Below are 72,089 nucleotides of genomic sequence, written 5' to 3'. Positions count from 1 at the left end.
CTTTTGTGGTAAGTTGATGAGCATGCTCAATATACACTTCCGCGATGTAGGGTCTGGAAAGAACAAAAGGATTTTCCCTCGCGAAGCGTTTATTGAGCATAATCCACATATGTTCAACGACTATGCCAAAGTTAGCACAAACGGTCTGTTGACAAAGAGTCAGAAGTAATTTGCCAAGTTATCTGTCTATTCTTAAATTTAAATTTGCTATTCATCAAACTATAAATTGTACTTTGCTCCATGAAAAAGGCAATTGTAAATACTATATGGTGAATAAACTTTGGATTTCCATTTTCAATTATTTTAATATGTTATATATTGTGCCTGATATAGGCCTTAATACCCCTTGTGACATTTTCGACTTGTTTATACTCGTTTATGAAAAAGCCGCGTAAAAAGGCAACATCGTCAGTCCCTTGGTTGTCTCGTTAGCATTAAGATCTAGGGTTTAAAAAAAAACTCTTCAAGTTCCTGTACGTTTAGTCCGTGTGAAAACAGGAGAAGTTAAACTATTCTTAATTGTATGATTTATGACTGAAAACCAAGTCCTTATGGTACATATACCTTGCAAACTTTTCTTATTTCCTTGAGTAGTGGTAACATAGTTTTTGGACCTCTTGAGCAATTCAAACCGACCACGTCCGCACCTGCGTCTTCCAGCAGTTTCATAGCTTCTGGGAAGGTTATATCGTTCAACGTGACGTCTGGAGAGTATGACGCCATTGTTATTACTGCAGGCAACCCTAGTAGCAGGTACAATAAAGAATAAAATTATATTTGTTAGGTGTCCCTTTATATAATCAACAACATTTACTGTCTTTCATGTGCATATATGTACGTAAAAATCCACCAAGTACATGTAGGCTAACTGATATAATGTAACGAAATTGCTGTTCTGGTTCCGTCTTTTAAGGTGTTTTTACATTATAACAAATTGGTCAACAGACTGGGAACGAACTTTAATTTTGTTGTCAAAGAGATCTGGTGGATGAAGCGAGGCGAGAACATTTGGGAAGCAGGATAGAATTTGTGGAAGTTCAACATTTCATTAAAAATGTAAAACTGTTTTGAAATTACTATAATTGCTATTATACGTTTTCTATGAGATTTATTTGATAAAACAGGCTTTAAAATATGCGATTTTTCTACTTTCCATTTACTGGGATTTCCCCTGGTGAATAAGGTGATCATTAACTGACATCTTGCAACTCAACTATAAAATGCTTTTGCCCGGCCTGTTAATCGCAACCAAAATTTGATAATTTGTATTAATGTATTTGTCCTCAATATTGCTGGAAAAAGAAATGAATCGTCAGATTAACCAAGAAAATCAGATTAGAAATATGTTGTGCGGTGAAATTTGTTAATCTGTCAAAGTCGGCGAAAGATTATTTTGTTCTACTATCCCTCACGATTTTTTGCCAGATACAGATAGATTCCTTATTTTACTCCGATTCTATTGATGTAAGACACAAGAAATTCGGTTGAGTGGAACAGGTCGGGCGAGATTAAAACCCGACATAGTACATGTCTAACTTTCGTTTTCCTTTTGTTTACAAACGCTGAAATGATCTATCTTTAGATTCAAGATTAAGTGATACAGTGGGTTATACGATTACGATATCCGATATTTCTTTCACTTAATATGTGCTTTATTATAACCGTGCATATTCGTGCCTTATCCACTGTATTGCAGTGAATGCTTTAAGTTTGTAATACACGTGTACATAATGCTGCACATTTTGAATTCATTTGCATATCCAAAGGATTCTGTAAACTAATTTGCATACCAAATTGACTTTTGTGACACAAAATTGAATGATCAAGTCCCATTCGGCGCCCCGTATAAACAAGTAATCGACATGCACTAGGACTCTTGTTATCAGACAAAGACTTATAACTGAAAAATATTTAAAACTGAACGACAACAAACCACTGAGATAATTCCGTATAATACATAATCATTCGTGTTTTATCAGATTTCGAGGGACAAGCATTGAAGATCCTGCAATGTTCTTCAATTTATATTTTAATTATTTATTACCAAAAATGTAATTCAATCGGATTCGCTATGCCTTCGCTATGCGTTTGTCCCGCTCGTGTACCTACCTGTTTTCGCTGCTTTTTGATCGTTAGCGTTTGGGTTCGTTCCGTATTCCCTCATGTGTTTGTTCTTCGTTTTGTTTGTAACGCGCTTTTCTCGTTGCATAATAATTTAAGCTTGTCTCCAACTGACAGGTTGTTTTTTATTCGTTCGCTCAATTCGTTTTATTGTAATAGGGCCTTTAAATACCATAAAGACATACCTGTCAACTTTAGAAAATTTTCATCTTTGACGTTGGAATAGACAATTTGGCGACATATTTGGTGAAAAATATGTGTTTTTCTGTATTAATATATGGATGGCACTCCTCTATTTACTCCTGTCGTGCATTAAAGGGACTTTTTCAGTCTATCATTTATAATGCATATAGACAAAAGGTATAATTTATTTTAATCTGAATATATATTATCTACTGTAATACACATATTGTGTATTGTTCACTGTATATAATAATATTGTGTACCGTATCATATACGTATTTTTTTCGAGGTAAAACTATATTTATTAAAGTAAAATATTTAATTATGAGCATGGTGGCCCAACATAACCGCTCACTATTTATATAACAGTTGTTGATTAACTGGTCAACAACGTGATATTTATACTGCCCACATGACAGTGGTATTGACTAAGACAGCGATAATGACCGAGCAGCAGCAGTCAATACCACTGTCCTACGGGCAGTCTATATATCACATCACGATATAGACCATTTTATCAACAACTATTATGTTTATTTCATTGAGGAACCATATCCTTGATTTTTTTCGTACATATAATTAAACCTAAAGAAGTGTGACTTAGTCAGATGCACGTTTGAATCGCAACTGCGGTTTATTAAAAGGGCGTAACTCAAAATCCCGAGCTGGTCATTATCGTGAAATTTTCTGATAATGACCTCTTTTCTGGTTCGTTTTTCTTCGTGGTATTGACTGATAGAGATTCTACCGTGAAATTAAGAATAACACACGACCAATTAAAACATCGGATTTTTCACCGATAAATACAATAACCAACATGTTGTATACCGCTTACCATATATAATTCATATTGTGCCCTGTACATTACATCAGGGACGTTATATTACACAAAGTATATTTATACAATAGTTGCTTATAAAGAGGGTGTTACCATGATATATTAACTGCTCGAGGACAGTGATATTGCCTGAAACCACAATAACGCTCAAGACACAGCTGTTCGAGAGCATTATTATGGTTGACGGCAATATCGCTGTTCCAAGGGCTGTCAATTAATCATGGTAATGCCTTCTGTATAGGCAACTATTGTGTTTATTTCACTGAAGAAAATGCGATTCGTTTTTCTGAGTCATGAGCAGACGTGCGGCTTGCCGTAACAACACTGACAACTGCTTGTGAATAAGGGGATGTAACTCTAGTAAACTCGTAACCGGGCATAAAGCCCGAGGGCATTATCACATCATGGTATTGACTGATAAAACTTTTTACTGATTAATTAATACCACGTGAAAGGTGAAATTACTGATTTTCACTGATATGAAAAAAAACCCATTTGTAATCCATATTATATACCGTTTCCATATTGTTTAATGGTTTCCAATGCTAACAAAGCTTCTCCAGAGTCGTTGTATGTTTCCCCTATTATGTAATCTGCCTTCTCTTCAACGGCCCATTCGACTTGTTCCTATTAAAACACAAAACTAAAGATGGAATATTTTTAAGATGTATGACAAGAAAGAAAAGACGACATTATGTCAAAAAGTATTTTACTATGATAGATACCTTACGGTCTTTCATTTGACAAAACACAAATAGTTTAGCTAAATGAATTAGAACTATCTATGAAATAGCTATACTTTAAAGAATGAAACGTGAGCCATAATTTAAGTTGAACTTCGTACATTTTCGTCTAAATACTTGAAAGTCGTCAATTTCCATTTTCTTTGACTTGCAGTATAAACGCTGTTGTAACTTTAAAATCCTACAAATATCGACTTACATATAAATTCATTATGTGAAATGGATACAATGCATGTCCCTTGCATAGTTAGTTATTTTAAAGTACCTTGAACATCTGTCTTGCTTTTTCTATTGTAATTTTGTCATCAGGGTCCCATATTCCAGTGTTGCAGATCCCAGCCGCCATTATTTTGTCATTCTCGTCTGCAACTTTTCTGGCTATCTTAAGAGCAGTCCTGTTTAGTGTTTCTACATCTTCCTCTCTTCCTATTATCCTCAGCTTTTCTCTGTGTCCAAAATACTACAATTTGAAGACAACTTTGTAGTCCAGACCGTTATCCAATTATCACTGAACAAAAACCTGGACAATTACCAATTAACGCAAATTTGGAGAGTTACACTTTATCCTTAGATACGTTGTATGCTGATTACTCATTGTCATGTGATGCTTCTGTTTGGATTTTTTTCATTAAAATATATCAAATATATTGTTTCAGGTCCAAAAAAGGATGTAGAATCGGCACCGCTTGTCCACGGTGCCTCTAACGAGAGGACAAGCGGTTCCCAAAATTCAATGCATATGGGCTCGTAAATGCCTACGCCTACCAGTGACAAAAAAGGACTTGGTCAGATCTTGTTTGCCAGGTTGCAAGTTAACATTAGCTCTCTCAACGACCATCTGTTCAGGCGTAACCTGGTAGCCAGTCCGAACTGTTCCTGTGGTCAAGTAGAGACAAACAACCATTTCTTACTTGAATGCAACAAGTAGTCAGAAATCCGGCTTAACACTATCCAAGCTTTGAGTTTTCAGATTGACATTAAAGTTCTTAAAGGATCAGATGCTCTTACAACGGAACAAAATACTGAATTATTCTTAAAGGTGCAATCTTATATTTTAAAAAGTAAACGGTTTGTAGATTAAGACTAGGATTGTATATTTATTCCTTTCTAATGCATTTTCATCGTATTCTTTTTTTACCTACTTGTCTATCTTTCTTTTCACATATTATTTTTCTATTGCATAAATATATGTAAAACGCACTTATTAGAGCATGCTGAATCAATGTGATAATATTTGTCATATGATAGGAGACAGATTAAGATAAGCGTAGGCTTGTTTCCGAATCCTTATGATGTACTACTTTTTTATTGACTATAATTGATGTATTTATTTTAAAGGAAACGTGTTGAAACTAAAAATAAAGGAATCAAAAACATCGAGATATCACCGCTTCATTTCCCAAAACTCCTGAGTTGGTATTGGTTATCAGTATCATTGTCTGTAATATATTCGAAAAAGAAAAAAAAATAAAATGAAATCTTTTTTTCGTATCTTCGTTATTCTAAGAACTCATTTACCGTGAAGGCTTGAACGACATCAGAACCGGCATGAACAAACTCGTTGTGCATTACTTCTACAAGGTCTGGATGCTCTAATACAACTTCCGGTATGTAGCCGCCATATTTGAGGTAGCCACGCCTCCCAAATTCCCACATATAACCTTCAGCATTCAGTACCGTGCCGCCATTTTTAAGGATTTCCCGTATATCTATGAAACATTTAAAAAAAAAATCAATAAACAAATCAAAAACAGAAACAAAAACAAATAAAATAATGTTTATCTGCGCATCGAAAAAAAGTTTTGTTTGAAAGTAAAAAGGGCCGCTTTTCGCTTTTTTTTCAATGGCAAAGGATATCAAATGAATTAGTGTCTTACATCTATAAAGTCGAAGCATATAGATGTATATTTACAAACAAATCGATTGTTTTGTTATATTCAAATATAATCTTTACACAGTACATAAGAAAGGCATAATCTTCTGTGCCAATTAAATGAAGTAAAATTTTTGATTGCAACAAAATTTGTAAATTGACCGTTCCAAACTATCTTCCTCGGCACATGGTGTTTATAGTTGTTCAGGTATGCCAGAGCTAGCAGCCACTATTCTGACTTCCTAATGCACCATCGTTGGTCGAAAGAATGGTTATAAAGATGTTTCAGACATCCCTGTGCAAATAAGTTGCGTGTAATCATGGGAAATTCGTCTTAGATTTTACATTTCTTTTATTGTTTTTGCAAATAAAAATTTTCCTTTACATCAGAGTCTAAATACACAAGTCTGTATGTCACAAACGAAGTATTTTATTATGTATTTCTTAGAATAGTATTTTAAACATGGTAAAGAGAATGTCGTTGTAGAAACGACAATCTCATGTTATGGGCGGCACAGAGTAAATTTTATCCTACCGGTTATTTTGTTCCAATGTTCAATCGGAAATCCCCAGTCTTGCTCGTGCCTCAAAAGGAAAACCTCGGAGGCAATAGGCGGAAGAATCTATTGTTAGCGACACCTCGCACTCGTTATTTCAGTACTTCACATTCCCATATGGTTATATATTACTGCTGCTGACCGGTGTTGTAAGTAAACCCGTACATTCTAGCTTCCAGTGCTACCTTCATACAAGATCAAAATATATACCTCTTAAATATCATACGTTTTTAACGTGTGTGTGTTTTTTTTTGCTTGTATGAGAACTGGAAGTTTACATTAAAAGATGAAATGATCGGTTAGGATTGAACGTAATGTTAAATATTACGTAATGTTAAATATTAGTCAGTCTCCGATTCAGACAGAGGGCTCGTTACAATTGACTATATTGGTCATAAACATTATCAGGGGACCGCGATATATACTGAATATACATATAACATGTCAACATCTGTATCACTAGCGGTATATGCAGACTTTCAAAACTGTAATGAATTGATAGGTGCATTTGACTGGGAAACAATAATAAACTCCAACAACTCAATGGATAACAACTGCAAACATTTTTACTAAAAAATACTTAGATACCGTGCAGGATGTGTTCCTAGGAAAGAGGTAACAAATCGTCTAAATGACAAAATATGGTTCAACTCACAGATACGTAGAAAAAAAAGAAAGCGTAACAGATTCCACAAATTAGCAATCAAAACAAAGAAGGGCACCCATATAAATAAATACCAAAAAAACAGAAATTAAAAAATACCACAAGCAACAATTTTTCATAAATGCAAATACTATACTAGATGAATTAGAAAGCACTAATTCTAAATACTACTGGTCCTTGATAAAAAAAATTCACAAAAGGTACCAGTTGATGAAATTTCTAGAATTAGTCAATTGAAAAAGGAAAATGGTGAAGTCGTATCTGATGAATATGAGAGCGCGTGCCTTCTCAATAATTATTTTTGTTCTATATCTATAATTTATGATACTGGTATTCAAATACCTGGTTTTGAACAGCGAACGAACGCTTCTATTGATACATTTATCATTTCTCCTGAAGATGTTAAAGACAAAAACGAAAACTTGGTAAAGCCCAAGGACCTGATTCAATGAGTCACCACATGCTTAAAAATACCAAAGATACAATATGTTTTCCGTTATCTATGCTTTTTAATGTATCCCTATCAACAGCCCAATTCCCCGAACTGTGGAAAACCGCGACCGTGATCCCAACTTTTAAAAGGGAGATACACATATAGACTTGAAATTCAAACTATAGACCTATCTCACTTATATCATATGTCGGCAAGGTTTTGGAAAGGGTTGTATTTAAGCACATGTTTAATCATTTGTTGTTCAATAACTTACTGAATTAATATATCAATCAGGTTTCTACCGTTCACAAGGTAATAGAAATTTATTATAAAATGACGATGACTGTCGAAGAAAGAAATATATCTTTTGTTTTCTGTGATGTATCTAAAGCTTTCGACCGAGTTTGGCACACAGGTTTACTAACAAAACTTAAAGCATATGGCGTAAGCGACAGTTTGAAGAACTGGTTTAAAAGCTACCTATCGAACAGAGCGCAACGTGTTTGAGTGGACAATTCAAAATCTCCTCTCATGCAAACAAATGCTGGAGTACCACAAGGTTCTGTTCTTGGCCCTCTTCTTTTTCTTGTATATATAAATGATATAGCTGATGATCTAATAAGTTTTACCAGACTTTTTGCGGATGACACATCGCTATCATACTCCGCACAATCGTACTCTAAAATCGAAGATGTAATGAATTTAGACTAAGAGAATATAAAAACGTGGTCTGAAAGACGGTTAATAAATTTTATTTCCCAGAAGACCAAGGCTTTAATCATTGCTAAATGCACTATGACGGACGATATCGATTTAGCATTTCATAACCAACCCGTTGAAATCGGTTCGTCTCATAAACACTTAGGTATCACGTTTGATTCGAATGGGACGTTTTCAACCCATTTAGACACTATTATGCACTCTGCTAGGAAAAAAAACTTAAATATGTTCTATGTAGAAAATATTTAGCTAAAATTTATCTTATTTTCATTCGTCCAGTCATGGAATACGCTTTAGAGGTCTGTGACGGGTGTGGTCTTGATGTTAAAAATAGTTTAGAAAAATTGCGACTTGAAGCTGGGCGTATTGTAACAGGATTACCTATTTTTGCCAGCAGGCAGCAGCAGGGAATCGATTTACTATGAATCAGGTTGGGAGTTATTGAAAGATAGTAGAAGACGATTCAAACGTCGTAACATGTTTCACTCTATTCATAACCGACTGTTTCCACAATACTTAAGTGATCTTATGCCCCACTTAAAAACCAGATTTCGTCGTTAATTTACGCAGCAGTGCGGATTATACCATACCCCACTTCAGATTAACTAGTACCGAAAGGTCATTTTTCTATTCAACAGTAAGAGACTGGAATCAGATAAATTTAGAGACAAGAAAAGCAAGAAACAGAAGCATTTTCAAAGGAATCATTAAAGGACAACGGGAAAATCCCCTGAGTATTTCAATTTTGGTGAAAGGAAAGTTAATGTTATATACATGCCGGGCGAAGAAACATGTGCAGTTCCCTAAATGCTGATTTATTTCGTATAAATTAGTGTCATCCCATCCTGTAGTTATGGACATCCTTTCGAAGATTGCATCCACTATTTTATTGAATGCAATTTGTATAATAAATAGAAATTCCCTATTGGCATGGTTAGGCGGTTTTAACGTAACGATAGAATTTCGGTTGGCTGGTGACGAAAGTCTTTCATACGATGAAAACACAAATATTTTTGCCTGTGTTCATCATTTTATCAAACGAACTAAAAGGTTTGAATAATACTGCATGTATATATGAAATGACTATTTCTCACCTTACCCCATGCATCCCGCCATTTTTGCCAGACCCCCCTTTTATTCTATTTCCTTGTTTAGTTTCATATTGTTCATGGTAATTTGCATTACCTTTTCTTATTTTCTATTATTGTTATTTTTTAGTTATATCTGATTGCCGTAATTATGCATTTTTGTATTGGTCGAGAGTAAATACTACATGTGATACAGAACTTGATATGTCATGTTCATTATATATATTTTAACTATACTTCAAGTATAGTCTGTGAAAGGATGTGATATAGGTCTAGGGTGTGGTATAGGGTATGCGATACAGGTCACATGTGTGATTTGGGGTATGCGATATAGGGTAAACAATATAGGGTTTACACAAACACTTATAATGCATATGCAAATCAAAGACTGAAATCTCCAACCTCGCTAATCGACAAATATTCTCTGCCACTAATTTTGGCTTTTCAACATCCGAAATGGCACACATGCGCTATGCTTTATAATCGGGTGACTTCCGCTAGAATGTTGGTTTCCTTGATATGATTACCTCTTTAGTAACCGTGAGGCCCGACTGATTTCAATGATCGTGATATCTTTAAACAATCCTAATTTCGGGGATTTGATACATCGCATCTACCCAAAAGAACTTGAGATAAAAGATACTACAGACACTGTGAAGTCAGCCTCATATCTTGACCTACACTTAGAAATCGATGGTAAAGGAAAACTATTGACCAAACTTTACGATAAACGTGATGACTTTTCATTCAGAATTGTCAACTTTCCTTTCATCTGTGGCAACATCTCTTCGGCTCCTGCGTGTTCATATCACAACTCATACGTTATGCCAGAGCTTAAACTACGAAACTACGCAGACTTTTTGTATCGCGCTAGAACTCTAACAGATAGGCTACTGGAACAGGGTTATGTTGCTACAAGATTGAAGTCATCACTACAGAAGTTTTATGGTCGTCATCATGAACTCGTGGATCGTTATGGTGTATCCATCAGCACCATGAAAACTGATTTATTCAACGGGTCATAGTTTTCCTTTCCTCGTTTGTCTACCCCGGACTTTACTTTTTATGAGCAACTAGGCGGGTGTTTCTAGAAAAGCATAGGACGCTTTCCCTACCGGTGCACCTGGTCCATGCTCCCAGTTTTTAGTGGAGTCCGAGTTGCTCATTTACTTTTGTTACTTTATATGTATGATTTTAGTTACTTTATGTTTTTTGTTGTGTATGTCTGTTTTCCATGTCTGGTCTTTGTCCCTGGATTACATTCTTTTGATTACCGCTATAACCTTGGTTCCCTTGATTACTCTTTCAATCAAAATATCTGGTTACCACGAACAAGATTAAACAACTGGCAATGGATATACATAGATATCGGGACCCTTATAAACAACTGTAACAAGCACCTGTGTTTGAATCGAAAACTGGATAATATTACATAAATTCGATGCTAACCGATCATTTCATCTTTTAATGTAAACTTCCCGTTCTCATACAAGCAAAAAACACACATAGACCTGTGTATGATATTTTTAAAAGCGGTACATTTAAGCGATCTCTGGGTCGCTTATGATATTGACCAGGCAGGGAACCAGATTAGGAACCATATTTAACAACTGCAATGAATATTTATAGATATCGGGCCCTGCTAATCTTTATATTTTGAAACAAACCTCTGTGCCTGAATCGGAAACTGAGTAAATTTCAATGCTGACCGATTATTTCATGTAAACGTCCCTTTTTCATACAAGCAAGAAACGCACGTAGTACACGCGTGTGATATTTAAAGGGTACATTTTTATCCTGTATGAAGCAAGAACTACGACGCTATGGCGGTAAACACGGCACAGATCTGCAGCATATATATATACAACGTCTCAGAATGTGACGACTCTATTTGCTACACTGCTCCATCGGATCAAATTGATACAGGGAAGATATTATAAACGTATAGAAAGATCTGAAAAATTCCCAACGATGTTAGAACTGTCAAATTTGCTATGCAAATTTTTTGTCGTTCCCTCCGCGGGACTCGAACTCGTACTGCTGTGACATCTATGGCAACACCGCCTGCACAAAGTCCAGCGCCCTAGACCACCTTGTGCAGGCGGTGTTGCCATAGATGTCACACCAGTACGAGTTCGAGTTTAATGAACTTATTAAATATCAAGGTATGACACAAAAAATGCCAAAATGTGGAATGTATTAACCACTGACTTGGTCTTCTGTTGAACACCTTCTTATTAGTTTTTGTTTAAATCCGCTGTAAATTATTGGAGTATTATTCTTTCATTATGTATAAATCATGCTCTACATTGTACACTACTTGAGCTACATTTTGAATATGAAGATTCTCTACGAACTCCATCAAATAATTTAGTGATAAAAAGGCTATTCGCCGCTTAATGTTAAAAGTTCTTGGCTTTCTCAGTGAGTAAAACAAAAAAATATTTTTTTCATCTAATATAATTTTGCCTTACCTTTGGACATTTTCTTATCACTGATTCCTCTCTAAATGAAGATCGTGTTCATAATTTTACCTATTCACGTGTATGGAAATCCAATGGGGTCAAAATTCTTAATCCGTAAATTGTTAATTTGTAACTTCTTGATTTGTAAATTGTCAATTTGAAATACGTAAATTGTTAATTTGTAACTTCTTGATTTGTAAATTGTCAATTTGAAATCCGTAAATTGTTAATTTGTAACTTCTTGATTTGTAAATTGTCAATTTGAAATTCATAAATTGTCTAGCTGAAATTCATAAATTGTCAATTTGTAACTTGTAAGTGTGTAACTTACATTTTGTACATTGAAAATCTGTATTTGCAACTTTGAAATACAACTTTTCTAACTTTGAAATTCTTCATTTGCAACTTCGTAATGCGTTTTCCGAGACTGGTAAATCATTAAAATATTCTTACTTTGTAACTCGTCATTGTAAACTACATAGTCTTTGACAATGTAATCAACCACGTGAGGTTGACATGTCACAATTGGTAGTTCGTACTCTGAAGTTTTGTGACGTGAAACATGTCTATTCATGAAATGTCAAATTATGCTTAGTTGTATCATACGCTAACGATCATTATGACGACAGATGGCGCTCGGGATTGGAAGACAAAATAAGGCGCTGCTGTCCAGAACGGAAATTAAATAGGTTAGTCTTAAAACAGGACACACATTTTTTGGCACATTTTTGACTAAAACTTTAGTTTTATTCTGTGGAATTCAAAAATTTTAAATGATTTCTTAAGAAGAATAAAAGTACTTTAAATTGGTTATCAGTTGTTTTTTTTTTTTTTTTTTGAGAAAATATCAACAAAAGAAAAAAAGAGTCAAAACGAAAATCTTGACATGCAGGACGAAGTTTTTCTGACAAGAGAATGGCGATAAAAAGGGGTACATGCCGATGAATAAAGTTCATTATTGATAAAATGTGTCACGTCTGTCAAATAAAGTTGACTTATTCTTAAAGCTTATAGTAACAGGCAGATTTTGATACAAAAATTATTTCATTTTGAGTCAGTAAAACATGCCAAGAAATACCCCCTAAAATTCTGGTCTGTCCCCTACAGGCCCTAATTATCTTTGGTAACGCGATAGTACAGATGTGAATTCTGGTCTGTCCCCTACAGGCACTGATTATCTTTGGTAACGCGATAGTACAGATGTGAATTCTGGTCTGTCCCCTACAGGCACTAATTATCTTTGGTAACGCGATAGTACAGATGTGAATTCTGGTCTGTCCCCTACAGGCACTAATTATCTTTGGTAACGCGATAGCTGTGAATTCTGGTCTGTCCTCTACAGGCACTGGTTATCTTTGGTAACGTGATAGTACAGATGTGAATTCTGGTCTGTCCCCTACAGGCACTAATTATCTTTGGTAACGCGATAGTACAGATGTGAATTCTGGTCTGTCCCCTACAGGTACTGATTATCTTTGGTAACGCGATAGTACAGATGTGAATTCTGGTCTGTCCCCTACAGGCACTGATTATCTTTGGTAACGCGATAGTACAGATGTGAATTCTGGTCTGTCCCCTACAGGCACTGATTATCTTTGGTAACGCGATAGTACAGATGTGGATTCTGGTCTGTCCCCTACAGGCACTAATTATCTTTGGTAACGCGATAGTACAGATGTGAATTCTGGTCTGTCCCCTACAGGCCCTAATTATCTTTGGTAACGTGATAGTACAGATGTGGATTCTGGTCTGTCCCCTACAGGCACTAATTATCTTTGGTAACGCGATAGCTGTGGATTCTGGTCTGTCCCCTACAGGCCCTAATTATCTTTGGTAACGCGATAGTACAGCTGTGGATTCTGGTCTGTCCCCTACAGGCACTGATTATCTTTGGTAACGCGATAGCTGTGGATTCTGGTCTGTCCTCTACAGGCACTGATTATCTTTGGTAACGCTATAGTACAGCTGTGGATTCTGGTCTGTCCTCTACAGGCCCTAATTATCTTGGGTAACGCGACAGATGTGGATTCTGGAGGATAGTACAGCTGTGGATTCTGGAGGATAGTACAGATGTGGATTCTGGAGGATAGTACAGCTGTGGATTCTGGAGGATAGTACAGCTGTGGATTCTGGAGCGGTTTGTCTTAATTGTCAAGTTATTTAGATTTAGAAATTCTCACTTAAGAAACGTTTTCTTCATTTTGTATTTGTTTTTGTTTGTTTTGTTTTGTTTTTTTTTAGCCCGGGGGGGGGGGTCTCAGATTGTTATATATTTACAACGGTTAAGATTGAATAAAATAATGAAAAATAGTAATAATTAAGGAATGTCATCTGGCTAGATTACAGTTTTGAACCGTATCTAAGCAAACCAGGTTTGGTAGAAGATTGAGTGCCATTTAAAGAAGTTGTGCAACAGCATACATATCAAGGGATTCAACAGTACTGCCATTGAAAAAAAGAAAATAAAATATTCTATAATGGACAAAATCGTAGTCTTTTGTTTATACATTTACAACGAAACCTGTCTATACCGGATCCCTTTCGGACTTTACGGTTGTTCGGTTTAGAAAGGGGTTCAGTTTACCAAAGTCAAAATATATTAAAATTGATACAAAGGGATTTCAAGAAGTATCTGGTTTAGACAGGTTTTCGGATTATATGGTTCGGTTTGTACAGGTTTCACTGTATATAAAAGTAGGCACTTACAAAGCCTTTCAGCCGACCTTATTTAAATTTCCACAAAAACCACGGTTTAACATGGCCGTCGTCGGAAAATGAAATTTATTCATAAAAAAATAGAAAAAAGATCGTAAAGACTTTGATTTTACTTCTTAAAGAAAACCTTCAAGTAGGGAATAGAAAAAGCGCTGGCAGACCTCCTGGGCCTTATAGGTATACAAATGCAAAATCGTGTGACCACCACCCTTATTTATTGACATACTGATGATAGTACATTACGGGTATTCATACTATATATATAGTTTGTTATGTTATTATTGTGTTCCCAAAACGAAATGGGAAACATATTCTATTTTGTCGATGTCGTCTTCTTGTTATTATTACAAGTATTCAGTCTCTCAAACATTTCTCCATGCCAAGAAATACCCCCAAAAATTTCCGGTCTGCCTCCCTACAGCCACTAATTATCGTTGGTAACGCGATAGTACAGATGTGGTCATAAATGTATCTATTATCTCAGCTGGGTCTTAAGTTGGATTCTGGAGCGGTTTGTCTTGGCATGGTGGGAAAATCTTGACAGGACGGACTTACACTGTTACGTGACACGGTAACAAAACTCCAAGTACTTGAAAATTACTTCATGTCTGTCAAAAAACATAATATTTTTAAAGCTTTTGCTACATTTTGATACATGTTTTTGAAATATGTCCAGAAATAAATTCGGCGCAGGACGATACCCGCTAAATATGAATGAGTGATGTCAGGGGTTTGAGGGTGGACTCAAAACCCTGACTTGGGAGGATGATTGGATATGGGAACAATGAAAGTTATTTTTCTTAATTATAAATGTCTGTCAAAAGTTTTTACTCATTCTTAAAGACTATATTGAACAGTATATTTTGATATGAAAACATTTAATTTTGAGAGCGTTAAAGAGAGAGAATCTTGACAGGACAGTCTCTTTTTGTGACGTGATGTGTGCAGTTTTTTACGGGGTATGGTAACTGAACATAAAATATCTATCATATTCTTATAGGTAACATGTTTTGCTACATTTTAGTGTATAGATATTCGAAATAAATGTAGAGATAAATCCAAAATCTTGACAGGACGAACTTTTTTACGGGTGAAAATTCTAAAGTTATTAGACGTATAATATATATATATATATATATATATATATATATATATATATAAACCTTTTTAATTAATGCATGACAAGACAAGATTTTATTGATAGCCTCTGACACAGTAGGTGTACAAGAGGACAACAAAAAAAACAAATACAAACATGTACATACATGTAAACAAGACAAATACACAGACACAATACACAGAACAGTCAATTTCCTAAAATATGTGAATACAAACAGTTTGTTTGTTTGTTTGTTGGGGTTTAACGTCCGAGCAGCAATTTGAATACAAAAAGATTCACATTTATATTTTAATAAGTTCACTTTCATATGATATAAGCAATTTATTTTGTAAAAAGCACACACTCTTTTGTATAATTTAACATTACAGATAGTCAATAACCCACAAAATTTACTCATATTTAGTTGCTTTGAGTATACGTAGTAATCTGGGATGTAACGAGATCTTTGGAATATTACACTGGAAGAATATATGAAATTCATCTCCCACCCCTTCTTTACAAAAATTGCATATTCTTTTACTACAGGGGACTCCAGACCACCTCCCAGTTTCTATTGATAGTTTTAAGATGGAAAAATTTTAATTATGTCAAATGAACACGTTCTGTTGGGGACAATCTGAGAAGATATGGTTCAATTCTGAATTCATGTTTATAAGTGGAATAGAATTCACCACGAGATGTGTTGACCATTTGTGAAAACCAAGATTGATAGAGTCTGTTTAACTGTGACCTTAGCCAGTTAATATTTACTTTAACGTGTTCGTTCCATAAGTAACTAAAACCCGTATCATCCAAGATAGATTTAATATAGTTAACCCACTTAAATTTGGTTGGATTATTGTCATGCAATTTTACCATAAGCCGAAGTATTAGATTGGACAGTTTTTGTTCTTTTTGCATAGTTCTTGCCCAAAAGCTAACCATTCTTACTTTAACAAATATTTCAAGTGGAATTCTACCCAACTCTCCATAAACCATAAAATTTGGAGTGCTGCTTCTCAGCTTAAGGATATTTTTACAAAATTTAAGATGCACCTTTTCAGTGTTTTGCTTATTTTCAAAACCCCAGACCTCAGAGGAATATAACAGTATTGGTGATTTCATAGTATCAAATAACTTCAACAGTAAATCAATGGAATGTTTCTTAGTTTCCTATAGAGAGCAAAAAGAGCTTTTTGGGCTTGATCTATGAAACGCTTTCTTGCAATAGTGAAACTGCCGTGTAATTAAAAACCGTGCCTAGATATGTATACGACTCTACTATTTCTATATTTTTGTTATATATTTGAAATTGAAAATGTTGTTTACACCTTCTTTTACTGAAGACAACAAATTATCTGAAAAAGTGTCAGTCAAATCAGCACTAATTAACGCACCATGCAAGGAAACACCATTAAAAAACAGGTTTATATGTTTTAGATAGTTTAATTGATAAATTGACAGTTTCTCTGGAAATCCGATATCACATATTTACTCATATAACAAAAAAAGAGGCTCCCAGGAGCCCGAATCTCTCATCTAGTTGAATTTTGCCTTTCAAGGGCAATATATTTAACATGACACTGTACAACAATTATAACTTAAGAAGACTTTGGTAGGACTTGTCGCCAGGATCATTTCACTAAATGAAAGTTTCTTTCAATCTATCATAGTTTTCACGATATTGGCTAAAAAATAAAAAAAAAGAATTATATGTACTCTTACCACGTCGTCTGACAACTTTTATCCCGCATACTTTTGTAGGCCTTATAATAAGGATCATTTCCGCAACTCTACTGTCTACATTTCTACTAGTTGAAAAACTACTGTCTGCCTCCTATGTCCTATTTTTAGTAACGGCGGCCATGTTTTTCAACCGGTCAAACATCCCCACATCAGTTCTATGCAGAATATATCAAGGACCGTTCATACCAAGTTTGGTTCCAATTGGTCAAGTAGAGTCAAAGGAGAGGATTTTTGAAAGTAATAACATTAAAAATAGCAAAAAAAAAAAAAACCAAAAAGGACAATAATCCAACGAGACTTAATGGATTAAGGTAACCACTTCCGGGTCAAATGTCCCCCCCCCTCCTATGTAGTTCATAAACATACTGTACCTAGATCTATGCATTGTAAGTGCATTATATGTGTGTATTCTGATTAAAAGTATTCAAAATAAAGCTGAGAATATGTAATTTAAAATCATACACATAATTTGCTACAAAAGTGTATGAATAATATTTACATGTGTGAGTAATTTGCCTCCATGCTGTCAGTTAGCAAAAAAAAGGTAAAAATGTTGATTTTCAGTATTTTTTAATCAAGTAAATTTTGTGAAGAATTTCTACGGACATCGCACCATTAGAATAATGATTTTTAAAGTTTTATTTTTCAAGTTTTGCAATGGTATGCAACTTTAAGGTGTCATTTGTCCTGGGAATTCACAGTGAAACATTGAAAATTACTTGCTTAACATGTCAAGTAACGTAAACGTTAGAACTGGTTATTGAGACCTAAGCCCAAAATTTGGCCACAGATTGAACACTTTTACCCAGTCAGAATTAGGGTAAACCTAATGGTTTTGGAAATATATGCGATAAACTTCTGTCTGACCCCTATGTTCTATTTTTAGTAACGGCTGTCATGTTTTTCGACGGATCAAGAATTCCCTCATTACTTTTATGCACGATACTCCAAGAAACATTCACACCAGGTTTGGTTCCCATTGGACAAGTAGTGTAACAGAAGAAGTACTTTGAAAAATTGTTAACGACGGACGACAAGTGGCAATAGCTCCCCTGGTCGCAGGCCAGTTAAGCTTAAAAAACGACTTCTTGTCAAAATCCCAGAAACTCATTAACATTTTTATTCAATTGATTGTAGTTTTTATATGCAATTGCAAACACGGTTGAATTCTGTACACACGTGTAAGTGGTTTTATTGGTGGTCTTCATACTCAGTACTAAAACGAAATATAAGACGCCATTTGATTTCATGTTTGGAAAAGGGAGAGTTCAGGATATTTCCTAATTCACCAGTGGGTCAAGTATAGATAAAATGAAATAAAAAAAACTGCAACTGTAGAAATGAATTTAGATTGTGATGAAGCCGATGGTATTGAGGACATAGTAGGTTGTAACTATAAAAAAAGGTTAAGAGATGTAGTGTTTGGAAACATAAATCTTGTGCAGATGCTGAACCTGAGAAAGCACGGTATTGTACTACATGCAGCCCTATACTTAAATATACATGTACATCAAACAATTACGCCACACAATTAATACAACATACACTGTTTATTCGGTTAATCTTTCAAAACAATAAGTCACTTTAATTAAGTTGTAACACAAATTAACTCAAAGATAACCGGTGCATTACATTTACGAACTTTTTTATTACGTTTGCGAACTTTTTTTTACTACATTTGCGAACTTTTCAAAAATATCCACCTTTACAATGCTTTAGCCAGAGGGATGAAAGTCGGATTACACATGTAATAAAAAAAAAGATCGCAATCGTGGGAGAAAAAAGTTTGCAAATGTAACAGTCCTTAATTACAAAAAGTTCGCAAATGAAATGCTCCACAACCAACAACAGTTAAAACACAACTGATAATGTCGTAATAGAAAAAAAAAAAACAAACAAACAAAAACCAAACAAACTAAATTTAAATAAATGAAAAATGGAAAAAAACGACATAAATCACGTAAAAGAAAAAGTGCGTCTTGTCAAGATTTTCCCACTTTTCTGACTCAAAATGAAATCATTTTTTATTTTAAAATGTGCCTATTACTACATATAAACTTTAAAAATAAGTAAACATTATTTGACAGACCAGGCGCGGAGCCAAGGACTGGCATACCGGGCGAACGCCCCCTAAATCGGTAAGAAAAAAAAATTAACCACAAGTTTCACCCCATAATATTTTTTGCCCTAGCTTTGCACGACATTTAATTCAATTAACGCCCCCCAACCTCAAATCCTGGATCCGCCCCTGCAGACGTGACAAATTTTATTAATAATGCACTTTATTCATCGGCATGTCCCCCTTTATATCGCCATTTTCTTGTCGGAAAAAGTTCGTACCTGTCAAGATGTAGGCTTTAATTTTTGTTGTTGATATATTCTAAAAAGAAAACCAAAATTTTAAACCAATTTAAAGCACTTTTATTCTTCTTTAGAAATCATTTTAAAAATTTTGAATTTCACAGAATGAAACTAAAGTTAAAGTCAAAAATGTATCAAAAAAAATGTCTGTCTTGTTTTAAGACCAACCCATTTAATTTCCGTTCTGTATAGCAGCGCCTTCTTTTGTCTGCCAATCCCGAGCGCCATCTGTCGTCATAGTGATCGTTAGCATATAATGCAACTAAGCATAATTTGACATTTCACGAATAGACAAGTTTCACGTCACAAAACTTCAGAGTACGAACTACCAATTGTGACATGTCAATCTTACGTGGTTGATTGCATTGTCCAAGTTTATTGCCAGAGCTTGCCGAAACTACGCAGACTTTCTGTCTCGCACTAGAACTCTAACAAATAGGCTTCTGGAACAGGGTATGTTGCTACAAGATTGAAGTCATCACTACAGAAGTTTTATGGTCGTCATCATGAACTCGTGGATCGTTATGGTGTATCCATCTGCACCATGCAAACTGATTTATTCAACGGGTCATAGTTTTCCTTTCCTCGTTTGTCTACCCCGGACTTGACTTTTTATGAGCAACTAGGCGGGTGTTTCTAGAAAAGCAGAGGACGCTTACCCTACCGGTGCACCTGGTCCATGCTCCCAGTTTTTAGTGGAGTCCGAGTTGCTCATTTGCTTTTGTTACTTTGTTTGTATGATTTTAGTTACTTTATGTTCTTGGTTGTGTATGTCTGTTTTCCATGTCGGGTCTTTGTCTCTGGATTACATTTTTTTTGATTACCCTATAACCTAGGTTCCCTTGATTACTCTTTAAAATGACGAGTTACAAAGTAAGAATATTTTAATGATTTACCAGTCTCGGAAAACGCATTACGATGTGAGAAGTTGCAAATGAAGAATCTCAATGTACAAAACGGAAAGTTACGAATTTCAAATAGACAATTTATAAATCAAGAAGTTACAAATTAACAACTTACGGATTTCAAATTGATAATTTACAAATCAAAAAGTTACAAATTAACAATTTACAGATTAAGAATTTTGACTCCGTCCGCTTTCTCAGTAAGAAATTGTTAACGTGTAACCAAATGATAATTGAGGTCTTTCACGTAGCATTAAAAATGCACAATGTATGCATAGACACATATTTCAACTAAGTATACTAAGTTATCTGCATCAGCATTATATATTTTGTTTTTATTGGCACGAAAAAAAAATATCACAGGGCTTCAAGACCTTCGCTATGTGCTTTCTACTTGCATCTTTATGCATACTACAGCTCAAACCGTTACATTACATCCTGATATGGTAAATAGTTTAGCATCAACCATTTAAAAATGATTTGGAGGAAATTTTATCCAATGAGAAAAATGTTAGGAATTATGAAAACAATTTTCGTGATGTACTAAAAAAAGTAAAGCACCCTCACTGAAACAGAACGCGTATAAAGTGAATTTATTTCTTTCCTATTTGGTTTTATATCTCTAATGTAGATGTATGTTGATATTTCTGAATACATGTACTCGTTTCGGAATTCTAAGGTCTGTTAGTAAACATAAAACATTGTTAAACATTTAGAGAAAACAAAACCTTACCAAAGCTCCGTCTTTGAGGAAATTTTAGAGCAAAATCTCCCGTTTTTATTATACGACGAAAAAAAAACTTGCGGTCGTATAATGTTATGACGCAGTCGTCGTGGTCTGGGGACAATTCGTTTCCGTGCGATAACTTTAGTAGTTGTGGTTGACAAATTGTTCTTAAATGTTGATATGATTTTACCAACTTCTAAGAAGATTCCTAATTAATTTGGACTTTGTTGCCCCTGCCGCTTCAGAAAAAAAGGGGCCCAAAATGATAAATGTTTTATTAGAACCCATGTAGATTGTTTTTTTTTAATTTTAATTATTCTATTTTTAATGTGTTCTTTATTTGATTCGGGTAAACAAATGTACAGCAGATTTTATGTGTATCGTTTTCAAATTATAGGGGGTCAAAGTTGGGCAACGCCTAAAATCATTTTCATAACTTTTTTTCGAAATTATTATTTCATTGTATTCTTCATTATATTCCTCATTAATAATCCTGCCTGCAGTTTTCAATCAGATTTCGGATATCTCTTACGGTTTTCGAGTTATAAGGGGTCAAAAAGGCCACACCATAATGAATCTTTATTTTGTTCATGATTAAGAGGATCATAAAATACGTTGATTTTACAATATTTCACCAGTGAATGTGCAAGCGCGTGTCTACACATTTCAAAATACTTTAATGCAGACACGCTGATTCCAATTTCACCAGGATATCATTGCATATGAACAGACAGGAGTGCGCGCAAGGAGGAGGGGCTTTTTTTCTGTTTTCTTTTCAACATTTCTTTCATTATTTTATCATATTCGCTGAAATTGTATGTTTTTTATTCATTTACATCCACAGTCGTATTAATTAAATATAGTATCAATACCCTTTATTGTTTGTTTTGTCGCAAAACAGAATATTACTTTGGAAACGTCAAAAATGCACTTTGTGACATTTTTGTTAGACACGGTTTTATATATATATATAACCCATTTGTTAAGCCAAAGAAAAAATGAAATGATAAAACCATAGTAGAGCATGAATACACGTTTAAGTATACGAAGAAATCGATTTGCCTTTTTGAACAATTCGTTCGAATTTCGCATGGTGTACGCGTGAATAAGTAAAATATTTAAATTTTAGATATTGTGACATTTTGGTTAGACACAGAAAAAATGCTGCGCTAAGATACATGTTCAACCAAGTACCATTATTTTTAGAATATACTATCTGCAGCATGTATACATGAAAAACTCAGTTCACTCAGAGCTAACGAATAAAGCTTTTGATAAAGACCAGGTAGCACGCAACGTGTACAAAACGTCGGGAAAAGGACAACATAGGTGCGTATTTATCTACTATTAGACAATAAAACTCATTATTTTTTAGAATAAACATGATATTCTGAATATTTATACAGTCCTTTAAGCGTGAATATACTTTGGTAAAAATACTATTCGTTGTTATATTTTACAACCGTAAGCAGGAAAGTAGCCAATGGCCAACGTCGAAAAAATTAAGATCTGTGACATAATTGAAATACGGACAAAAAGGCTTTTAACAAAAAGACTGATTGAACATTTTAAATATATTTTCATTGGGGTTATGTAATAAATTGTCAATATAGTTAATGAAAGTCCCGATTAAAAAAAGCTGTTCACATAACTTAAAAAAAATGTCTAACATTTTGTCTTCAAATCGATTTCTTTCCTTTTTTACAATGTCCACATCAAAGCAGCACTAACTGCTCTTTCCAAAAAAGTTTGTTTTATCAAAATACGCCAAGAAACAACTTTGATATATTGGTGAAATGGGAAGCAAGCATTTCATAATGTTACCCGTCCACATATGAAAAAAGCCGTTCTTGTGATCGAATAGTGCTTTCCCTCCACATTTAATGGCATCTTTCAAAGATTTATGGTTATAATCCTAAAACAACAACCATTTTCGAACATTTTAATATCTATATTGCCTTTGATAACTCCACATTCTAATATCAACATTTAAGTTTTCGTAACCAGCCCCGGTTCAGTTGAATGTGACACCAACAACGTACGCAACGTCATACAACTTTGGTGAACATGTTCCAGACCTCCAGACCAGGTCTGAGATGAGTGGTATGCTTTTGCTTTTTAATGAGTTCAGTCCACAAACACAATATATGTCATGCCCCTGCCTTTTTAGTCATGCATCAGCCTTATGTTCAGCTTTATGGGCACCAAATAAATATGTGATAGTATGCAATAGTATCTTATAAATATACCACAGTTCCAGTCCTATCCATGATTTCTCCCTAAAGATGCAGTCCTATTCATGGTTTCTCCCCATAGATCCAGTCCTATCCATGGTTTCTCCCCCACAGACCCAGTCCTATCCATGGTTTCTCCCCATAGATCCAGTCCTATCCATGGTTTCTCCCCCATAGACCCAGTCCTATCCATGGTTTATCCCCATAGACCCAGTTCTATCCATGGTTTCTCCCTAAAGATCCAGTCCTATCCATGATTTCTCCCTAAAGATGCAGTCCTATTCATGCTTTCTCCCCATAGATCCAGTCCTATGCATGGTTTCTCCCCCACAGACCCAGTCCTATCCATGGTTTATCCCCATAGATCCAGTCCTATCCATGGTTTCTCCCCCACAGACCCAGTCCTATCCATGGTTTATCCCCATAGATCCAGTCCTATCCATGGTTTATCCCCCACAGACCCAGTCCTACCCATGGTTTCTCCCCATATATCCAGTCCTATCCATGGTTTCTCCCCCATAGACCCAGTTCTATCCATGGTTTCTCCCCTCATAGAAGAATGTAAGGAAATTTGAAAGTAAAGCTAACAGTGAAACACAAACGAAAATTACGATAATATATTTCCATCAAGTATTTTTTTAAAGCAAACTGACGGTGAGCTTTTTTTGAAATGTGGATATTGTGGTAAAAACAGAATGCGAAACAAACAAAAGCAGGAAAATTATGCAATTTACAATGCCACCTAAACATTGTTTGCATTAATAAATATGAATGAAGGCATGAACTTATTTTGTAAATTTTTGCATGTGCATCGACTATTTTGAAAGATTTTGTATAGTAGTACTTTTTTCTTATATGAATGAATAAAATTTGAAATTTTAATTATCTTTTCATTTGTTATAAGTATCATTCTGTCCTTGTCAAGAAGTTTATTATTCTGTACTTGTCAAGAACAGCTTATCATTCGGTCCTTATCAAGAACGGCTTATCATTCTATCTTTGTCAAAAACCGGTCATCGAAAAACAACCATATCCATTGTGGTTTTCATGACAAACCAAATTCAACTATTTTAACATATATAGCTCTTTGTGTCATAATCTTTTCATGTATGAATTTTTTCTTAACTGTCATAAATGTTCATGTTAGGTGATTAGAAAAGCCTGCTCTATTTTTCACACAGTAGATGTTCGACGGAAATCATTCCAATGTGCAATAATACTGTTTTTTTGGAGTATTAATGATAAAGAAAGCATGTGTTACCGCGTCCACTTTTGATCAGAACGTAAACAAACGCGCTCAGAGCGCCACCATCTGTCCAATTCTTTAACTACTAAATTAGGTTTGTCAGGATCGTGTAACATTGCACAAAGTCTACACCAAAATTTCGTGTCTATAAAAGACCCCGTACCTTTCCATTTAAAATATGAATTATAAAGAGAGTCATTTGTGTCTAATCTATGTAAATATTCTGCTAATTTTTTAGGAGATTCGAAATCTTCCACATGTATATAAGAGTGATGCGGTGCCGATCTTTTATAATCATCCGGATGTGCTCCCATAACAACTGGCAAAACATTGTTCCTGAAATAAAAAGAACAGTTGTAAGTTTTAACATTATGATATACACGTATAAACATTCAAAAATGTTATAGGACTACAGTGTTCATTCCAGAAAATTGCAAAAAGGGGGTCAGTGGTCCCTTGATAGCAAAACAGGGGGTCATTTTCAAAATAAAAGGGGCCAAGATGGCAGGGGTCATTTTTACAAAACAAGAAAGATTCAACCAACAAATAAGTTATCCTCAGGTTTGTATACACTTAATAGTTTCATTTTAAGTGAGAGGTAACAGAATTACATCAACTCCAAAATGAATAAAAAATACTAATATATGTTTTTTTTATTATTATTATTATGGCATTCATAATATTGTACGGCGTATTGATGTATGGCATGTAGTGCTGTACCAGCCTTAGACCAATACCTAAAAATGATTTTTTTTTCTCGTGTATTCCACCTGGAGAAGTTGTTTGTAATTTTTTCATCCAAAAAGTTTCCCGAGACATTCTTTTAGATTTTGAACAGTTTTTATTATGTTCTACGATCGTAACAACAATGTTGTGGAGATCCTCCTGGGTGTGTCCGGCAGATCTAAGATGGCGACTTCGAGGGAGGTCTGGTTTACATTTGTAGTCACTGCGATGACTATTCATGCGCCTGTTGAAAGGTTGTTCTGTTTCGCCAACGTACTGCATACCACGTCGGCACTGGAGAAGGTATACGGTTTTGCAAGCCACGTCGCAAAAAATGGCAAATTCCTTTACAGTGTAGCAGCTTTTAAACGTTTTGGTGTGCAGTATCTGGGTACAGGTCTTACATCTTTTATCTCCACATGGTCGACACTGGCCCGTTGTATTTTGTTGCGGCTGAGATGAAATCTCTGCTCTTACTATCGAATCTCTTAGACTCCTGGGTCTACGGAATGCCAGGGCCGGGCCCCAGGAAAGAGCTTGGAGAGCTTAGGGTGTTTTGAATGGCTTCCCAATTCGAATGAAGTGGCTGCGAGAGTTTCCCAAAGGCTGGATGGTAATAAGCACAAAAGGAATCCTTTTATCCTTTTTCTTAGATTTGTACTCGAGGAGATCATTACGGTTGATATTGTTAGCACGTTCAAATCCCCGATCTACATCTGTTGATTTGTAGCCATGCGATAACAAATGACCACGGAGTTCATCCAGACGTTTGTTGTTGGTATCGTCAGATGAGCAAATGCACCGAATTCGAAGTGCCTGCTGTGTGGTATGCTTTTAGTACAATGTTTGGGATGACAACTACTGAGAGACAAGTATTGGTGACTATCAGTTGGTTGGCTGTGAAGATCCATTGACATTTTACCGTCTCTTACAGACGTTGTAGTATTCAGGAATGTGATTTTAGTGTCAGAAATTTCATGGGTGAATTTGATTGATATACGAGCGTTGTTGGCAGGTGTAATAAAATTGTCTAAATTTGTTTAGACTCAGTCCATTTCATGTCAACATCATCGATGAATCGAAACCAAGAAAGGGGTTTCGATAAAGATGTTGATATTATTTGATTTTCTAATTTACCCATGAAGATGTTAGCATACGAAGGAGCCATTTTCCCCCATAGCTGTACCATTGATTTGGAGGTAGTGTTCGTCGTTGAAAGTGAAGTTGTTCACTTCAAAACTAAAAGTGAGTAAATTTAGTAGGCAGTCAGTAAGGGGGGGGGGGTCCAAAATATCTCGTGATTCCCAAGATTTTAGTTACTTTATGTTCTTTGTTGTGTATGTCTGTTTTCCATGTCTGGTCTTTGTCCCTGGATTACATTCTTTTGATTACGGCTATAACCTTCGTTCCCTTGATTATTCTCCGACATCTATGGCAACACCGCCTGCACTAAGTCCAACGCTCTAGACCACTCGGCCAACTTGGCTTTATAAAATATAGCTTTCGTTAACCGAGTGATACTTCCTCTTAAGTAAATCTAGAGCGAACATTAGCACATGATCTGTAACAGTATACAAATACAGCCACACCAAGTATATAATACATAAAAGAAGTGTATATATATACATCCCCCTCCCCCACAAAAAAAAAATAATTAAAAATTGATGATTAACGTAGATAAAAATGTCAACATATTATTACTAGTAATATAGTTATCATAATCTAATTTAATAAATTTTAAAGTAAATAAAAATAATTAATTTTAAATGCCTTATGTTTTAACCCACACCGTGAAAAAGCATAACAGCTTTTAGAAAATCTGCAAGTCATCACAAACAATTCATAACTTTCCATTGTTCGATCATTCGTCCCGGATTATGCTGTAGTAGCTTAAAGTTCTTCCCAAGTCAAAATCTGGTACGCATATACATACATACATACATACATACAATTTGTCAATATGTTCATTATATTAAATTAATGACGGAAATCTTCTGAAACGCTTGTATACAATATATACTTCTCAATATAACATCACACTTTTACACATTTTTGAAAAAATAAAGAAGCAAGCAAAGTATGAACATTTTTCAAAGCGTAAAAAGTTATAATATTAACACTCTGATGAATGTGTGCGTCCTATAAATTGACGTGGTAAGAACCTTTATTAATATTGGTCTGATAAGAAATGCTTATCTACTTTTCAAATGATGTATACATAAATCACCAACTATTTAATTACAGAGCGGTAAAGTGGGATTTTCTGTCTTGGTAGATTTTCATATTTTATGGAATATGTATTTTCTAGTCTTGTAAAAACAAATACACATCCATTAATGCAAAGTACTTATCAACACTACCCACATATTATTTGGCACTATTTAAACTAAAAAATACTTATTACATTGGTAAAAAATCCAACCCCTACCCCCTTGGTAAAAATAGTTGGGGTCTTAGACTAACGGTTAAAAATGTATAAAAGTAATCAAGGGAACCAAGGTACTAGTGGAAATCATAAGAATGCAATCCAGGGGTAAAGACTACACAGGGAAAACAAATAAGACACACACAACAACAAAAAATGAAACAACAAAGAAACAAAAGTTAATAAGAAACTAAAACCTGGAAGCATGGACCAAGTGCACCATTAGGGTAAGCGTCCTCGGCTTTTCTAGAAACACCCACGGAGTTGCTCATCAAAATTCAAATCCTGAGTAGAGAAAAAAAGGAAAGGAAAACTATGACAATGTGTACAAATCGGTTTTCATTGTGCAGATCGATTCACGAGCATAATCTTAGAGCAAAATAACCAATGTTTCAGAGGCCTAATTGTAAGAAATCTAGCGAGGTAGTTACTCCGGCATAACGTATAATAGTTGTGATATGAAAACTCCATACGTAGGTGCTGAAGGGAAGCTGCCACCAATGAAATAAAAGTTGACAACACGGAACGAAAATTCATTGCGTTTGCCGTATAGTTTGGTCAATAGCATTTCTTTTCCATAGATCTCTCACGTGTATAAGTCAAGATATGAGGCTGACTTCACAGTATCTGCGGTTTCCTTTATCTCAATTTCTTTGGGGTGGATACGATAATTATGCGAAGTATCTTTGTGGTCATTGGTATATCAAGTAAGGTGGAGGTACATGTAAATAGATCCTTTCCTTTCACAATTTTATACAATTTAATTTTTTTGGGTTAAATAATTTGGGCCAAAAGATGAGCAAATAATAGCCTGGATCCCTTATTTCTAGAGCCCCCTTTTCAAAATCTGCATGGATCCACGTCTGATACTGTTCAACTTAACATGTGCCTGTCATCAAAATTTATCGAAGCAATGTACGTCAGAGCTTGTCAGTTGCTATTACTGTCAGAGTCACGCTCGAATCCTCATTTAAATTATTCCGTGAAATAATTACTTTTCTTACAATGTGAAAGCATGGAGAATTTAATATACCATTTTTGTGAATGCGAAATGACACCACACTTAATCTACCTTTAAGTTCTAAATTAAGATAACTGCAACTGTAGATCTTTGTATCAAATATGCGTTCACATAGATTTGATAACCGTCTTTATGTTCATATTTGGTCTATAGCTCAGGGGTATCGAGCTGCACGTCATTTGGAAATTGCATAAAAAGCATATAAGGACCTTATAACCTCCGAAAAAAAAAAAAACAAAAAAAAACGAAGATAAATTGTGACAAAAGCTCATCTAACGTTAGCCAATATGTAGGGATTTATAGAAGATGTTTTATTTTCAACTTAATGATCTTTCACGTGTTTTGCGGGCTACGATATCTATCAATGACAGTATATTTAGTACGTGTTACAGGTAAACTGAGCAAGGTGGAAATGATTATTTAAGCTGATAACAAAAAGACTTTAGATATCTTATGTTACGAGGACAGCAGAAATATTTTATAACCACCGCGGAGTATACTTACTTAGCACGAAAAACGTGCTTTCTCATGCTTCCACCACTATGCAAAATCACCTACATAATTTTTTTATCAATGATCTGATATTATTTGTTTATTTTAGTACATAATGTATCAGTGGTACTCCCGAGATGACCGCATTTCCAAAACTTACATTAAAGCATTCCGGAAGAATTTTTCTGTAATATAATCTCGGCAATTAGCATTTTCAAACGCTAAATAAAACTTATATTCTTTTTTCAGCATACTAAAACACTCTTGCTCTCTTTCTCTGCCACATGTGTAATTCCCACACCCACCATATATATGCACGTCAATATATTTAGATAACTCTTCAACGTACTTAAGTCTTTGGTTAGTCGTGTCACAGTTTGAAACAAAAATTGCAACCTTTTTAGTTTTCCCATATGCATAATTTCGAGACAGAACTATTGAATTATCAGTGGCGTGCCATCGCTCATAGGGAGCTACTATTGTCGAATCGGAGCGGTAGGTAGCTGTCCAATTGAATACGTTCCCGATCATAAAATAGTCCGGGGAAACAACAGGACTTTCTAAATTATAGTAGATCCAGATTTGGTCTGGGTGTCTGTTTAATTCGTTTTCCATTGTTTTAATATCACCCTGATAAATTTGTTGGTACCCTATTCTAGCATCGTAGCGAACACCTTCTCGAATAGTTGAAGTAACTGCACAACTTTTGACCTTGCATAAACTTGATTCGAACACATTTCGTCCCTCATCAATCCCAAAACTTCCAATGTCGGGCAAATAGATATACTTAGTTTCCTTACTTTCGCCTCGAGGGACGAAAGTAATCTGTTCGATAATCCTATCCCCCTTTTCAGTATTGTAAATATCTGGCAAGTTATTTAACTTTGTCACTTCTTTCTTATGCACTTCTTTGTTTTCGTGTGTATCGGGTATTTGTTCCGCTGTACGTTTGACATTACACTGCATACCAACATCCTGTGGCGCACGAGACATCACAGTATATGGCGCGAAATTTATCACTATAGTAACAGCAAAGAAAGTCAAAATTATTAGCATAAAATCCCTATAAAGCCTTTCCATGTTCGGTCTGTTTACACTACATACTATACTAACTCAGGTGTGCTGATAAAAACCTCGTACTGATAAAATTTAAAGATATTATAATATCGAGGTTGAAGACTTTTAAATAGATAAAACGTTCTAAATATGTCCTTTTATTATCGACACATGCAGCACATTTTTAGTAATTTGTTCCATTGCGCTATCCACATCGATCTGGCTGATATTCCATATAATTTGGTCATAAAAAGAAATTAGATTTTCATTAGTCCGAATAAAGACATCTCGTCAACAAATACCAAAAATCGAATAAATTGCATTTATTGTAACAACCTGTCGCCTACTGTGGTTTTATCATTATTTTCGAACAATTTCCTCTAGCAAATATTTATGGTGCAATAGGTTCCCGCCGTGTTGACAACAAAATTCATTTACCTACTGCATTTTTTGCTTAGAGACAATGTAAATTTTAATAAATTTCAAGTATTCTGCATACTTGCGTGGTCCAGGATATGACCTACTAGCATTCGATGTTTTGTTCTTTTATGAATTTCACAGAAAATTATTCAAAATTGCGTACGTAATTAATAACTCTACATTAAACATATTAAATATCACACTTTACAAATACAAAGCATTTATAAGTTAAGATATCGGTGGATCCAATTAAGGGGCGGGGTATGGCGGTTGAACCCTTCTTTATGTTGGAAAATTGTTTTGATTTTGTGCATTTTTGGGCAAAAATTTATGAATAATAGCCTGGTATCTCTCCTTTTTTCTGAGTCCCTTTCTAAAACTTCTTGATCCGCGCCTGGACGATTTGCGAGTCGATCCTACGTTTATAGGATTTAACCATGCAGATGCACTGCCTTTTCAATTACATGTGCTTACTTGCTTAAGCCTTTGGTACGTATGTGGTACATAGGCCAACAACAACATTCCTCCATCTAGTTTTGTTCTGTGCCAATCTGACCATATCTTGCCGCTTGTATCCCTCTGCTTCCATTTCTTCTGTGTTTCTTGGCCTTCCTACTTTGCTCTTTCTTTGAGGGTTCCATTGCAACGCTTGTCTAGTGATGAAGTTTGTTGGAATTGGTAAGTTGTAACCTATCCAGCGCCATTTCCGCTTCTTCAATTCTGACTCTTTAGGAGGTTGTTTGGCCTTCTCCCATAGATCTAAATATGCAATTTTCTCGGGCAATCTAATCTTTAGTATTTGTATTTTGTGCCTTTTCAAGGCTCGCAGCCATATAATAGAATGGTCTTAATATTGGAGTTGAACAATCGCATTTTTTTAATTAATGCGATATTGCATGATCTCCAAATAGTTGTCACGTTTCTAAAGGCTGTTATTGCTTTTCCTGTTCTACTTTTGATGTCTTTTTCAGAGCCTCCTAGACCGTCCATGACACTGTCAAAATGTGTGAAGGATTCGACTTCTTCAAGAGGGGTTGCTTTTTCTTTAAAACTGGTATGACTGTTTGTATTTACCTTAAGAACTTTGGGCTTTCTTGTGATTCTGCCTGTTTGTCTTTGTTTTTCAGTTTCTAAACGTCATATCGTTTGAACGTTTGTCCCGTGTTTTCATGTTTCTTCAACTTCGGTTTTATGTTGGCAACAAGTTAATTGTGAACTGATGCTGCGTTTGCACCTCTCTTAAATCTAACATATTGAAGGCAGCTTCTGAACTTCTTGGAGATACGTACATGATCTATTTGGTTCTCTGTTCTCATATCTGGAGAAACCAATGAAGCTAGATGACAGTACTTTTTGGAAAGATGGTCTTCCAATTACCAGGTTGTATGTGGCACAAATCTCCATTCTCGTTTATATTACATACACCTTTTGTTCTCATTATTTCTTCAAAGCCGGTGTTATCTGTTCCTTCCTTTGCATTCATACCTCTCATGACGACGGTGATGTCTCTTGCACTACATTTTCGGTGATCGAACTCTTCTTTTGTATCATCATCTGCGTCGTTGGTGGGAGCATAACATTGAATGATGTTAAGTGATATGCACTTGTGTGTGGTTTCGAATTTTGATGTTATTTTTCTTGGGCTCACTGGTTCCTAGCCAATTAGTGTATTCTGTGTTTCCTTTGATATCATTAATTGCTACTCTATCTGAATGAATTGCATAGATTCTCCTTCACATGTCCTGAGATAAGGATAGTCTCTACAGATGATAAATGTACCTGCCGTGTGTCTATCCATCTTGCTTCAGCAATGCCTAATATTCAACTAGCTATTTCATTTCCCTAGCAATAGTTCGTAATTTGCCAGTACATGGATCGTACGTTCCATGTTGCAGCCTCAGTCCGATGGTTTCCTTTCGGCTTAATGCTTCTTCCATGTGAAGGGCTTCTTCTTCCTAACTCCAATGTAGTTGTTATGATTTTTTTCTGTAATCACTTATTAACCTTTGAACGGGTGTTAAGCCTATTGAAAGGTTTCAGTACTTTATTTGTGAAGACTTCTGGATGCAGTCACCCACATACGGGCCATTGGAATCATATATTCTCATACAGTAGTAATTGCGCCATATATTTTAATTAAATTGTGCCACATTCACGTGAATACTATCTTATATGATATAACTTGACCTCTATTATTGAAACTGACTGTTTTGGCGAAGCATTGACGATGATATGTACAGTCTACAGGCTGAGACACGTCACAAGAGGAGAACAAAATGATAGATGTGGGCAACACCACATATTAAATCCGACATAAATCAAGGAAGGAAATTGTGCTACTGTGCGGTATCAGAAACTGGCAGCAAAAGTATGCTACGCATATCCTGAGCTATAAGTATCAGCATAAATTGTTTAGACAACAAACACAAAAGACACTTCGTTTAAATTGTATAAATGGTTTTAATTAAAATTTTTAACTATTTATAAATAAATTGAAATTTAACAACACCAATATAAACTTCAAGCCCATAGCCCTGCTAAGGTAGGTGGGAAGGAACTTGTTTGTTTCGTTTTTATTTTGTCACCTTTAAGTATAAAATTTGGCTCATTCATCTCTCTCTATCTCTCTGGAACAAATAGTCCCTCTCCTTTTGTTGTTGTAACCTTCACTAGATACAACACGATTTTGAAAACACCATGTTTAACCAAAAGAAAAACTCAAAAGAAAAAAAATCAGTATTCAGACATCGCATAAGGTCGGATATTTCTGTATAATAGAGCATCAAATACAGATTATTTACTAATATATTGGTTTTCTAATTAAATTATTGTCTATTCAAATCTTCAAAAATCAGTCATGTGCATGTAACTGTTACAACTATACATACAAATAAATGCATATCAATTAAAAGAAACGCATAATACCGGTAATCAACATTACCCCCTTTTTCTTGCATTCGTTCTTGTTTCTGCTACCACAGTTGTGATGAAATACATTAATTGAAAAGAAATATTCTTGAGCATGATTCTAAAGTATAACAATAAAAAGAAATGCTTAGCCTATCCTTCAGACGTAGCTTATAAACCACTTAAAGACAAAGTAAAGGAAAATCTGAATGACAATAGTGACTGTTAACTTTTATTTGACAGCAATAAAAGCCATAGAATCGATGTGAGTTGATCAGGGAAACCTTTGAATTAGCATGAAGCAGAATAGAAGAGAATATTTATAAAGCAATCAATCTGTCATCGACAAGATTCTTGCATTATCAGAGTGCCGTTTGTTTCTATTTCCAAATATGCTGAATATAACGGACATGGTTTAGCATTACATGGCACAATTTATTTGCGTAATTGTTGAAAGTCATATATAAAAACCGTATTGTCCTGCAAATCCATCATCAAAGTTGTCATATGCTTAAGCTAGATACTAGAAACAGGAATTGTGTTTATTTTATTATTATTCTTTTACATATGTTGAATTTGACATGAAAATATTCGTTGTCTTACGATGGGTGATAAATGCATGGATGGAGATGTTTATGAACGGTGCATGACAGATGCATTATCATTGTACGTCTTATTTCCTGGAGACACAATTTATATTTTTACTCCTTAAATTTCTATCATTTCATTGAACCTCGAACGTTCTGCTGATGTTGTCAATCACTGTTGAAGATTGTATTCCGATCTTTGTTTACAGTGTGATTGTGAGCATATCACTGTGCGACAGTTGACCGCATCAAACATAAATACTAAAAATAAAACTAAAATTTATAGTTAAATTGACGATCCAGGAATGCGACATTTAGTCCCCCGGCAACAACCAATGTTTGTAACATGTACATAAGACTGTAATAATCAGACAGAACGACGAAATGGAGGAACACATGTATTAGCTTTGCAAAAGTTTTTGGGACCAGACAGAAACAACAAAACAGGGGACACATGTATTAGTTTTGCAAAAGATTTTATTGGAACAAGTCGAACCCATGCACTTCATAAGAAGTGATAGTTTTTTTTTTCCTCTGTATGAAACTGTTCGAGAAATTCTTCAGGTCATTTTTAGTAAAAAATGTCTATTAAAAATTAAAGCCTACGCATAAATAGTGTGGATGAAGAAACAAAAAATCCTGCGTGATTCTTATAACGTAGTACATGCAATTAAAGTATTACAAGCTAAGGCAGTGCAAACTTAACTCTGACCATATCTGCTTTCTTTTGGACAATCTCAATCAAAATATGAAATATTCTACGCTACTCTCTACAAAAGACTTGGCACATATTGCGTATTTCAATCAGTTTGCCCATTTAGGTACATTCGAGTCCCCTTTTTATTATGAAATCAACAAAATAAAAACAAAAAAATATCTTCCCTCATCACTTGGTTTTGTGTAAAAAGTTATCTCGTCACTTTTTGGGACAACACAAAAATAAAATAAATTCCTCGTCGTTTTCTTTGAAAAAAAAAACACGTCTGTCATGATAAATATGAATTAACATTGCGCGGCCTTAGTACGTAATCTGTTGATCCTCTACTTCAAATACCATGTTACATAAGTGCATGTACCACTTACCCTAAAGCGTTAACGTAAAATTTCTCAGTGATATAATCTCGACAGTTGCTATTCTCAAAAGCCAAATAGAACTTGTAGTCCCGCTTCAACACATTAAAACACTTGTCATTTTCAGATTTGAGACATTTCAAATTACCACATTCGCCATAAATATCTACTCGAATATATTTTGATAATTCCTCGACATATTCGTGTCTATTGTTTGATGTATCACAGTTCGACACAAATATTGCTACAAGTTTTGTTTTGTTCACAGCATAGTTTATGTCTGGGGTAGAAATATGTCCTTCTTTGTCATGTGGAACCCATTTTGCATATGGTACAGAAAGAGTCGAGTCACTTCGATAAGTAGCCGTCCAGTTGAAGATGTTCTCAAGACCATGAAAAGTGAACGGTGCTGTTGGACTCTCCAAGGCGTGGATAATCCAAATTTCTGTTGACGTTTTGTTCAAGGATTCTAAATATGGCAATTGTAAAAATGTTACACTCTGTGTAAATAAACGCGCGTCGATTAGAACATCGTCTTCGTCGCTTCGTTGTACAATGTTACAGTTTGATACAGAACACTCTTGGAAGGTCTCTACCCCAGCCTTTAAGTTCCAAACTGATGGTGCCCATTCAAGCCAAATGTTTTGCATCCTTACTTGCGCTGTTGCTAAAAGTTCCCCGCGGGAAATTTGTTCAAGAATTCTATCACCGTTGTTAGTGTTCCAAATTGTATCCTGTCCCGAGTTTGGTGATTGTTTTTGACTGCATTCCTTCTCTTTGCGTTTATAAAAGCAATGTTTATCCCCCAAAATAGATTCTCTGTCAAAAATACACAAAAAAATAACAGTGTACAAATGCAGCAATTGCATGATGAGTAGGAAATGATTACATGCACTTATCAATTCGCATCGTTTTGTTGATATCAATACAGACAGGAAGTTGACATAAATAGTTTACTGTCATTAAAGTTGGTGTTTACCTTTTATGATAATCCATAAACTTGAAGGTGAAGAGTGATTGTTTGACTCATTCATTTCATTCGATGTTTGTCAAATCAAACTACTTTCTATTGAATAAAAGGTTTCGTGATTACCAATAAACGGGGGTTGAAATATTAGACATCCGGTTCAATAAAATTGTTTAGACTAATTTCATTTTCATTTCCCAATATCATTATCAAATGGAGTCTCACTAGACTAGCCTGTTTAGAGAGAGTAAATGTTTCCAAATTAATGACACAGGAGTATCATTTTTTTTATATAGAAATGCAGAAAATGTATTATACAAAGAATTTGGGACATAAACACAAATTAACTGCAGTTGCTATATTGTTTAGATATTTATTGAAAGATGAAATGGAAATGGTCTATATACAGTAATCAGAATATAAATAATTGAAATGTTGTTTCAATGATTTTTTTATACGACAGCTTATCCGTACCGTTTTTGTCCCCCCCTCCCTTTCTCTCTCTGCATTTTTCTTTGGGTCGATCTCTTGGGATAAAATAATGCAGCATAAATGGATAGCAAGTGCATTTATTACTTAATTCTGTCGGAAGATTTTGTATGTATAATTTTAACAGATGGTTTGTTTTGTTTTGTCATACTCGCGGTTTATAGCATACTGAAGTGAACATGCCCTCCTTCCAGTCGCAAGAAGAAGCCTATAGATGATTTCAGACCACCGTAAATTGGGATATTTTGGTGGTAGTTTTATTTTGGTTAATTTATTACCTCTCTGAAAAGTGCAAAAACTAAACACATCAAAATGTAACATAGGCAAAAATTTTGATAGACAATATATATGGGTGTAGTAGACGGTGAGGACTAAAGCATGTCCTTTAAATACCTGACAGTTGAAAGGATTTATTTTACTGACATACATTTACTGAAATAAACCCCTAAAGAAAATTAAAGTAATGTGGTAAATTATTTCATTCTAAAAGATATGAAAAAATTAAATCATCATTTTGTGTTATCTGAAAACTTTTGTTTGTAATTTCTGTAGATTAACCTCAAATCTTTAAGCGCTTAGATTTGAGACTTTGAGCCTTGCATTGTGACCATAAATTATTTCTTGAGCCCTATTTCTATCTGTCTACATGTGTTAACTACTATATATAAAGTCCAATTTTTTGGTTGCTCGTGGAACTATCGGAGTAATAATACTTATATTGATGTATATAGATATTACTTTTCTATGCCTGTAATCGAATTATTTCGTCTTATTCGTTTACATGGATCTCTCATAAAAAGTGACATGCCCAAAGGCATGCACGTATCCCACAGGCACTTCGTTTCATATCAAAAATACTCTCTTCTCTGTGTGTACAGGGAAGGGAGGTGGGAATTTTTTTTATATGAAGCAATTATTTGCTCATTGTTGTCCCAACTTTGAACGGAATTGACAAGATTTTCTTACAAAAGGGAGATCAAATCCCCAAAATCTCCTTTTGGATACGCCACTTTTGGTGTACATTTGTACAAATGCAACGCAATCAAAGGGCACAGATTAGATAGTGCAGTCAAATAACGGCAATTTTCACACGCTTTGTGTGTGTAATGCTACCGTAGGCGCTGACCTTTCATATGCTGATGTGGCCGACCTGGGATTTGGTGTCGGATATGTTATTTTTAAAAGTGCAAAAACTTTGTTTCATAAGCAAACGAAATCAATATTTTCATTTGGAACTCTTGTTAAGTATTTTAATTTTTTTAAATGGTAAATAAAATTCTCCAAACTTAAATTAGGAACACCTACTTACTTTTTTGTCAACCGAATCATCACTTAAAAGGCTAGAAACCAGAACATTCTACGGTATCACTTAAACTAAAAAATGAAGAAATTTGCGTTTTCTTAGATGTTAAGAATCTAGTGTAAAACAATCGAGAAGGGGTCGATATGGTCCATACTGCGCGCCGTAATGAAGTTTACGTAATTCACTCATATACTTTCCGATGTTGTTTTGTGGTGTATCACTACCACAACAAAAATGGCGACCCCGGCGAAGAGTCTACCGAGGGATGCTCAAATTATGGCAACGATTTTAAAGGATTTAGGGGTTACCGAGCACGAACCACGAGTTATTAATCAAATGCTCGAATTTGTCTACAGTAATAACTTTTGTTTTGAATTAAGTCAATTATTTTGCTTTCTAAATAAGGATGTACTAAAATATAAATTTCGAATTTTCCTGAATCCACTCAATTTTCAGAATTTTCAGTGTGTTCAGAATTCAGTTTGAATGTATTTTTTGTATGCTTCATCGACTGGTAATCGCTTTACATCAAAAATGAAACATTCGATATATCTTATTCAAGATAAGAAATACCTAATACATGTATATGACAGTTCGCCAACTCATTAGTGATGGCAAATTCACACAATATCATTGTCAACTTGGTTTGCAAATAAACAACTAAAAAATCAAAGACTTAAGTCTTCAAAGTTGCTATTTGTCAAGTATTCATTGTCACAGATTTTGGCATACTATAAATATCCGAAATGGTACAAATGCAATATGCTCTAAAATCGGGGGACTTCTGCTGAAATTTTGGTTCACTTGATATTGTTGCGTAATCTTTCGTAACCGTTACGACCCGAATGGCTATATATAGATATTGGTGTACTGATAATATATATGAACTTTATATAATCAATGGTAACGAATGCCTGTGTTTGAATCAGAAACTGGGTAATATTTCATAAATTCAATGCTTACTGACCTGTTCTAATACAAGCAAAAAAACATGCATAGACATGTGTATGATATATTTTTAAAAAGGTACATTGTAGCAATCTTTCGGTCGCTTATGGTATAAACTGGGAACCAGTTCATGAACCAGATGTAGCAGCTGGCAATGGATGCTAGTTGAAATGGCACTGATATTAAAAATATTTTTAATTGGAAATACATTTTACCAATAAAATATTTTCAAAAGCTAATTTCATTAAGAAAAGGAAATATTATTCAAATTTTTATTGTAAATTCATTAAGTAAATTAGTGTGGGAATTAGATTATGGTTTATGGCTTGGCAAATTACCTATAATTTATGGCTTTGTTTACTTAATAGGTTATACAGGAATTATTATAATTATTTAATTAGATTATTTCACTACTTTAATTACCATCTTGATATCCACATTGCTTTTATAGAATTTATAAGTTTTATAAAATTATTTACAAAGTAATATACATGTATATATGTGATATTTACTCCTGTCTTTTAATCTAGTTTTTATTTGTGATTTATTTCACACATTATTTTTTTTTGTGTATTTCATTTAATTTCACAAAGTATTTTTATTTTGTTATATATTTTCCCATTTTTATAAATAATTCCAAGAAAATAATAAAATATGTGAACAAAATATTGTAAATAAAAGGACAAAATGAAATTTATACAGGTGAAATTATAAAACATATTTTTTATCACAATTAATGCATAATATGTCTTGCAAAAAGACTTTACTTTTATATCTATCCAACCTCCAAAAAATACCAGGAAGAATACTAAATATATCAGAGGATTTATTTTCATATTATTAAATGATTAAACATACATTGATGATGGATGCCATTTTAACTAAATACAGGTGCCCTTTTGACCAAGTGCCATTTTATACAAGTACCATTATGACTAGAATTCCTGGCAATGAATATTCATAAATATCGGGGAGTGCTAATGTATATGACCTATATAGTCTTGTAACTAGCCTCAGTGCCTGAATCGAAAAACAGGTAATGTCCAAAGCTTACTTATCATTTCATGAAAACTTCCTGTTCCCATACAAGCAAGAAACACAAGTAGAACACACGTGTATGATGTTCAAGAGGTACATTTTTATCTCGTATGAATCTGGAGCTATGATGCTTTGGTGGTGAACATGGTGAAGATATGCTGGATTATGTGGCATATGACTACACATTAATGCAAATTAGATGTGAATATTAAATACAGAAATTACGAGTGCAAGAAGTCTCTAATAGTGACTTAAAAATGGATCTCCTGAATTTGGCGATCTCAATACTGGTATACCAGTATTGTGCACAATACTACATGGTATGAAAAAATATTTCAGTATTGTATACCAGTTTTGTGATTTTTAAGTAATATATATATATATATATATATATATTACATGTAATTATGTATAGTAATGTAAATACTCTAGTATTTTATACCAGTATTGTGATTTTATTGAAACTTTGCACAATAATTTAAGATTAAGAGCATTATTTCACACCTGAAGTACAACAGTCAATGAAAGCAATACACATGATACTGATGTAGATGAAATAAATAATTGCAATATACCAGAACAGAAAATGAAATAATATGAATAAATATTAACACTTATTATCTTCCATTACAAATTTTAAGATACTAAAAGATTCTGGAGAAGAACATCTGTGTCAAAATATGCAACAAAATTGATTGTTTGTTTGTTTGTTGGGGTTTAACGTCTGAGCAGAAATATTTCAGCTATATTCAGACGATAACAAAATTGATAAAGAAAAACTTTTTAAATTGTAATGAAAGCATTTTTTATGGGTATGGCTGCAAAATAAAGTTATTATTTTCTTATTGTTGAAATTTCTGTTGCAATGATTAAATGATCATATCAATAAACAGTCATTTATTTTACTTTCTGTTTTAATTTTTGATTTAATCTTATTAGAATCAATCATTATAATGAACTACTTTAATTCTTATAATTTCAAAGTACTTCGATGCTCTAAATAATCCAGTCATCTAGATAATTTAGTTATATCATCTAATTTAAAAACCTTTTTGATGTCCTTGATCTTCATGACTTTTTCTTTGAAGTTCTTCATAGTGTCTTTGATGTTATGTTTAAAGAAAAGTGTTTCAGAAAAAGATACAAGCCATGATGATGATGAGTAATTTGAGCATAAATGGCCATTGAATCGGCCATGTCTATCATTCAGTAAACGTGACGAGTTTCTGTACATTGCAGAACAAGATCATGTTTTATTGACTTTTTGTGAGAATAACTGTGATTTCTATAATGGAACTGTTGGCTTGTTGAAATATTACAATTTGTTACTCAGCACTGTTAAAGTACAATGTACTTTTTTTTATATTAAAATTTTTGTCCATGATTTATTACAAATTTTTGAAACATCTAGTAAAGAGCGTATGATGCATCGACTTTGACAACAGATATCGTAACTTATGGGACTTGTTCTGTGTCTGACCGACATAAATCTGTCCATTTTCAGTTCAAGCAAGGGGGCTTGCTTCCATTACCAAATATGCAGCCTGACTAAAATATTACACAAATAGAAGACTGTCCAGTTTACTAATTGTGATCACAGATCACACACCCATTAATAGTAGTATATTTTGTACATTTGCGGTTCAGTTGAACAATATTTCTGCAACAAATCAGGCATTTTCATCATGATTCCATATGTTATTGACGCAGACTATGTGGGGATGATCAGCTTGAAGAGGCTCCCTGTCCACGAATGCATGGACGAGGAGCCACTGCCTTTGTTATTTTATAATTAATTTTGGATCTGTAAAATGTTTCATTGCGATAAAATAATTCGTATTTTGGCAGTGTTTTCCCCACATCTTTAAAGCACTGTATTTAACAGCGCTATTGAGTTTGAGGGCTTCTCTGTTGTGATCGGTACTGTGCTATCTTGCTACAAGCGCTGTGCTATAAAGTTAAATATGAGGATTAAGCCAGCACTCCACAGTTTAGTTTAGTTTCCCACTTTTGGCTAGGGATGAAAAATGACATAAATGGAAACCGGTGGTTGCTATAGTGATTAAAAATGAAAAATCTATTGTTGATAAAACATTTTCTGAAAAAAGGGGACTTTTAAAAGTATTTTGCAATGTTTTATATATTTTCAATGTTGAAGGGGCTTTTTTTCAATGACAATTTGACTTCATTGTGAAAGTGAAAGTAAGTCAATTTTTCACCATGCTAAATTTAATAAGTGGATTACAAAGTGAAATAGCTCAAAATCTAACCGGCGATGCCCATATGAGGAAGGGGTTTTCGAAGGAAAAAGTTTGAACAGTTTCAGGGGATGAAATAAAAATTGCAGATATTTTGCGGGAAATTTGATATTTTTAAACCTGATTTTATGAACTTTTTTGTAAATTTTCGCATATTTTTGCATGGTTTCTATGGTAACCCTATATGCTGTGGATAATTTTTTTCCAGAAAATTTTTACTGCATCCTGAAGGCCTTGGCTAGAGCTATTTCTAAATATATAGATTTACAGATGCTTGACATTTTTTTAAAGTGATAAATGTTACAAAGCATCAGATTACAAGACCAAAATTAGGCAGTTCTACAGTACTGTGGAGTGCTGGCTAAAAATCAATTACAATAGGAAACGTGCGTGCCCCGAGGTCATTTACGGCATCTTACAAGGTAATTCGCTCTTGAAACCGATAGCAGTAAATAAGCTATGGTCAGTTGATCACCGCATGACCACACAGGTGTCTGAAGCCAATAAAAGTACTAATATCGTATACTGAACCAATCAAAACTGACTATGGTCAAAATTAACTCAACCCTGGCCGAAAGCATGTGGCTATTTATAAATACAAAGTTGAATAATTGCACAATCACATGATTTTTTCAACATTAAGAAGCTGATTTACCTTATAAAAGAACATACTAAATTTCCAAATAATATTTATTCCATCAGATATTTTCAAAACACTTTGAAAAAGAAAAAGGAAATGGCCATCTCTTGTTTAGACAGCCATGTTGTTGTGTATCAAGAGCACATTTTTTAGCGGGGAAATCAGTTAAGAAATAGATTGTAAAATCCTCCAAGTCTTAAAATAGTACCACAGGTGTGGGACAAAATATTTGTAATCATGATATGGGGTTTTTGTCCTGACTAAACTAACATAAAATAATTAAAAACAAAAACAAAACAAAACAACTAGTGTGTCAGCTTTAAATAACAAGAATAAGATTTATGCTTTTTCCTGGTATAACTAGGTCAACTCCACACTACTGACTTCCTGAAAATTTTATGAAACAAGATATATTAGATAATTCTATATCAATAAATATATTGAAAGTTACAAAGACTAGAAAAAAGAGTTTTATAGAGATTGATCTTAATCAAATGTATATCACAATCAAGTGGGCCATTTAGGCCCCAAAACAAATGAAAAAGTAATTTCCAATGTTGCTGCTGTCTGCAAAAATTTGCAGTTGACACATCAATTAAGAACACTGGGTGTGTATGAATTACAGGAAATATTTATGAAGAATTACTTATCATAATTTGATAGAATATCTTTTTAATTTTTGTGTTAAATATAAAAAAGGAAAAATAAAAAATGGTATTAAAGTTATAATTACTTCAATAGAAGGAAAAAGGTAAAATATTACCATAATTAATTTGTGTAAACATAAACAGCAATGTATAAATGTACAGTTTTAATACACTGATCAATTTTTATATAATACATCAATTACAAACTGGCATGTTTCAACACGAGACATATTAAAGTTGTGTCACATGCGCTGAATACAGCGCTATCTGAAAATCCTAGGGAGAACACTGTTTTGAAAGTGAATTTATAGCTCTTTTAATTGAAAAATAAATTTGTAAGTAAATCTCTACTTTTATATGATTTTTTTATTTAAATTTGATGCTCATATAGTCTAATTACATGGGTATAAAGAGTTTTATTTGCAGTTCAGGGAACCACAAGAATTTTTCAATTATCTAAAAAAATGGAAAAAAATATGATTAATTTAAAGTTGATGTCCCAAGCCACTCAATGGATTTTTTGCTAACCAAAACCAAATCAAGGTAAGTGATGACATCAGGAAGAACTCTTCTACACAGTAGTCAGAGACATACAATGTATTATACAAGAGATTTGCAACCAACTGAAATCTCATTAACACATGGTTGAGAATGAGGTCTTGTACTTGCTTAATCAACATGAACAACTTTAAATGATCATAACTAAAAAGTATTGTGAATATTGAAATAAAACCTTCAGTTTCCCCATTCTACAATATCTTGGCTCTTTGTCCATAGCACATTTTTCTCTACCAAAACAGACAAAAAAAGAAGTACATGTATTGAAAACAAGTTACCTACCCAGCAATTTCTTATGAAAATGAAGGTAATGCAAAAATTAAATTCTTAATTTTCACTTTAACATATCACAACTATTTTGTTATAAAATATTTAGTTTCCCATTTTTATGTCTTTTTGGCATCTTCTACAATAAAAAGTAGCTTATTAAATAATTGGAAAGGTCAGGGAATCCCGTTCTCCACTGCCTGATTATTTTATGAATAAACTGGCTAATTAGCTAGTTTATTATCTCTGTGTATTACATGTATTTGTCTCTGATGTAGTCAACTTAATTGTGGGTGTGACCTACAATATATAAAAATAGCTTGAATATATGTTTCATGGATTCATAAAACGTCATATGTAAAGCCATAGACAAGATTTGTAATAAAAAGTAACAGGGACTTTGATATAGACACTGTATTCATAGACACTAGTGACATTGATGTAAAACTGTTAGTTTCCTATTTCCAAACTTTGAATGTGTCATTTCAAACATAAATGTTGAAGTTTCAATCATAGTAGAAAAAGTTTCATTGTAAAGAAGTTCTATACATGGCAGTGCAAATGTAATGACACCATTTCTTTGATTATTTCAAGGCACTTGTGATGTCTAAACATTTATTGTGGCCTTCAAACCCTTTATTTCCTATTTTTAAGCTTGTCTGTAACATTTTGAAACACACGAACATCTTTTTGAAAGGTTTAAAAGTTTTATGATAAAAAAATTGATACACATGTATGCACATGCAACACATTTATTGTTTATTATCATGCTTCTGGAGCAAGATGAGAGTAGGCGGAGCTTGTGACTTTTGGAACGGAATGGTTGCAGACAGGTAACTTATTACTGGAATTATGAAAATTCTGTTAGAATCAGGTTTTCAACATGGTGTCTGCTCCATTACGAATGGAAAATAACAAGCTCCGCCTAATCTGATCTGGCACCACTTCACATGTATTACGATTTACAAAGCAGGGTCTCTTGTGTGTCTTCACTCTACATGTTGACATGCTCCCAAATACTTAGAGTGGGGAAAAGCTCTTGGACCCATGTGAGGTCTGGGAGTAGGCCAGAGCATCAACACAGCAGCTCAGCCGCTTTTAGGACATACTCTGAGTCCTTTGGTCAGGTATCCCAAAGGCTGGGCTCCACTACCAACACCAGTTGGTTCTACTCACCACTAACATTGACCATTAGAAGCCCAACGCTAAGTGCACATCTCTTTAATTACAGGTCTACAGTAAAACCGATTATCCAGTGAGATTAGTGTATTTTAATGATATGCATAGTAAATATAATAATAAATCATGAACTGGATTCAAGGAAATTTGAAATAAGTTGATGCCTGGACAAGCTATATCTCTATCTTTCTTCTAGGAGATTTCTCTTGAAATAATCTATTTTGAACTGCACTGTGCGTTTACCGTTTGACAGTCAATTACAATGTAGCAAATTTCTGAAAATGGCAATGTAAATGTATATATCTATATTTTAATCCTTGATTATAAACTGAAATATAATTCTGTTTGAATCAGGTCTTTTTAGAAATTTGTTTTTACAGCAATATTTTCTCTTCATTTTTGACTAGACACTAAAGCAGGACTATTATTAGACATGAGGAAAGAATGTACCCTCACTTAAACATTGAAATTATCAGGTATTTTCCCTTGAAATGACAATTTCTGTTAATAGGTAACTCACTGTACTAAATCAGTACCCAAATTATAGATTATTATTGTTAACTAACATGCTTTAAGGTTGTTAAATCTGTGAATCTTTAAAATTTACTTTGGAGTAAAAGATGAACAAAATAAGTATTACTATACGCTTCTGTACTTAGATAATTAGAAGCTGCAGTTCCATCAATTGATTAATCTGTTTTTTTGCAGGATATGTATCAGATGTACTTGAAGATGCCAGGGTTTATTCAAGTCATGCCAATAAGAAGACAGTGGATGTGGATGATGTCAAATTAGCCATACAATGTAGAATGGATCATTCATTTACCTCCCCACCCCCAAGAGATGTACATATTATTTTGTATATTTGTTAAAGATAGTGAATTACTGCTTATTGTAGAGGGTGAATTGAAGATTTCAGATTTAGGGATGTACATGTACATGTGCATACATGTATGTAATCATAATTGCTGAGCAAAGCAAGAATAATCATTTTTGGGGGTGTCTTTTTTTTTTAGGAAAAAGTTAATGCAAAAAGTTTACATTTCTTGGTGGTATATTATACTGTCAAGGTAAATAATTTCATTTTTTTCATTTTTGGAGGAAGAGTATACTTCCATACCCTCTGAATATGTGTTAGAATTACATAGCCTACTTGTATTTGTTAGAGAAAAATATTAAATGTTTAACATTAATTTAGCAATGAGGTCATTTCTTTTCTTAGATTGTAATTATACATGTATACCAGACCAAACAAGTGAACCATCTCATTGCTGTCAAAGATAAGAGAAAATGTTGGTGTAAAGACTTTTTTTCATACATTTTTATAAGCTCACAAATTTTCGGTAATCATATGATATAGTTATAATCATTTAGGCACATTTTTATACCACAGCAAACATTTTTTTTGTTGTACAAATGTATAATGTTATCACCCTGATGACATCACTGTCTTTGGCATCTGGTAGCAATAGTTTATTTACAAAAACTTGAGTAAAGCTGATCCAATTTTTTTGAAATTTTATCATATATTGTTCTTAGGAACATGGCAAAGAGCCTTATAGTTTTTGGAGGTTTTTGCCCCAGCCCTTTTAGAAATATGGGGCTTAAAGGGGGAAAATAAGTGATTATCATTAGAATTAATAGAAAAATCTCATTGTTGATCAGATTTGTAGCTCACCTGGCCTTAAGAGCCATGTGAGCTAATGCTATCACTTGGTGTATCGTCGTCTGTCCTCATCATTAACAATTTTTCAAGAAACTACTGGACCAATTAATACCAAATTTGGTATAAATGTTCCAAAGGGTATACTGCATAGAACTGGTGTGGGGATTTTTGATCTGTCAAAAACATGGCTGCCATTACTAAAAATAGAGCATAGGGGTTTTTTGCATACCTCCAAAACTGTTTGGTTTTACCAAATTCTGACTTGGTTAAAGTGTTCAGCATGATGAGAAATATATGAGGATAAATTTTCGTGTTAATCTGTTGTCATGTTGGAGTTATTGCCCTTCTTTGACAGCTTATTGCTATTTTTAATGTAGTTACTTTAAAAAAAATTCTCCTATAAAACTACTGGACAGAATTCAATGAAAACTGATATGACTGTTCTCTAAGTTTTGAGAGTTAGGAATTTTTATCCAAGAATAAACATGTTTACTATCACAAAAATAGAATTGTGCTTATCAAGCCTGGCGATCCAGGCGCTTTAAATCCTCTAGTTTATTTTTGGTCTGATTTCCAAATTTTTTGTTTTTGGAATCCTTACAAAAATTCCTATCTGTGTTTTATCCAGATTTCTGATATCTCTTATGGGTTTCATGTTATAGGGGTTAAAGGAACCACACTCCAAAAAATCAGCTTTTTTAATTTTTGGTCTGATTTTGAAAATTGTATGCAGTATATTGTCCAAACCTGTTGTTGGTGTCCATAATGAAATAATTTTAAGTCCTTATGCTTGAATGTGTCAATCAATAACTAATATTGTGTTCATACTTGCCCAAACTGTTCGGGGTTTGACCAGTGCTGTCATATCATGCTGTACTCTACAAAGCTTTTTATTAATTTTTAGCCCTTGTCGTGCTACACCTGGAAATGTTTGGGATTGGACCATGTTCCACTTTATCGGTTCTGGTAGTGTAAGTCTGAGTTTAGGAAAGTGCAAATTGTGTCCATCTACAAGCTGTTTGACTGTGCTTTAGATAGAGGCTATCTGATATAGAGTTTGTTAATAAATAATGACTTGAAAGCTAAAAGAAGAGGTCACAAGTTTCCGCTTTAAAATAAATGAGATTTTTTTTTTGGGGGGAGGGGTAGGGTTCATTTCTCCAACCCTCGCCAGAGCAGAATAAATCTGTAGTACTCTATTTTGCCTGGAAACTAAATAAAAATGATTTCTGTCACCACTATTTCGATGTCAACCCCTTGTATTGACTGCTTCCAGTTTATGGACAAACAGAGGCAAAAAATTGGAAAAAAATCCTCATTTTTTCACACGAATGACCCTTCAAGGGGCTCCTGACCCACACTCCTGAATGTAACACACTTTATTTGACTTCAGTAGCCTTCAGGGTCTTCAGGCTGTAGGATGAATGTGCTTTGGTTTCTGATTTGTCCTGTTGAACCCCACAGGTACCAAATAATGCCCAGAAATGGACAAAAATGACCATTTTCGAGTGACAGACCCATTTTCACGTGTTTGCCCAACCACCCACATTTTGAAAAAAAAATTTCAAATTTTGTGCTATATAGTGTCCAAAACAGTTGTCGTGTCCATGATGAACTATAAGACCCTTTGCTGAAGTGTGTCAATCAATAACTAATTTTGTGTCCACATTTGCCTCAACTGTTCAGGTTTTGGGGCTCTGTATTGAGTAAATGTGATTTTTACACATTATACTAAGATTTTTTCCTAATTTTGGGGATTTTATTATGTTAAGAAGAATTGTTTTGTAGATAGGAAAGTAAATCTGAATGGCATTTTGTTATCAGGACAGAAATATGTGATTAAGTAGAGTCTACTGTAGTTTTTACTTTCATAATACAATTATTGCAAGAGGTAGAAATTTTCCTGGAATCTGTTTTGATTTCTTCTTCCACAAGACAATGGAGGGACTGAGAAATTATCTGTGTCCTTGTTTCAGTGTGTTCAACACGACTACATGTATTTGTGGACACTATTCTTCTTATACCACTGATCAAAGTTCATAGGTAATGTCACCAAATGCACTTTATCCTCTTATTGTACAATTTTGATTTGGCACATTTTTGGAGTTGAAGGACTTCAAAATTGTCCCAAAATAGTGTCAAGTTAATTGTTGTTTTTTTTTTGTTACTCTTTTAATCAATCCCACATTTTGAAGAAATGTTGCTACATTCATATATACTGTACAGCCATTTCAATGGTACACATTTTGTTGACTTATCTTGAAGACAGTGGACAAATGCCCATATAAAAGTCAATCAGTTAGCATTTAATATCAATTTCAGTTTATATTATAAGTGATTGTAATAGACAAATTGTTTGCTATGTGCTACATGTTAATGCTTCTAAATTTGAAGAGGATAATAGAGATGAAAATCTAGCAGTTAATTTTAATTGCCGTTATAATGATTTTGTATGAAAAATCATTTGGTAAATATTCTGATTACTAATCATATACATAGAATTGAATTTTCTCTTCTAGCTATAAGTATCAAACATCTTATAATGTACATGTATCAAGCCATGTGAGAAGCATCTTGCTATTACCATCATTCATTTCAGTTACTGATGGATATAAGCAAGCACAAGTGTGGTCAACCTCTACCTTTGATAAAACCATACTGTGGATTAAGGCTTCCTCCTGATAGATACTGTTTATCAGCACCTAACTACAAGATGGCAAGTCATAAGACAATAAAAAAGGTAGGGTTAATCACAAGATAATTACATTAATTTTATTTCTTTACTATATGGTTAAAGGAAAATTATGTATGTTTCACATGTAGCATACATGTTTTTTTTGTAGTTGTATCTTTTTTAGCAAGTTTCTGGAATAACTGATTTAAAACTTATATTAATATTTATGTACATCTAATTTTAGAAACAGATAAACATATAAGTTGTTAAATACTAGGTACAGAAAAAAGAAATTTCATATAATTGAAAAATAAGGGCCAAAAACTCACTGGTTGGCATTTTGGGTCCACTAATTCTCATCCCTCCATTTTAATTGATTAACTCAAATAAATAAAAAAAAACAATTAGGAGTTCCACCATTATGAGATAAATGATACTTGAAAATCAGAAATCAATTTGCTGGACTAAATATATGACTCAGACTGTGATCCCTGGAAAAGATACATATATATCACAGTTTGTTTGACAGTTGTCTTGTGTCTATTCTTTGTAATTATGTATTTATAAATGAAACTTCCCCGTTTGGGTCCGGGGTCAAAAGAATTGGCCAGCAACAGCACTAAGCTTGTCATAAAAGGGGTTAGGGTGCTCTGCCAACAGAGCAACTGGGTTGTGTGCCCCAGGTGGTGGAATGGGGTACACGTGGCATGTTACGTGCTGGGGTTGTCAGGCTATAATACAGAAAACCTAACCGCAAACTGTAGTGGTGCACCGTGTTGGGAAAGATGCCACGTTCCTCGCACATTAAAAAATACTGCTGTGGTATTCGATGGGAATAGGAACCTTTGTGCTCCGCCACAGGAGGCTTAATTGCCTGGCCCTACACATTTCTCCCTTTTTCTAGTAGCACTCAAAATTTGTCAACCCTATTATCTTTGTGTCCCATCCCATTTTTCATTTCATGTTCATTTTATCATCAATTTCATGTTCATTGCCTGAATATAGGTGAAATATTGCTTTATTAAGTTAACTTTCTTGAAATACTTATTTACATTTGGATATTTGAATTTCAAATTGAAAAAAAAAATTTTAACTGTAATGCTCTAAATGAAAATTAAATTTCCTACAATCAATGGTCTTTTTTTTCTGAAGAAATCTTTTGAGAAATTGCTAAAAGGTGTAGTGGAACTTACCCTCATCAGATTTCTCTTGGTGACTCGAAGAATCATAGAACATAGCATACAACATTCAGGCACTTTCATGTTATAAAAATTCCTAGGCAAGTTAGAGTAACAATATTACACGAAGTTGTTCCCAATATTTGCATACTTAAAGTTACATATTTATGTTTAATGTAAATTAATCTTGCCATCAATTGGGACACATAAAATCAGACGGGCCTAATAATGTCCCCTAATTCTGTGCACCTGTTTTTGAAACTGCATTCAACCAAATTTAGTATAAAAATTCTATTCAAATTTATAGGAAAATAAGTAGCTTAAACTTCATTAGCAAAAGCTGTTTGATCGACAATAAATTAAAATGAAAACCAAAATAAAAAGCCTAAACAAAGTTGAGATTGTTATGGAATATTTAAACAGGAAGACTGAAAATAATAACATTGAAATGTTGAGTAAATACAGGAGTATTTTAGAAGGACAGGATACGTGTACATTGCGTGCATTGACTGAATGGAACAAGTGATAGGTCTAATTTTTGATTAATGTTAATGGAGCATATGTATAATTAGAAAACTTCACTTTTGACACGTACATGCCATGATAAAGCTGAAAAGATTGAAGATGAAGCCCATTTTATATTACAGTGTGAAGTAAATCAGAATTTCAGAGAATCTTTGTTTAAAAATATAGAATTAGATGATGTAACTTTCCCAAGGAGTTTTGATGAACAAAAATTAGTATCTATATTAAATCTGTATTCTTTTTAACATGTTAGAATTATTGCCTGCTATTTGAGGACAGAAGTAGTTATCATGACAAGTTTATTTTTCTCTTTGTAGTTTTGATTATACATACAGTTCTTGGTGTTTTGTGTTTTTATATACATGAATATTTATTGACAAAAAAAGATATTTTATTGGAAATATTAAGCGAAACTTTGCTTTTGCACCAATTTAGTATTTCATTTGGGCAAAAATAATCTTTCATTTACGCCAAAAATAAAATATTTAATTTGTGTCAAATACAAGTGAATTTATAATAACATAGTCATTGTTTCCGATGGCCAGCATTATCTGTTACAAAATAATATATCCCTGCAGGGAAGTGAAGGTTGAATTTTGAGCAGGATAAGTCATTGAATGAAACAGTATTAAGTCATATAACAATTGTTCTTAGAACACTATACATGTTTGTTCATTATAAACCAGCAGTTACTTTACAGATCTGTTCTATCCCAAGAGACTTTATACATGCATTACTAGTATTATATAGTTCCTTTTTCTACATCTGAGGCTTACAGTTTTTATGTGTACAAAATGTTAGAACTATTTACTTGAAACTTTATATATCTACCTTTGCCTAACAGTTACTTGGAAAAAGGTGCAAATAGAGTAATTAGTCTTTGTACACAATGGAATGTGAATATTTAAATATATTGCAAAAGCATGATGCTGTATTTAGTGATTCTGACTTCAGAACAAGCAGGGGGGTGATTCATCATGTCTCGATCAATCAAACTGTTCAAACAATATTTCCTTAGATCTGCTATATATCGGGAAATATTTTTTGACTGGTTATAGTGTAAAAATTCTGGCTAGATATTTTTCTGTACTTTTCTATAGTTGAAGATAACCAAACTTCAAGTGTTGATGTCCCCATTTGGCAACTTTCATATGCACTTTTATTTTTTAATTCAGTTTTTTTTCTTTGAGTTTCCTATAAATATATTTGGGATTAAGAAATGAATCACTATTTCACTAATCATAAGCTTCTGCTTGGTATTTAGGTAGAGCTGCACTTTTACCAGTAGACAATAGAAGTCAAATTGAAGAAGAACATTAACAAATCACACTGCTTAACTTGTGTATGGTATTTTACAGCAACAAGCTAGAATACAGTATGGTTTACCCATGGGACAACAGTTTCCTCAGAGAATTAGTATTACACCACATGGACTAGGTATAGTTTTTTGCTTTCGTTCACAAGGTTAAAGAAGTTGATATGCTGTGTATGTTTATTTAGGTGTGCAAAGCAGTCTTTGCTTTGGCAGTGTTGTTCTGTAATTTGATTTCTACAATGAAAGCTTCAATGTGTTCTGTATCTCAAATTTATCTGGAAAACAATAAATAAACTAAAATTACATCAATCTCTTGAAATGGTTGTATTAATTTTCACTTTTTTTAGTGTACTTTAAACATATTTAATTTCTGATTTCTTTATTTTTCCAAAAAAAACAAATGTAGCAATCCTAACCCAAATAATCTAGGCCTTCTCAGTATCTGGTTCACTTCTACTCTAGTTAATGGATTGATCGTAGGGAACGTAATATAACGACTGGATTATTCGGGATGTAGCAATTGGTATAAAGCTAAAACAAAATGTTTTAATTTGGATAACATCTGCCACTTCAACTTTCCTATGTGGATAGAAAATTGTCTGAAGTAATTGTTTGATTATATGATGATATGGCACAAATATGTTCCAAGTTTTATAATGATGCAACAGGTTAAAGTGTTAATACCACTGTAACCTTAAGTCAACAGATAAAGATACCATAAATATGTATATGGTAACTTAGCTGAAAGCTCAACAAGAACTGTAAAACTTCTTATATACAACCAAAGATGATACTCAATTATGTTTTGCCTTTCACTCGGTTCAGTATGACAGGAGACAGTTAAACAGAATAGAGAAATTTAATTTCAATGACATTATAACTCCTTCTGCAAAACTTTGATGAGCAAAATGTAGCCTTGCAACATGATTGTGACTCACATATTGTGACAAGCTTTTTTTTCAATCTAATTAAAGACCAATTTTGTATCACTTCCTGGTTTTTTCCTGTGTTGTGAAATATAAGAAAATGGGAGCATTGAATGATAGATTTTTATTTAAAACAGACTTTTGAAATTTTTTTACCATCAATCATTTGAAAACCTGTTAACTACAACAAAATGTAAATGAACAATTGGACAAGAAATCCACCTAACAGATTGCTTAATTTGGATATGTTAGATGACATTTATATTCAGAGACATGTGTTTCTTTCTGTAGGTAAATCTGGTGGAAACCCAGGTCTGGCAGTTGTTACAAAGAACATGGCAGTCCCAACTGTTACCATAGTAACCAAACCACAAACAACACCTGTTGTTCAGAGACAAGCATTCAGAATCTCTACAGGTACAAATGATTAATATAAACATAATATTTTTATACAACCAAAAAAATTTGGTGGTATGTCCGAGACACTTGGTTTTTCGTGCAATAACTTGAGTATTAGTCGCTTGATCTTTATAAAATTTAAAAATAAGTTTCCAACCACAAAGAGGAAGGTTGGTTATGATTTTGGGGGTTATGGCCCCAACCATTTTAGAATTAAGGGGCAAAAGGGGGCCTAAAACAAGCATTTCATAGAGTGAAAGCTTAGGAATGTCTGTGAGATTGTTCCACAATATTTTATACCACAATCAATGGTCAGATTTGGATTGATTTTGGGGGTAAAGACTTTGAACTTTTCAGAAATTATTTTTAAAAAGGGGGATAGAAACATGCATTTCAATAACTTAAATTTTAGATTATGAATCTATTTGAAATTGCATTACAAGGTACTGTACCGCCAAAGGAAGACTGGGATCGATTTTAGGGGTTAAGACTTAAATCTTGTAGGAATTAGTGGCCAACAATGGGCATGAAACAAGCATTTCCTTAGGCTACATCAAGTTAAATTGTAGATTCTCATCCACCTGCAACTAAAATAATGGGGTGGGTGGAAGGATTTTATTTTTTTATTTTTCCAAGATTTGTAAAATCTTAATAAATCAAAGCGGGGTAAGCTAGCATATGCATTCTAACATCCACACTTTTATTATACAGGTATTAAGATTCTTAATTGAATAAATAATCATATTGAAAGTTCAATTCTTTATTCTATATGGCCACTGAGGCTCACTGTCAATTTGATATTTGATGTAAGTGCGGAGGCAGGAGATGACATAGTGTATTTGCAGAGAGGGGTCAACTTATGTCACTTCATTCTTCATTTTTACAAAAACAGTTATTTTGAGTTGTCGTAGTCCTAGGGGGCCTTTCTTATCAACATTCCTGCTGACGAATTTGTTAAAGAAATCCTTGAAATGTGTACTTTCGGTTATGTTTGTGCCGTACCAAGGCTTTATTTCTTTAATTCCCCTTTTAATGCGACTAACAACAAAACCATCCAGAGATCTGCTGAAGTCAAGGTATCAAGATATTCTGTAAACATACACCAAGTTACTCGTTTAATGACTGGAAGTCTGTAGTATTGAGTCGTGATGAATATGGACGTAAAAGAAATCTGGAAATTTGAACCACCCCAAAAAAATCAAAAATAAAAAATTTTTGGGCGGGCCTTTTGAGTAGAGGCATGTGCGATGAAAATCTACAAATTAACTTGATGTGGTCTTATGTATGTATTGGTGAATGGATCTCATATAAATTATACTCTTAGGTGCCATACTGCAAAAGGAAGACTTGGATTGATTTTAGGGTTTGTGACTTTAGCCAAGAAGGAATAAAAGGCCATAAAGGGGCCAGAAACAAGTATTTTTTCTCTGATTCCTGGATGATAACTTGGGTGAAAGGGGATAGATCGCTTTGGAATTGTATCACAAGATGCCACATCCCAACAGTAAGTTTGGGATTGATTTTGTAAGTTTTGACTGGAACCATTTAGGAATAAGAACCAAAAAGTGAACACTTCTGGTCAAATTTTTACTTTGTGTCAAATGTCTTATTGTAAGCAAGTTCAAAGCTAAGTTTGAATGGTGTGTTCAGGATTTAGCATTGGCAGTCATAAAAAGCTGCACTCAGTGAAGCACATTAATGGTATTCTCATTGTACTAAGTTTTGCTTCTTATTTTTCAGGGAAGAAATTAAGTGAAATAAAGAATTCAATACTATCATTAATATATCTAACACAGAAATTTGTTACATGTATATGCAATTATTTGACATGATTTGAGAAAATTACAATCCACAAAAAAAATTGTAAAGTTTATTTGTTTTCCAGATGCTTTTGCAGTAAAATGTGTTTTAAAGTTTTAAATCCTAAATAGCCCTCAAACAAGATGAAAATTGTTATCTCAGTTACAGAAATTTGTGTGACAGATTCGCTTTGCTTTGAAAATCATTCCTAACATACCATAACAGAAAGCAAGTGAATTACATGATCTAGATAATACATGTATAAAGGATTTTATGACTAAATTTGAAATAAAAAGGTTGCGATTTCCCAGAAATAAAAATGTAAGATTTCTTTTTTCCTTACATTTTACTGTTGATATTTCAAAAGTGGCAGGGATTATATTTCATTTAAAAAAAAAACTGAATAGAAAATTTCATTTTAGATCCCATAAATGTCAGATAGTTGCTTCCTTAGAAATTTTGAATCTCTCCGAACTGGCTAACAGCATGTGTACAAACTGTATTTCTTTTGTTTAAGGAGCACATTTACAACAGATGAGTGTCAGTCCATCTGTAGGAGGATCAGTGCCCCATTCAACTGCATTGCCACAGACCATACAGATAACTCCTTCATCTGCATCAATTATTACCAATCCTTTAAAGAGAAAACTTGAAGATGATGACTATGATACATGATAAAATGCAATAATTACTAAAAGAATAGTTGCAATTACTAGGATTTATATAGTAGAGCTGATGAAGTGTGCCTTTTGATAAGCATAATGTTTTAATGTTAAAGGTCAAGGTTTATCACTCTATAAAGATCTGTTTTATATAAAAAATAGGTTTCTTCAACACAATTGTTATCAAGTAAATACTGGAGGGAAAAAAGTAACCAGGAAAAGATGTTTTAGTCCTGAGATTGACAGGATTACTGTTACCAGATAAATATTTACACACCATAATGTGATTGTGATGGTTTTTATTGAAATATGCAAACTAAAGCTTGATGGACAAGAAGAAAACCTATTGATTTTGAGGTCAGAAGGTCAATGATACTTTAAGTTTGTTATTGGGACATTGGCGAACCTAAGCATTTAAACTTCATGCAATATGTGGTGATAGGTAAAATGTTTTTGGTCATTTCATCTGTCCCCTTGTATGTCAGTCGGATGTATATTGATGCAACTAATCTCGAACAGAATTTCATGAAACTTGGCTTGTAGTTAGGACACTTTTATAACCAGGAAGTTTTTGTTACCTACATTATTGAGGAGTTGTGTTTCTTTGAAGTTAAAAATGTCCCAAGCAGCTTGTTGGTGCAACTCCTCTGATGAAACTACTGAATGGAATTTCATGAAACGTAAGATGGTAGATATTAGGGGTGTGTAGTTGTGCACTACCAGGAAATTTTGATCTCTTAAATTTCATTACAGCTATGCCCTTTGAACTTAGAAATTTCTCAAATTAATCTCTAGATCTGTTACGGATAAATTACCTTACACAGTCAATATGTCATTTACATTTCTGCATTGACCATTTTATCCTGGGATGGGGCTGAGATAAAATGTCTGATAAGAGTTTTTTTACAGGAGAGCAAAATTTTTATTTATATTTCAGCAGCAACCGAAATCGATATTTTTATTTGAAATCTTCCTTTTTTAAGTAATGGGGAAAATACAGAAACAGTATTTCAATGTTTTTCAATGGATAATTGAAAATTAAATAAATAAAATGGTCGGTGCGTTAAAGTAATGATTAAATAAGGAGTGTTTCAATGGCAGTTTTATTTATGATGATTTTCCTTATTATACCTGCTAATCAATCAGTGCGAGTGTGGGGTATCTGTGTGGGCTTAATTTGTTCATTCAAGCACTTTACAGCGAAGGGAAGTTCAGATGGTAAAAAAGATATACACCCAGGATAGCAGTGATACAGTGGTGGCCTCAGCCTTTAGGATCTAGAAAAAAACTTTTAAAACATGGTAAAAATTGCTTAATTCTTGAGGGTCTTACCTAGTCATGGTTATAAGATTAATTTCTATTTGTCAAGATCCCTGTAATCTGGGTACAGTATTCAAAATTAATATTTGCTTTGGTTATTAATGTGCTTTAGCTTATAGTACATTTAGGTCTGGGAATTTGGCATCGTTTTCAGGTTTGTCCAAGTCGTGGTTCAAGTTATTCTTAAAATAAAATAAAGGAAGGACCCCGTTTAAGGACAAAAGAATCTTTGATGATGTTTAATTCTTTTATGTCTCATGAGAAACAGTGCAACTAAAAAGGGATTGTTTTTTTTCTTTAAAAAGCTTTGCGTTGGTGTCGTGTGTTGTGGTGTTTGTTTATGGATCTCTACGCATTTCTCCGATTCCGTTAATTTGTGTTTGTTTGAATCATACTGTCAAAATGTTCGCAAATCCTGTCAAGGATTATAAGGAGCAGTATACACGTGCTACTTAAGTGTCAGCAGTGTGTGAAACGTGCTATGACAATCCCAACAAAGTGTCAGTCTCTGTAAGAATCAGGCATTGCGGAAACATGGTATGAAAATCCCACCATTTTGAAAGTGTAATTTAATTATTTGCACCAGCAGAATCAAAGTAAAAAGGCAAAATTATCCATATAATTTTGGTTAATTGAGATATAATTTCATTGTTAAGCACTGGAAATATGCATTTCAAGGGCGGGAAGACAACCAGTTCTCTAACATTCTATTGAAAAAAATCCGAGCAAATCCGATATTGCAGAGATCAAATAACAGCCTTTTCAAATAGAGAAGTTATCCTTGAGTGAAATTATATTGTCAGATCGGTGGGTTTTTGACATGTATGTTTCTGATTTTTCCCATTCTGCCTGATTCTGACAAAAACTTGGAATTAATAATTATAAACGACGTTATTGACTTATTTGAATAATGAAAGTTCCGAATACAGCGGAATGTTTTTACTGAAATTGTGTTGTGTCAGACTTAACTGTTTATGTCAGAGTATTTCCATTTTGGAAAAATTGGCGAGATCCCACACCACAGCATACGATAGTTCACTTGAAACCCTTCACTTGCTTGACTACATATATCAGTCTCTCAATCAGGGCATACGATTATATTGTTGCACAATAAAAATGTGTAGTACTAGTATTGTATCACATACACAGATACATTAACATAGTCCAAAATCTTTATAAATGTAATTGTATACAGGCTTCTCCTGTTGGCATCAAAGTTCACAAAGACTTAAGTTTGAACAAATACGGAGACGGTCTGCTAGATATGTCTCGAAAGTAGAACATACCTAATGCTTTTGTAGATTTTTCTCGTTTTTCTCTAAGATGACCTTGAATGAATAAACGTACTATTTGAAACACTAACTTAAAAAAACACAGCTCACAGAATTTCATTTCGAGATGAATGAATTTTTATTTATGCAAATTTTAACAATTAGAAGGAATAACACCAAAAACAATGAATTGTCTCGAACCATGTACATAGTAGTACATGAAAATATTTGATTTTAAATTTTAGCCATAAGTCAAAGTACTTAGCGCACATGTTCCTCTCACATGAGAAGTAAATCGGATCGATCAGAGGTCAGAGATTGTCAATGTCCAAAGCAACTAGGTTTATACGTGTACACCCAATTTCAATATCAATGACTCATTTCAATGTCAATGATAACCAATGACTTCTACCTTAAAAGACAATACAAAATTCATAGTCGAACCTATGTATCATAATAATATTAAGTAAATAATAAAATGGGATGTTAAGCAGCATAATATTTCTGAAAGGACGTAACTAAAATCCAGAAAAAATAGCAAAACTAAAATGGGAAGCAAGAAAGTTTCGTGAAAAAAAAAAGAAAAGTAAATAAACGGCGGATGATACCGGCACACCCATTCTGTGATGTAGTTGCGTGGTGACGTAAAAAAAAATCTCTTACAAGAATGAATAAAGAGCATGGCGGAGCTCAGCATGATACATATGCACGCAGTATGCAAAAATCTCCGGGAAGTTTGACCCTATTATTAGCTTTTGACACTCTTCAGCAAAGAAACTTACGGTACATTATGGATACAACAGCTCGTTCGGACACACTATCTCACAAATCGTAAGAAAAAAAAACTTCAGAGATGTAGATCTGACAGAAAACGCAGGCAGTGATTTTCATCTGAAAATCCAATACAATTAAATCAAAAACCGAAGCAGAGATAAAAAAAAAAAGGTTTTTGAGGGATACAGCCCCCTTTGGCCCCCAATAACTCGAGAACCGTAAGAGTTATCTGAAATCTGAGTGTAAAACGCTGGCAAGGATCGTGAGAAATCGAATCAAAGAAAACTTTAAACTACAAAAAATAAAAGTGTCAATTTTTTGGGTGTTTTACCCCTTAAAACTAAAACAAGCACGTAAGATATATGTGAAGTCTGATTAAAAAAATAGCAGCCAGGGATTTTCATAGAAATCATTTTTTTTATAATTCAAAATCGAACCAAAAATTTAAAGAATAGATCTTTCGGAATTTCAAAATGTACACACACCGTCAAAAACTGTAACAAACAAATGTTAATATTTTTAAGTAAATCAAACATTCCACTTCTAAAGTATGGTATAACATGTAAAATCTTTTCTCCCATTCTCAGCCGGTGATTAAATTTCATCGACAGTTTTCCCGCCATTTTACATTTCCGAGTTTTCTACAGATTTCATGGGAGAAACAGATTTTCCTCCGATGCTCTTGGGGATTTGAAGATTTCTCCATTCTCGATAGTTAAATTTTAGATTTCAACCCACAACCTTTCGCGAGTGGAGAAATCTTCTTATCCCCTCGAGACTGAATGATAATGTATATGGCCCTTCCCCATTGATAGACAAAGTAGAAAACTATCTAAAAGTATGGTATTTTGCGCTTCGTTTGGAAATAGGGTATTATATTTGATACGGTTGGTATTGAGTTTCATCACACGAAGTTTCACGCCTTTAAAATGCTATGCAAGAACCACGAAGGTTATACTTGACTGAAGTAGTTTTATTTACCGAGGAAATTGCATAATCTTCACCCGAAGTATGTAGAAGTGTAAAATTCAGTATCTGTACAATAATAAAAAATTAAGTTTTAAATGTGTTGCAATACCTAATACTTAGAATACTTGTAATTAATCAAATATAGCGAGAATGGATATGGTGAGTATGTCTAAGACACAACAACCCCACCGGGATAAAAAAAAAATGGCAACTCAAGGCCACCCATGGGTCTTCAATGAACGACGAAGAAACCCTCGCACCACAGGGCAGGCGGCAGCCGGCCCCAAAACAACAATACAACAAATACAGCGAAAAAGTTGCCCTCAAAGACTCCAGCACATTAATTTTGACTAAAAGCGAAAACGAAACAAGACATGTCTGTTTGAATGTTGGAACAGTTATTTGAATATTTGATCCAAATATAAACAAACAAGCAAAAACCATACGTGGTAAGGCTACATAAGAAAACTATGTCACTTCAAATCAATTTGATTATATATGGATGTCAATGCAGGATTTTGTGATAAGTTTAAGTCATAATACTTGCGACCATTTACATCCACAAAGTTTTCGTATGCGTGTAAAAGCAAAATATGAGTTTTTGTAGGGTGTATGTTTAAAAAAAAAATGATCAAGCAGTCCGTCAATATTCGGCCTTCTGTTGGCGTGTAAAAGCAAAATATGAGTTTTTGTAGGGTGTATGTTTAAAAAAAAAATGATCAAGCAGTCCGTCAATATTCGGTCTTCTGTTGGCGTGTAAAAGCAAAATATGAGTTTTTGTAGGGTGTAGGTTTAAAAAAAAAATGATCAAGCAGTCCGTCAATATTCGGTCTTCTCTTGGCGTGTAAAAGCAAAATATGAGTTTTTGTAGGGTGTATGTTTAAAAAAAAATGATCAAGCAGTCCGTCAATATTCGGTCTTCTGTTGGCGTGTAAAAGCAAAATATGAGTTTTTGTAGGGTGTATGTTTAAAAAAAAATGATCAAGCAGTCCGTCAATATTCGGTCTTCTGTTGACACATCCTCATAATGGATCAAAATCTGACCTTTAAAGACGACAAAGAAGATCCCTTTCCTACTGTCTTGGTGTGGCAATCACCCTAAGTTAAAGTTGGAACAGACTGGCATGGGCTTTTCGCGGTTTATCTGCTTGATGTTAAAAACATTCACAGAACAACATTTGCCTTAGTTCGAATTTCATATGGCCCTGCAACCCTCCTCTTTTTTATTTGGATAAAAAAAAAGATGAAGACAATTTATGAAATACAATGTCACAAAGAAAATCCTGCAAAAAGTTTATTTAGCTTATTTTTTATATAATTTTATTTTTGCATTTAATAATCAAAATTAAACATGGCAAATTGTATGAGTGCTAAAATGGTTGTATAATAGTTGACCAATTTTGACAACAGTTAACAGAATATTTTAGTGAGTGAAATTATAACTTCTTACAAACATAACATGAATGTGAAAGCAACAAATTTTGTGACTTTTTATCCTATCAGATCAGATTCCTGTCACTAATTGTTAAGACTAATTTATTTTGTGACTTTTTATCATATCAGATTTCTGTAACTAATTGTTAAGACTTATTTATTCTGTGACTTTTTGTCCCATGGGTGGTAAAATATGATTTGTGGCTTTTTGTCATGTGATTTTCTCTCCATGTACCTAATTATTACACATCAATTTGCTTTTTTTCGAAACATAACCATAATTTTCATTCATTATGAAAACTTATTATTTTATAGCTTATCAACCCTTTAAATTGGTAAAACCTCAAAAATGTTTATATACTATCCATAACATAATAAACCCAAAGGACAAGAAATTCCTTTCTCCATTCGAGCTTGTAAATTTTAAGTTTCGTTGTATTATTCATGAATGTATAATAAAAAGATAATACTGTCTTCCAAAAAATGTGAATACACCTGAGTTGATATTTTGATATATTCTTCTTCGGATGATGAATATCAATCTAATTAAAACTAGCTCTGTGCTTGAATGAGGAGACAAAGGGAACAAATTATAACAGGTAGTTTTAATTGAATGAATATGGATGTTGTACATATGTATACAATTTGATAAGTATAAGCATATTTGCATATGGGAAAATCGGTCTGTGTATAGAACGACGAATTTCTATCAGAACTATCCTTACATATAAACCATGATGATAACAAAACAGGAAATGAGAAAAGCGCTGCTTATTCGAAACCATATTGTGACAAGTGTTATAAAGATGAACATGTAGTTAAGATATTTTCTCCATATTAAACAATATGACTAATTACCCCGCTTATTGTTTGTAAACTGAGGGTATTGTTTCTCAACAAATCAAAATGCATGTTAAATGTCAAAACTTATTACATAGGAAGTCTGACGGATCATTACACCTCACGGCAGAGCCCGTAAATTCAATTAACAACCTGTCACACACTTGATGCTGATATGTTATTGAGCTGTAACAATTAAAATATATTTTTTTTTACCAAAATAAGATAATCTGTGTTTTTATTCAAATTATAATAAAGGCGGCCCCATTTTCGCTATTTAACACCACTACATACAAGCCGAATGCAAAACACATTCTTCTAATATCACTTTGATATACCAACGAATAGAATTTTGATTTTTTTTGGTTTTGCGTAGTTTCCCTATAAATTATTATTTGTAAATTTTTAGAAATGATATACGATACCTTTTTATAAAAAATGTTAGCAGGTATTCATAAGTATGTTCACCTGAGCTACCTATTAGGATATTGTGAACATTGCATATATTTGATATAAATTGTATAACTCAATATGGTAGAACATTAGCATTCTTTTCAGTTTGTATTCCGTCGGGTTTAAAGTATGATACCTAGGTAAGAACTTTTGACGAATGGGTTTCACTTCTTCCTTTTGACATATAAACAGATAATAGACTTCTTCTCCTATCCCTTCCCCACAGAGATTACTATTCTCTCCTCTTTGGGACCGCGTTCCATCTCCTCGTTTCTATAGGAAACTTTATATTGGAACATCTTAACTTGGCTATGTTTACCCTACCATAGGAGTTAAGCCTCAATAAATATTTTCCAATCCAAATTCTACCTTAAACTTAGAATAAAATAGTCCCCTGGAAGAATCATTCCTCTGTGAAAACCATCGTCGGATGAATTGATTATTTAATTGTCTAGATATTAACATTTTTAACATTTTTTTATTCATTGGTACCTGGTCGTTCAGTCTGCCATCATGAAATATTGACTTGATGCAAGATATCCATTTATAGTGTGAAGGATTTTGTTCATGTAATTTGAGCATAAGCTTATACATCATGAAAGATAACTTATTGTTATCAAGTAACAAATTGTTCCAAAATAACACCATTTACATTTTACCATTGCTTCCACAGAAAACCTTCCTAATTCACCCTAAACCATATAATTAGGCGTAGAGGTCCTGACTTTCAGAATGTTCTTACAAAATTTGAGGTGGATTTTTTAAATATCATCCTTTTTTTTTTTCAAAACCCCATATTTCTGAAGCATATAGTAAAATGGGACTAACCAGTGAGTCAAACAATTTCAGCTGTAAATCAATAGGTATACTTACATTTCTAATCTCTAATTCTGTAAAGAGCAAATGAAGCTTTTTGTGTTTGTTTTATCAGCTTTTTTTCTCGATGAACAAAATTTTCCATTATAATTGAATAGTATTCCAAGGTAACAGTATAAATCTAATGTTTCAATATTTTGGCCATACATCTTACAATTAATATATATTAATATTAATACAATTAAATAATATATTAATATTTTAATATCAGTATTTTCTATATATAACTTTTCTCTTACTGAAAACCACAACCTTTGTCTTATTGGTGTTTACTCTAAGTTTCCAGATATCGCAATATGTCTCAAAATAATTCAATGCATTTTGTAGTCCATCTGCAGAATCGGCCAATAAAGCTGCATCGTCAGCATATAAAATGAGAAAGAGTTTATAATATTCATATCTAAAGACTCTTGACACATATGTGAAATACTGTATAATGAGTCTACGCCATTGTCTACAAAATATGACTCCAAATCGTTCAAGAACAATGAAAACAGAAAGGGAGACAAATTTTCACCCTGTTTCACTCCAACGTGTGACACAAAATATTCTGATACTTTATTTCCCTTTTTAACACAAGTTTTTATATTTTGATACATACTATATATTACATTGAATATTTTACCCTTAATATTACATTTTTGCATTTTTTGCCATAAACCTGCTCTCCACATAGTATCAAAAGCACACTTAAAATCAACGAAGGTACAATATAACTTTTTTCCTAGCGAAAAATAAATAGTAATTAAAGAATACAATACACAAATATTATCAACATTTGAAAACCATTTGCGGAAGCCAGCTTTCGATTTGGTTATTAACTCAACATACTTCATAATCACTAAGCCTATTATTCCAAATAGCAGAAAAAAGTCTTACTAAAACATGAGTTCAATGTGATACCTCTATACATTTCAGGATCAGATTTCGAACTTTTATTTTCATAGATAGTTATCATAACTCCGGTAGACCAACTGTCAGGTACTACACCCGTGTCAAGTATAATCTTGAAACGTTTGATATATATTGGCACCAGATCGGTGGCAGTGTTTTTAATATATTCGTTCAATATACCATTAGCTCCGAACGATTTACCGTTTTTAAGCTTAGATATGGCTTTTTTTATTTCTTCTTCAGTTATCTGACTGTTAATTGAAATCGCAGTCCGGTTCAACTTCATTATCGTCATCTTTTTCGTTAAGATTTTTAACATGTTCAGAGTTTGTAATGTGATGTTATCATCGTTTTCACCTTTATTACTACAGCTGAATTTATTCAAAATTTTCCATAATTCTTTAGTATTTTTTTAGAAATATTTCGCAACTCATTAGCTGCTTTTTGTTGGGACTCATTGTAAGCGTTATTTAAAGATGATTTATATTCCTTACTAGCTGATCTCAAATTCCGTCTATTTTCAGCATTTTTCACAAAGTTTGAATCGTCGTGTTTATATTTTTCTCGCTTCACTTATTTTCCAAATGTTTCAATTGCGGCCTTTGTAAAGTTATTGTTTATATCTGAGACAGCAGAATTCAGTTGGTCTTGAGTTATTTTTACTGATAAATTGTCTTTGTTATTTACCGCTTTCAAAATACCGTCGGCGACTCCATGAACACGCCTTATATAATCAGATTTCTTTTCACATTACCATCTAACATAATTTTGATTTGGTGTTTCGTCTGTGGCCACCACTTGAACAATCCTAGACAAAATCAGACAGTCTACAACGCTCGAGTCCTTACATGTTCTTTCGCCCATATTTTTATCTGATCCAACTTTTGAGTTAGCAATATATAAATTGTTACGTCAAATTTTCAAAATCGTACATATACTCTAGAATTTCTGAATATGAATCAACATCGAACAATTGTAATATAGCATCATCTGGAATTGTATAATCAGATAGTATACCTGTTTTGGAATTAAAGTCACCAACCAGGTCAACATAACATTTTTCTGCATTAATTAAACAATTTAGTTCATTTTCTATCTCGTCAAAAGCGTCTGCATGAGCGTATTTTGAATTTTCAGAGGGAATGTAGATGCAACCAAAAAGTGCATCCGAAACAATAGCTAACACACTTTTCGAGATCTTGAACCAAAGTACAGATTGACTATCATTTTTGATATCAAGTTTTAAGTTTTGAGATAATTCAGTTTAAAAAAACCAAAGCAATCCCACCTGATGCTCTCTTACAGTTGATTCTATTTTTGACAATATAAGTATACCCAACTGGGAGTTTTCACTCATCAAAATATTTAAGTTTTGTTTCTACAAAGACACATATATCATGATTATATATAATTTCGTTATATTCATTGGTCAATAACCTTTTTTTTTCAAACCACTAACATTTAAAAAGTAGATATTCAAATGATCAACAACATAATGAGTGGCATTTTCATTGTTAATGTTCAGTACTCAACTTCGAGGCTGTCCACTTGCACCAGCCCGTTATCTGTATGGAATACTTCGATTGGATGTAACTCATACTGAACGATTGGAGGACCACCCATAAAAGATAGAACATGTTCCATGTATGGCGGAGCATAACTCGTAGGAGGACTTCGAGCTATTAACACCTTCAAACCAACGCAATATACAGTATATATATATAAGCTTACATGTCACAAACATCACTGTGATAACCTGATATTTGCCGCTTCATCCAGAAATGGGGAGAAATATTTAAAATCAAAGTAAAAGCGGTTTCATTTATCTATTTAACTTCCTCAGAAGAAGACATGAAGAATTTGACATTCATATACCACCACATGGAAACCACAGTGGCTATCGATTCAGTTGTAGTCTGCCTACAAGTCTTAGGAATTCTGCTTAATTTAGCTTTTATAAGAATTACTAAGAAAGACACAAAAAAGCCAGCTGATTTTACATTAATCTACATTAGCTCTGTACAGATCGGTCTTTCTGTCGTTACTTTTGGTCAAGTTGCCTTTGTTGTCCTGTACAAAGACCGACACATTGATTTACATTGGCATGTTTTCTTTGGTAAGTATTTATAAACTATATCAGAACAAATCAAAACATTGAATTTTTTTTTACACTACACTTTTGCGGTCAATTTTTATATGGAATGCCTTATGTCATTTGTTCAATTCTACAGAACACCTGCATTCCCGCTTCATCTTTTGTTTCGTCGTAAGTTCCGTGTTTTACATGTCTTAATCAGATCACCTACTAGTAATTAAATCTGTATAATTTACCTCTTTTGTTTTTCAGATGCACTCTATTTCTGGTGTAAAGGTCTATATATATGGTTGTCCGTGTACTTGATTACTGCTCGATTCAAGGTCATCAAAAACATTGAAACGGTACCTAGTGGTTTACAAAGAGTGCGCAAGCCGAATTATTATCAAATTACAATTGTTGTTGTATTATCTGTGGCAGTAGTGGTGCGATCAGTTGTAGCAATACTAGATATTCCGGGTGTGCCAAGACAACTCGCATTTCGATACTCAAGCATAGCTTTCTTGACAATACCATGGGCGATATTCTGTTCATTAAACACTATTTTGATAGTGAAAACGATAATATTTGCGTACAAATGGAATGTAAGCAAAAGAGTAAGGTCATATTCATTGACAGAAAGCAACCAACAAGACTCTGTTACTGCAAAACTGGTGAAACAAGTTGTATATTCTTTGTTTTTTCATACCGGTTTTATGATGATACCATATGCCTTTTTGATCGTCATAGATACCTTATCATGGACAGAGATAGCTAATGAGAAGATGCTCGGATATTTGGAACAACCGAGACTTATTTTGCAAGCAATGCTATCGCTTTTGAATCCATTGTCACTTGGAATACTTTTAAAACAACACAGACAAGTGTTAGCTTCCTTCCTTGGAATTAAAAAGTTGTCCCAGATCATTTCATCGACAAGAGTTTACCCAGCCGTTGTTATGAATAATACTTTACACACAATACCAGAATTAAGTTCTACAGACCAAGTAATTTCATTAGAACCAAAATCTTTGACACGGCTCTCAACCTTTCACCGGAACGACATTAGTATTTCTCGCAACAATTTATACAAATTAAGTCCTGCGCATGCCGATCCAATGTTTTTTTGCCCTTCTGAGAATAATCCCGAAACAGTCGTAATGGTCGATATAAAATCCGTCAATGAAGAAAGAGAAATGCTCTCAAGAAGGGGGACAGGATTTTCAACTTTATCTGTGTTATCACGTAAGAGCAGGGATAGGCTGAGCGTTCGTTCATTTACCTCGTCGGCATTTGATGGTACCAGTTTAAATAGTTCAAGGAGCCGCCACTTTAACTCCGTTAGCTCAGGACCATTTCACAAACCGTCTTCACTTGAACATTCCATTTCAATTGTATCAAATGCATCGTCGGATTCTGCGATACAGGACACTATATTATATTTTTAGAATTATTGCATATATAAGTATAGTTTTTTAACAAAATAATTTCCTTTGTTTTATATATATTTATATATCACGCCATATATAATGTACCTGGTATGAATATAAATCGTGTTTCATTAAACAAATGATAAACAATGAACACTTGGTACAATAGTTCCTTGTTGCCATGTTTTAGCTTGACAAGATTGATTATATTTTAACAATAAAAAAGTGACAATGGACAACAACAAGAGCAACTGAAACGAAGACAAATAAAAAGGGTAACCAGGTCGTGGCTTATTTTAACAGAGGTTTTAATAGCGATGTAATATAATGCTTAAGACCCCAACACACACACATACACCCAGATTCGAAGGAAAAATGAACACTTTAATCTCAAATCATCCGTTACCCTCTTTTTTAACATCTTTGTTAATTTTGTTCTACTAAAAGCACTAATGTTTTTTCTTCAAATATGAAGTGACGAAAACATAAGTTAAAGGCAATTATTACGTGTAACATAAACACCTTCAGGCCCAAGCATTTTCCTCATATAGATATAAGTACATTAAAAAATACATCACATCATTTACACCACACAAGACTGCAAAAAATCCTACGAATAAAGAGTGAAACGTTTTTTACAAACAAAATTATGATTATACTGACTGCAGTTAAACTTAATGCCATAACAGTTAAAAAACGGAGTCCTTTAATGACGCACTTATTTAACATTTGCATCAAGACATCACAGAATAAAAATACTTACTTATATGTAAAGAGGAACTTTGTCGTTATGCTCTCTAAAAAATCAAATGAAAACTGCTAAAATTATAGCTCAAATGAAACAATAGAAATGATATGGAATTTTAAGAAAAAAAGAACAGTTATAATTATGAAGAAATACGTCTCCGAACATAAAAATATATGAAATAATTCTATCATATAATTGGATGTTTCTGTCACAAGCAAAGTGTATATGGCCATCCGTCGAGGAATCGTGTTGACTTCATGGCAAAGGAGCAACCATTTGATTTTTATCGGGGATGATGGGAGCTGGGAAAAATATTTATCCTGCCTTTTTATTTTGACACTATACAATTCCTGCGTACACGCACTGAGTTTTTTTAGAAGTATATAAAACGTCTCCCGACAATGCCGTAGTAAGAGGTGTTGACTGCTTTTACCCAAGGTTCTGATACGAAATTGTACAACAAAATCTTAAGGTCCCTAAAACACACACAGGGAAAACAAATCACATTTGTATTTTTTTTTTTAGAATTTTACATTGACCGACCTCACAAATGGGTCGCTTTCGATGTGGATTAACGTTACTTAGCTGATTGCTGCCTTTATCAGTTATTGGAAAGATACATTTTTTTCATTAAATTCTGTGTTACTGTTGCATTGTTGTGTAAAGTGAGGTGCACAGACTGGAAACAGACATCGTCACTCACGAAAATTGAACCAACGAAATGAAGGGTAATAACAAAAAGAAACACCGAACTAATAAACTCTAGGCAATAGTCCAAAGTTATTTCTAGTCAATTAGGTATTTCATTTCAGGCAACAACACAACGGTCTTGAAAATTCAATAAGTAAAGAAAGTATACAAAAGTCATGGCTACGCCCTTACAAGACGTAGGAATCAAGAATAACAGTAGTCAATCTTAATTTATATATCCTTCGCAGTTTATAATTCAGCGTAAACCGAACCATATCGTTTATGTCTCATATTGAAACTATCCTTAAATACATAGATGGAAATTAATTATTCATATATTACCAACAATGGAAAATCGGCATAGATGACGAATAAAAGAATAATCAAGGAAACCGAGGTTATAGCGGTAATCAAAGAATGTAAAACAGGGACAAAGACCAGACACGGAAAACAGACATACACAACAAAGAACAAAAAGTAACAAAAGCAAATGAGCAACTCGGAGTCAACTAAAAACTGGAAGCATGGACCAGGTTCACCTGTAGGGTAAGCGTCCTCTGCTTTTCTAGAAACACCCGCCGAGTTGCTCATAAAAAGTCAAGTCCGGGGTAGACGAAAGAGGAAACGAAAACTATGACTTGTTGAGCAAATCATTTTTTCATGGCACAGATGGATACACCGTAATAATCCACAAGTTAATGATGACGATCATAAAACTTCTGTAGTGATGACTTCAATCTTGTAGCAACATAACCCTGTTCTAGAAGCCTATTTGTCAGACAAAAAGTCTGCGTAGTTTCGGTAAGCTCTGGCATAACGTATGAGTTGTGATATGAACACTCTACACGCAGGTGCTGAAGGGATGTTGCCACAGATGAAAGGAACGATGACAATTCTCAACGAAAAGTCAAGTTTGTCGTAAACTTTGGTCAATAGTTTTTCTTCAGAGGCATTTATGGGAATAATTGCCCGGATACTATATTTTACATTCAACTTTGTTTCGGTTATACATCAACTGTCTCTCGAATGTTATATGGGGTATCCTTATTTTATGGACATATTTCATAAATGGCTACATACCAAGGGACTTTACGAAACTCCTCCGATCAGGTGAGTTCAGACAATTAAACCAAGTTAGTTTCTTTCATGACATATGCTTCATATAGAAAAGGAAGGCGTTTGAGATTTGTTTTTATCTCTTCGCTTAAATAGATAGCTCTTTTTTTATTTTGTAGGTAGTTTGATACATCAATGTGTGGAGAAAACAAATCTTCGGGTGTGGAGGTGTTCAAGTAAGAGGTAATTTTGTTTCGTACTCATGTTTTCGTAGGTTCACATTTGAAGAGAAAAGTAAGAGCTATTGAAAAAGAAAAATGATAAAAATATCTTACAAAAGGAATGGGGAGATTTCGAGTTTAAAGTGTTTGTTCTATCTTTTACTGTGCGTGTGTGTG

At 33.8% G+C, this 72,089-nt stretch overlaps 4 protein-coding genes across 5 annotated transcripts in view; 1 reads left to right on the top strand and 3 right to left on the bottom strand.

Annotated features, from left to right (window-relative positions):
- Window positions 1–11,754, bottom strand: part of LOC148624619 (S-methylmethionine--homocysteine S-methyltransferase BHMT2-like) — a 13,228-nt gene extending 1,474 nt beyond the window's left edge. Inside the window, exons 1-5 of the mRNA XM_088567366.1 lie at window positions 11,695–11,754; window positions 5,404–5,594; window positions 4,151–4,345; window positions 3,658–3,769; window positions 565–743 (exon numbers count right to left, since the gene is read on the bottom strand). Of these exons, the coding sequence (XP_088423492.1) occupies window positions 565–743; window positions 3,658–3,769; window positions 4,151–4,345; window positions 5,404–5,594; window positions 11,695–11,704 (687 nt within the window). The 5' untranslated portion in view covers window positions 11,705–11,754. The remainder of the gene's footprint in view (window positions 1–564; window positions 744–3,657; window positions 3,770–4,150; window positions 4,346–5,403; window positions 5,595–11,694) is intronic.
- Window positions 11,755–23,164: 11,410 nt separating this feature from the next.
- On the bottom strand, window positions 23,165–30,715 carry LOC148624618 (core alpha-(1,3)-fucosyltransferase-like). Of its 2 annotated transcripts, none has more exons than XM_088567363.1 (2): window positions 29,732–30,715; window positions 23,165–25,054 (listed from the first exon to the last, which is right to left on the bottom strand). In XM_088567363.1, exons 1-2 carry the CDS (start codon window positions 30,460–30,462, stop codon window positions 24,730–24,732), a joined length of 1,056 nt encoding a protein of 351 aa, XP_088423489.1. In that variant the 5' UTR covers window positions 30,463–30,715; the 3' UTR covers window positions 23,165–24,729. The 2 variants fall into 2 exon arrangements, with proteins under 2 accessions (XP_088423489.1, XP_088423488.1); XM_088567362.1 differs by having other exon boundaries at window positions 29,543–30,707.
- Window positions 30,716–34,815: 4,100 nt separating this feature from the next.
- Window positions 34,816–36,483, bottom strand: LOC148624617 (core alpha-(1,3)-fucosyltransferase-like). The gene has a single exon (XM_088567364.1). The coding sequence runs from the start codon at window positions 36,290–36,292 to the stop codon at window positions 35,432–35,434; it is 861 nt and encodes a 286-aa protein (XP_088423490.1). The 5' UTR covers window positions 36,293–36,483; the 3' UTR covers window positions 34,816–35,431.
- Window positions 36,484–38,397: 1,914 nt separating this feature from the next.
- LOC148624616 (transcription initiation factor TFIID subunit 9B-like) lies at window positions 38,398–57,144 on the top strand. Its single transcript, XM_088567365.1, has 6 exons — window positions 38,398–38,537; window positions 46,426–46,562; window positions 49,983–50,123; window positions 53,119–53,197; window positions 54,293–54,418; window positions 56,718–57,144. Exons 1-6 carry the CDS (start codon window positions 38,417–38,419, stop codon window positions 56,873–56,875), a joined length of 762 nt encoding a protein of 253 aa, XP_088423491.1. The 5' UTR covers window positions 38,398–38,416; the 3' UTR covers window positions 56,876–57,144.
- The last annotated feature ends 14,945 nt before the right edge of the window (window positions 57,145–72,089 follow it).

This window comes from Perna viridis, chromosome 2, assembly GCF_037379345.1.
Source record: "Perna viridis isolate PV_CMFRI_1.1 ecotype Kerala chromosome 2, ASM3737934v1, whole genome shotgun sequence".
Classification (NCBI taxonomy): domain Eukaryota; kingdom Metazoa; phylum Mollusca; class Bivalvia; order Mytilida; family Mytilidae; genus Perna; species Perna viridis.
This window is presented reverse-complemented; position numbering and strand designations above follow the sequence as displayed.

Excerpts from the sequence above, each read along its gene's own strand:
- LOC148624618 (XM_088567362.1), bottom strand. The coding sequence starts at position 30,462 with ATGGAAAGGCTTTATAGGGATTTTATGCTAATAATTTTGACTTTCTTT. Across the intron at positions 25,055-29,542 it reads TTCTTCCGGAATGCTTTAAT|GAACAATGTTTTGCCAGTTG; the intron begins GTAAGTTTTGGA and ends TTTTTATTTCAG.
- LOC148624617 (XM_088567364.1), bottom strand. The coding sequence starts at position 36,292 with ATGCAATTGCTGCATTTGTACACTGTTATTTTTTTGTGTATTTTTGAC.
- LOC148624616 (XM_088567365.1), top strand. The coding sequence starts at position 38,417 with ATGGCGACCCCGGCGAAGAGTCTACCGAGGGATGCTCAAATTATGGCA. Across the intron at positions 38,538-46,425 it reads AATGCTCGAATTTGTCTACA|GATATGTATCAGATGTACTT; the intron begins GTAATAACTTTT and ends GTTTTTTTGCAG. Across the intron at positions 50,124-53,118 it reads GTCATAAGACAATAAAAAAG|CAACAAGCTAGAATACAGTA; the intron begins GTAGGGTTAATC and ends GGTATTTTACAG.